This window comes from Telopea speciosissima, chromosome 4 (genome assembly GCF_018873765.1).
Source record: "Telopea speciosissima isolate NSW1024214 ecotype Mountain lineage chromosome 4, Tspe_v1, whole genome shotgun sequence".
NCBI classification, from domain to species: domain Eukaryota; kingdom Viridiplantae; phylum Streptophyta; class Magnoliopsida; order Proteales; family Proteaceae; genus Telopea; species Telopea speciosissima.
This window is the reverse complement of record NC_057919.1, coordinates 50,052,428-50,124,516: the sequence shown is the minus strand read 5'-3', so window position 1 is coordinate 50,124,516 and position 72,089 is coordinate 50,052,428.

Below are 72,089 nucleotides of genomic sequence, written 5' to 3'. Positions count from 1 at the left end.
CAACAACCACCAAAAATGTGCGCAGAATCGGTATGACCTCCGTTGGGGTCCACACCAATATCATCGTAACAACCAAAAGTCTCCTCCTCGAAATGACCTGCCATGCCACAACGGCATCCACTTGTAAAATCATCTAAGAAAAACATTGCATAACAGAGTGTGAGCCCGCCCCACTAAGCTCTTGAGAAAATAACATCAATCATGCATGCACATGCAATCACAATTCATAATTCATATGGTCCTACATGATATGCAAGTCCAGTTTAATTATTAGCCACCTAGCAATACAACTAAGTCGGGTCTGTGCTATTATAATCCCCAATACATGTATCCCTGGTGCGGGCTTCTAACCCCTTCCCATGATATATACACCTATTGAGTTGTCGGAGAGGACCAATCAGCTCCCGCATTCATTCACCAAGGTCAGCCCAACCAGCCCTCTGTGATTAACCCATGGGTCAATCCATTTCTTTCTTTCTTTTCTTTTCTTTTCTGGCTTAAAGCCCAAGTGCACCATTCCGGTGTTCTATACATTCATGCACCATTCCAGTGTTCTTTTCATTTCTTTTTCTCTTTTCTCTTTTTTTGATGGTCGCCCCAATAGGCATCCAGCACCTTAACCCCTGTTGGCAAGGGTGCGTAGTACGGGTGATGAAACTCTAGCCCCATGTCTATATGGCATCGTATGAGTCAGGTGGTGTCAATCACATCCCATACTACGGGCTACCACGGGCCTCATTTCCAAGCTGACTACGGCATCTAATCTAACATTCACAATCATCATAGAAGAATTCACAGTGTTGATCAACAGATAGTCATTATGCAGTGATTTGAGTAGTATGAACAAAAGTAAATAACACAGCAATTATATTCAATTCTTATTAGTCGGCATCAGATCATAATTACATATACACATATGATAGTATTATTCACTCACCTGCACTTGGCTCTAGGTATTCAGTCACAATCTCAGTTCCAGCAGTTGTCTGGTCATTGACCTCGAGCATGGAATCAGGTCCTAAATGTAAATCAAAAGTTGTTATGTTAAGTTATTAGTCTGTCACTGGAAGTCCTAGGGTTACCCTAAACTTACTGGGTTAACCCGGGGTTTAGTTGGTTACACTTAGAATCACTAGGCCTTGCATTGGGCCTTAGGCTCTTGTCCCGGTGCCTCAACCAGTGTCAGTGGCATAAAGGGTAAAATAGTCATTTTAATGGTTGTACTTGATCCTAGGTCAGAATATGTTTCAGTGCTGTCCACAGCTTGTTTGTGCTGTAGGACCAAGCACATCAGGGCTTCATTTACCTGTGGAGCCCACTAGGGTTCTAAAACATTTCCATATAAGGACAGATGTGGGGAAGGGCTTTTTGGTAAATTTCTAACCTTCCCACAGTGTCCAGGGGTCAAAGGGTGAGATCCCCCAAGTCTGTCCATCAATCCAACCAATTTTCCTTCACTGGGCGTTGGCTCAAACATCGCCCAGTGCATCGCCCAGTGGTTGTAGAATCAATATGGGCTGAGTTCCCAAGGCTGGGCTGTTTAGGCTAGGCTTATACTTGATCCTTTGCATGTTTGGGGGATTAGGTAGCCCCTGAGATGGCCTACCCAATGGTCCAATTGGATCATCCATCAGATCCATCATCAGGCTACCAGAGCTGCCCAAGCAGTCTAGATGAATAGTACTATAGGATTTTGGCCAGGCTTGGGAGCTGGTTTCAGCCACATGCAGGGCTGGAAATGCATGAATAACAAGGGTTCAAGGCTGCAATCACCTAGGGTTTGGTCTCTGCAGCCCTAGCTTGCACCCAGGGTTCCAAATCATAAATCAATAGGGCCATTTGGTAGTGCAGGTGGGCACATCCAGGTTTCAGCCATAAGAACAGCATAACTAAATGCTCAAATTACACAAAAATTCTAGATGTTCCATCCACAAGGTCTGCATGGCAGATCTGGACCAGTACTAGGCAAACCCTAGCTATTCTGGGCTGCCTAGGGAGCAAATGTACAGTATACATAGAGAGGGAATGGAGATAGTAGTTATGAATGGGTATTTTATACTTGAAATACCCTAAGAGAGGGCTCGGATGCAGTAGGGATGGGGGTGGCAGCACCTCCTTCTTCTTCCTTCTCCTTCTTCTCCCTTTTCACTCTTCTTTCCTCTCTTCTCTCCCACGGATTCTCCAATAGATAGAAAAGCTCTAATGAGCCCTAACACCCCCTATTTATAGACCCCCCTTCACTGAGGCATGTTTGCCTGTGAATGCCCTTTTTAAAAATCAGTTTTTAAACTAATTCTGACTGATTCTGGGCTCACTAGTGGGGTCCACAGTGAACTGAGGGCATGAGGTGGTCCCTCAGACTTCCCTCTATTAGTGGAGGGTGCCCATGTCCATAATGGGTGGTCCCCATAAATAAAATCCATTAAAATATTCAAAATCAGTCACTGGGCGATGTCTCTGGGCCTTGCTGCATCGCCCAGTGCCATCGCCCAGAGAATTCCAATAAGCTAAAATTTAATGGGGCTTGCATAGGGTTTGACCCTAAGTTAAGGTATTGTCCCCACATGCCTAATAGGAGATTTTACACACTTTTCGCATAGGTGGCTCCCACTATTTGGGGAGGAGAGAGATTACTTGGGATCCAAGTCATACATCAGGCTGTGAGCTGTACAGTTGCAAGGGTCTGCTATCCATCTTCTGACAGGTATATAGGGAAACCTGTTCAAAGTATTCTCATTGATCTCTTTAAGTGATGTGACGCTCCATAATGATCCTGGTTTCCTAGATAGGGGTTCCTGCCCTTAAATCAAGAATCCAACCAGTCAGGAGTAGGGTTTGACAACGCAGGCCCTAGTTGAGAGGTGGTGGCCCACTACCCACACTTTCCATCTGCCTGTGGGTGAGATGGCGATCACACTGATCTGCTACTTCCTATATATGGGCCTTTCTTTAGTGGTGAGGCAGTAATTGGGCGCCCTGGTGGCTGGGTGTACAAGGATCAGGAGCTGACGAGGCTTCATGGCTCTCGACCCCCTAATTTGCATGTTGCGATGCAATGGTTCCATCGAGAGTGGGACAAGAAGACGGTAACCGATTCGTCCAACCATGAGGAGCTAGATCAGTAGGCTAGGTGTTTCATCCTTTATCTCTTGGAGAACACCTTGTTCAGTACCAGTGGCATGAGGATCCACATCTCCATGGTGTGGTACCTCAGGGATCTGTCGAAGGTAAAGAGATTTGACTGGGCTGGAGCGGGCTATGCCCATATGCTGAGGACACTGGATTCCTTGGCCATGCGGCACACCCAGTGCATCAGTGGCACTTGGTTCATACCAGAGGTAATCCATTGTTCCTTCATTTTATCTTGCCTTGAACTGTATCAGCTTGTACTTCTTGTTCTCATATCTGTTGACTTGATTGCAGTGCTGGTGCTACGACCATTTGGGAGTATGGGCTCCTAGGTTAGTATCCTGAGACAACTCCTACTTTCCTAGGGCAGGGATGTGATTGTCTGATAACACCCGCCCTAAGGAGAGGAAGGTACTAGTGATGGTGGTGAGGGAGATGCTGAACCGGCTCTCCCCTCACGAGGTAAGATTTTCTGTGATTTGCCTGTGTTGTCTACCTTTGCTTTTGATTTTAACTTTGTCTCTGATGTATTTGGTGTTGACAAGTTGTATGGTAGCCCTTCGAGTCTCTCAAGCTGGGTGTGCAGGCTTGATTGGAGGCCGCTAGAAGGCTCGTGCCATGGCACATGGTCTTTGCTGGGCCATCTGGGTATGCCTGGTACTTAGAGGACCAGACCTATAGACAAAGGCTTGGTATCGAGAGGCCTTGTATTCCCATGAGGCCTCCTCATTTTGTGCTTGAGCCAGAGAGACTCTCCAAGAGGGAGATGAACCAGTTCATGAAGGGCATCGATGCTCTGCCCTTCATCGAGCCTAACTCATGGGGAAGTTACCGTGGGTATGGAGCGAAGGAGCTGATGTATGTTCGGCTCACCCCTTCGGTGTCAAACCTGCCCTTGACTGACTTAGATTTTGGATGAAGGATAGGAACCTGTGACTAGTCACCCAGACACATTGTGGAGCATCACTCCAGTGGTTAAATTTAGTAGAGAACCCTGAGGATGTCATCCTATATGCCTGTTAGAAGATGGGTTGCAGACCCATGCAACTGCACTACTCACAGCCTGATGTACAGCTTCAACTCTAGGTACTCTCTCTCCTACCCAAATATGTGGGGCCCACACCTGTTCAAATGTGCTCAGGCCTTGGAAGGGATGTTGGTGCAATGCCCAAGCCATAGGCCAAGCACCTGTGCAAGCCCAAGGCCAAAATAGCAAAGCTGTATTCTCTGGGCGATGCACTGGGCGATTGGCCCAAAGGCCTAGAGAATCGCCTAGAGTGGCTGAAACTGCTTAATTGGACTCCAGACACCAGGGGACCATCCATACAGACCATGAACATCCACTAGGGGTAGATGGGAATTTTAGGAACCATTACCCACCCCTAGAACCATGTGGACCCCACCTGTGTAGCCAGAATGGCCCAAACTATACTCAAAAATGCATTCTTGGGAATGGGACCTGAGGCCAAACAGGCCTTAGTCATCCTAATAATATAAATAGGGAGGGGCCTCCTCCCATTGTCGTTCCCTGCTACTGCAGCTGAAATAGAAAGAGAGAAAGAGAAGGAGAAGGAAGAAGTAGAGAAGGAAAGGGAAGAGAGAAGAAGGAGGGTGTGATCTGGGTTATCTCTAGCACTGAACCAGCCTGCATACAAGCTCCAGGTAATGAACTCAGTCTCTGAATACTGCTGTTTACCATGTCTGACCACTGTTCTCTGGTCTGTTTGGTTTGTCTTTGACCTATAATGCTCAGAACACCATGGAAGTGCAAAGCTTGGGATCTTGTATGCATGATCATTGCATGTAAGATCTGATCATTAAATGGCATATTATGCTTCTATTTCTACAGCTGAGACTGAAGTCAGTCTCTGTGCTAACTTGCACTACAAACTTGCATCCTGTACATGCAGTATGGGCATGGATCCCTACATGTAATGAGATCCTTGCATACCTTAGCATAGGATCAATGATATATCATGTGAATACATGTAAAACAAACTCTGTTTTCAGCAAAAGCTTGATCCATAAGCCTGAGCTCAGCCTGGACAGCCTATCCCTGTGCTGTCAGAGCTCCCCTAGCTTCCAAATGGGAAAACTAAACTCAAATCCAATTATGCCAATGAATTTTACCTTAATTATGGTCCATGAACATCCCATTTACATTCTTGATCGAAATCATGGCAGCCCTTGCTGAAAAATCCAAGAAAATGAGCTCAAACCCATGTTAAACAGGCACTGGGCGATGCATTGGGTAATTGCCCAAACGCCTAGAGATGGCATTTGGGCTCAGATTGAGTTCTACATTTTTGGACCCTCACCTGTGGACCAAGGGCAGTGTGATGAGGTGGAAAATGACCAAAATACCCCTCTCCACTTATCCTTACTGTCAGCTATACCCGGGATGCTCAAGTGAGCCCTACATGGCCAGGTAACCATGCCCAGGATTGGTTTCAGTTGGGTTGTTGACCTTGGCATTGGTTTGAGTGGTTATTTGGGCCATGCATATGCAAGCTATGCTATAGAAATACCAAGTCAGGTTAATCTCACAGCTCTGGATGATGCACCGGGAGATAGACCCGAAAGCCCAGTGCAAGATCCAGAGAATTCTAAGTATCACCTGTGTAAATACAAAGTCAGTGTAATTAAGCCCAGACCACCTCTAGGACATTAATATCATTTTAAACATTATTTAATACACTTTTATGATCTGATAAATTAGGTTTTGATCTCGTGCTCGAGGTGCACAGTCAGATACCAACCGGGACCGAGCCGACAGCTGAACCAGTAGGACTAGAACAAAGTGAGTGAAATCACACCATGTGTAAATGCAACATGGCTAACAAGTCAAGGAAATTACAATGATACCACTTACTCTATTTACTTATTTTAAATACTGTATATTCTATTAAGTAAGGAATGCTTAACTGGTGAATACTGTGAATGACCAATGAATGCTTGTATGTGAATTGCTAGACTAGATGCCGTAGCCAGCTTGGAAATGTGGCCTGTGGTAGCCCGTAGAATGGGATGCGGTTGACACCACCCAACTCATACTATGCTATATAGATGCATTGGGCTAGAGTATCATCACCTGTGCTATGCACCCTTGCCAACAGGGGTTAAGGTGTTGGATGCCTATGAGAGTGACCATATGAAAGAGAAAAAGAAAATGAAAAGAAAAGAAATGGAAATGTTATGCACCGAAAAGGTGGTTATAGGGCTATGAGCCAGAGAAAGAAATATGCTATGTGAAAACAGGATGGATGTCTCATAAGTTAATCCCAGAGGGCTGGTGGGGCTGACCTTGGTGACTGATGTGGGAGCTGATCGATCCTCTCCGATAACTCAATGGGTGTATCGCTGGAAGGGTTTAAAAGCTCGCACCAGGGATACATATATTGGGGATTGTAGTAGGACTTACCCACCTTAGTTGTGATGTTAGGTGGCTAATAAATAAAATGAACTGCACATCATGTAGGACTCATATGGTTGTGCTTGCATGTGCATGCATGGTGATATTTCATTCACGGGCTTGGTGGAGCTCACACTCTGTTGTATATGTTTTTGTTAGATGATCCTACAGGTGGATGTCACTATGGCGGGGAGGCTTATCTCCCGAAGATGGGCTTTGGTTGTTATGAAAATATTCGTATGGACCCAGATGGAGGTCATACCGCTGGTGCGAGTATTTTCAGTGATAGCCGAGGAAGACCTGTGAGGGGTGTGCAGCTAACTCTATTTTTTACTATGGGATTTCTTTTTGGTTTTACTGGGGATCCCTCTTTTGTACGACTTTGTTTTGGGGCTCGGGTTGCCTTGCCCTATTTATATTCTTTTGTAAAGCTGGGTCGAATAGAATTGGAACTGTTGCTGATGTTCAGAGAGAGAGAGAGAACTAAAATAATGTCAGTTGTATATATTTGTTTTCCTTTGTTTTCTTACAAGCTTAATGTATATATTAGTCTTTCCGCAATACTCTATATTATACATCATGTATTATTGTGGATGTGTTTGTCTGTGAATGGACTAACAACTTCTAGATCCTTGGGGTCTGGCGGATTTCTACAGTGCAATTCGGGTCACCTACCTAATTCTCCCAAGGGGTGGTTTGGGGTATGAAAGAGGTTGGTATCAGAGTGAGAAGCTCTTTTTACATTCACGGACAGCGGAATAGGATTAACAACTTGTAAGAAGTTAAATATATAATAAGTAAATTCATAAGGAGGCAAAATATAAATAATGAATAGTAAAAAAAGATAGAACACTAACAATAAGATTAAATAAAACTTAAAGTATGGTGGAAGCCATTACATAGATGTTCAAGATGGAAGTACTACTTCTAGATACAAATAGTAGGGAAACAAACAAAGGATAAAGACTGGAAACAAAGAACTACATAAGCCATGACAAAAAAAAAAACTACAAGAAGTAAAGCTGCATATGAAAGACCAAATCCCAAGTATGATACTGAAGTAGAACTACTCCTGTGGAGGATCATCGCTCTGTGGAGGCCAAGCCTGTCAAGAGTCAACCCGGTAGTAGGAATCCTAGAAATTAAGGTGCTGCTCAACAGAACCTACTCTCCCCTCCAGGGAAGTGAAACCCAGGTCCATCCGTGATGACATCTGAGCAAGCTGAGTGTGGAGACCTCGAAACTGTGCCATCATATCAGCCCAACCATAGGACTCAGGCGCTTGGGGTGGCACTTGTGAACCAGAAGCGCTTGTAGGCTCATAAGGAGGTAGATCTCCAAACTGTGTGCTCGAATCCACTGGGTCACCCTCTTGCTCACCCACTCCAGCTCCCTCTGCTACCTCGTGTCCCTCCTCGATCTCCTCCTCCTCGAACTCTGAGTCGCTCTCTGGCTCTCCCTGCATCTTCATCTCCTGGATGGAGGTTTTTCTGATAGGCTTTGACCTATCACCTCCCTCGTACTCACCAGCAAGAGGAACCCTGAAATGTAGGAATACCTGGGTCAGGAATCTCCCATAAGGCAGGTTCCCATCAGATGGGTTCTGGGCATGATAGAGCATGAACTGCATAAGTAAGTAAGGGAGGTTGATCGCTGGGCCCCCTTGCCTGCCCTCAGCAATAGTAAGTAATATATACCCGAAGCATAGAAATGCTGCTCCGATTCCCACTCTTGGGGTAGATGTTGTAGGAAATACACCTACTTAGGATCCTAGCAATCGGCTTGTAATCCCCCTCAGATTTTAGAATTCTTTCAACCCCAGTCAGAGCTTTAAAGACCATCCTCCTAGTCTCCAAAGAAAACATGTCAGAATTATCCACCCTAGGCTTATAGTAGCACCTATCGCCTATATCTGGTAACCCCAAGATCTTTGCCAAAGTGGCTGAAGTAAATCTCATGTCTACCCCTTTGACCCTACTCTCTAAACCAAGCCCTTGCACCCCAGAGGCCGGTACAAGGTTACAGTAGAAATACCAAACCATGTTCGGGTAGCACGATAGTGTGGGAGATAGCATTGGTGCCCAATCTAGGGCAATGAACTTGGCATAGAGCCTGTACTGGTGGAAGTCATCTACTTGCACCACCCTACCATTCACGATGTTCTTAGAAGAGAACTTCACCCAATCTTGCGTATACTCGTACCGGAAGAACCAGAATCGGTCAAACTCCGATTCTTCGGATGAGGAATCCTCTTCGGGTGATTAAGATGGTACTACTGATGGTGAGGACAGCAATGGCTCTGACCGCAAGTGCTTGCGGTTCACTGCCTTCCTTGCTGTGCTGTGTTTTACCACTTGAAGACATGGTTGCAACAAGGTAAGAGGAAGAAGAATAGGGATTTTGGGCATAAACACAAAGAAACCCAACAAAGAAAGAGGAAATGTGGACAACAACACAAATAGGAACAAAAAAATGTTAAAACTTACCTTAGGTTCGCGTAGATGCATGGGGAACTTGATTGAATGCTTGGAAATGGTAGACAAATAGCCTAGGAACCCTTTAGAGCAAAGCCCTGGTGGTTTGGGGCTCTCAAAATGAAATTTGGAATGAAAAGGAGAGCTCTCAAACTGTTTATATCTGAGCCCCGATTCTCTGGGCGATGCACTGGGCAATTGAGCCAAACGCCCAATGAAACGCTCAGAGAATGGAAAAATAGCAGAATTGAAGTTTTTAATACATAGGCTTATGTTTCCTACATCATAAAGGTGTAATTGAGCCCCTTAAAGCATTTAGTGGGTAATGTGAATAAACTCAAAAATATAATATATTTTAATATAAACAATAATAATAAATAACATACAAGATATGCATATAATGTATGATAAACAAATAAGCAAATGCAAGGCAAATTGGGATTTTTTTTTACAGCCTGTTTCGGGCATAAATATTATGCATAGGGTAATGTATATAACCTTGATTGTATGAACCTCTATGTGGGTGATGTGTGTGGAAACCCAAACATAGATACATAGGAATGTATGGCAGTATGTAGTTGTAGTATTACAAGAATTTAGACATTACTTATGACACTATGCCTACATATAGGTCATACCATACCTAAAGTATAACCGATTCAAGGATTGACACAATAGGTCATAGGGAGAAATAAGAAACTATTCACTGCACATGTCCCTACCTGAGTGGTGTGTTAGACCCGATAGGACACTATGATATTGTTGTAACCTCGAGCTGACATATTTAACTTCCTAAATATGATTGTTTAACTTCCTGTAGTGTTAAGTATGTTGATAAGATGAAGTAACCATAGAAACCTGATACCTAGAACTTCTTCATGGAAGGATCTGACTGTGTTGTTCGGGCTTGGAGACCCCAGCAACATGCTCTACATTAGGCGACTGAGGAAGAGGTTAGCTTGGATTCGAAAACTTCAGTCCCAGGTAGAGAAGCAACTGATTGTTTACCTGGCACTTACAGACACTGGTGGTGCAGCAGGACCGTGCCATTTACCTTGCCCTAGTAGATGAGGTTAGGAGTGATATAGGATACCTACATATACCGGCTTTTATGACCGGAAGAAGTTGGAGAGACTCACGTGTTAGGTACAGGTATAGATTAAATAGCCATTGATTAACATGAATCTTTAATTTGTCATCTTGCATAACATACCATGGCATAAAACACAATACATACATAAAACTCTTAGCAACGGTAATTTAGCTAGAAATATCCTTGGCAGTTATCACTTCTTACTGGAATGCTAGCATTATCCCATTAGAACAGTAGAAATGGCAACTTACATGTGATAGTTGAAAATTGCAAATATTTCCCTGATGAGGGTATGGGAAGATTGAACATAAAGCTTCTTTTAGAAATCAATCATGGTCAATACTAGATCCAACCGGGGTGGTCGCCGTGGAAGACGCCTTCGATTTTTTCCAAAAGTTGAGCTAGCGGACGGAGCCAAAGCTCAAAATTTTAAAGTATCGGTTACTTCGCCGAGGGTACCACGAGTTGTCCCAAATGCGGTACCAATGGCTGCCCAAGCTAGTGCTACTGCACCTTAGCCAGGAATGGCAGCTGGAGAGGTGAACACCATCATGACCACCATGATGTGAACCATGCAGCAACAACAGGAGTTGCTGGACCAAATGTCAAACCTGCCCCTAACAGACTGGGATTTTGGATGAAGGACAGGATTCTGTGACCAGACACTCAAGCACACTATGGAGCATCGCTCTAGTGGTTAAATGTAGTAGAGAACCCCCAAGGATGTCATCCTATATGCCTGTTAGAGGATGGGTTGCAGACTCATGCAATTGCACTACTCACAGTCTGATGTACAGCTCTAGCTCTAGGTACTCTCTCTCCTACCCAAATATGTGGGTCCAACACCTGTTTAGATGTGTGTCAGACCTTGGAAGGGGTGTTTATGCAATGCCCAAGCCATGGGCCAAGCACCTGTGCAAGCCCAAGGCCAAAATAGCAGAGCTGTATACTCTGGGTGATTGGCCCAAAGGCCCAAAGAATCACCCAGAGTGGCTGAAACTGCTTAATTGGACTCCAAACACTAGGGGACCATCCATACAGACCATGAACACCCTCTAGGGGGAATTTTAGCAACCATTACCCACCCCTGGAACCATGTGGACCCCACTAGTGCAGCCAGAGTGGCACAGAATGCACTTAAAAATGCATTCTTGGGAATGGGACCCAAGGCCAAATTGGCCTTATTCATCCTAACAATATAAATAGGAGGGGACAGCTCCTATATTTCGTTCCCTGCTGCTGTAGCTGAAATAGGAAGAGAGAAAGAGAAGGAGAAGGAAGAAGAAGAGAAGGAAAGGGAAGAGAGAAGAAGGAGGATGTAATCTGGGTTATCTTTGGCACTGAACCAGCTTGCATACAAGCTCCAGGTAATGAACTCAGTCCCTGAATACTGTTGTTTACCATGTCTGACAATTGTTCTCTGGTCTGATTGGTGTGTCTCTGACCTGTGATGCTCAGAACACCATGGGAATGCCTAGGGAAGCCTGGGATCTTGCATGCATGATCATTACATGGAGGATCTGATCATTAAATGGCATATTATGCTGCTGTTTCTGTAGCTGAGACTGAAGTTAGTCTCTGAGCTTGATTGCACTGCATACTTGCACCCAGGATAGGCAGTCTGGGCATGGATCTCTGCATGCGATGAGACCCTTGCATACCTTAGCATAGGATCAGTGTTATAACATGTAAATACATGTAAAACAAGCCCTGCATGCAGCCAAATCTGGATCCATGAGCCTGAGCTCAGCCTGGACAGCCTATCCCTGTGCTGTCAAAGCTCCCCCAATTTCCAAATGGGAAAACCAAACTCAAAACCAATTGGACCAATGAATTATATCTCAATTATGGTCCATGAACATCCCAATTTCCTCCCTACTTGAAGTCATGGTAGCCCCTGCTGCAAAATCTAACAAAATGAGCTCAAACCCATGTTCAACAGGCTCTAGGCAATGCACTAGGCAGTGCACCCAGAGATAGCATTTGGGCTCGGATTGAGTTTTACCTTTTTGGACCCTCACCAGTGGACCTAGGGTAGTGTGATGGGGTGGTAAATGACCAAAATACCCCTCTCTACTTGTCCTTCCTGTCATCCATACCCTGGATGCTCAAGTGGGCCCCATAGGGCCAGGTAACCACGCCCAGGAGTGATTGTTTGGGCCTTGCATAGGCAGGCTATGCTATAAAAATGCCAAGTTAGGTAAATCTCACATCTCTGGATGATGTACTGAGAGATAGACCCGGAAGCCCAGTGCAAGACCCAGACGATTCCAAGTTATACTTGTGTAAATACAAGTCAGTTCAGTTAAACCTAGACCAACTCTAGGGCATTAATGTAATTTTAAACATTATTTGACACACTTTTATGATCTGATAAATTAAATTTTGATCCCGTGCTCGAGGTGCACAGTCAGATACCGATCGGGACCGAGCCGACAGCTAAACCAGTAGGACTAGAACAAGGTGAGTGAAATTACACCGTGTGTGTAAATGAAACATGGCTAACAAGTCAAGCAAATTACAATGATACTACTTACTCTGTTTACTTATTCCAAATACTGTATATTCTATTAAGTAAGGAATGCTTGACTGGTGAATACTGTGAATGAACAATGAATGCTTGTATGTGAATTGCTAGACTAGATGCCATAGCCAGGTTGGAAATGAGGCCTATGGTAGCCCGTAGAATTGGATGCAGTTGACACCACCCGACTCATACTATGCCATATTGATGCATTGGGCTAGAGTATCATCACTCGTACTACGCACCCTTGCCAACAGGGGTTAAGGTGTTGGATGCCTGTGAGAGTAACCATATGAAAGAGAAAAAGAAAAAGAAAAGAAAAGAAATGGAAATTCTATGCACCGAAAAGGTGGTTATGGGGCTATATGCCAGAGAAAGAAATATGATATATGAAAAGAGGATGGATGCCTCACAGGTTAATCCTAGAGGGCTCATCGGGCAGACCTTGGTGACTGATGCGGGAGGTGATCAGTCCTCTCTGATAACTCAATGGGTGTACCATGGGAAGTGGTTAAAAGCCCGCATAAGGGATACATGTATTAGGGATTGTAGTAGCACTAACCCGCCTTAGTTTTGATGTTAGGTGGCTAATAAATAAAATGAACTGCACTTCATGTAGGACTCATATGGTTGTGCTTGCATGTACATGCATGGTGATATTTCATTCACGGGCTCGGTGGAGCTCATACTCTGTTGTATATATTTTTGTTAGATGATCCTGTAAGTGGATGTCACTGTGTCTGGGAGGCTTATCTCCCTGAGATGGGCTATGGTTGTTATGACGATATTGGTATGGACCCGGACGGAGGTCATACCGCTGGTGTGAGTATTTTCAGTAATAGCTGAGGAACACCCGTGAGGGGGTGCAGCTGACTCAGTTTTGACTGTGGAACTCTTTTTTTTGTTTTGTTTTTATTAGAGTTCCCTCTTTTGTACAGCTTTATTTTGGGGCTTGGGTTTGCCTTGCCTTGTTTATATTCTTTTAGGGAGCTGTGTCGAATAGAGTTGGGACTGCTAATGTTTAGAGAGAGTGAGAACTAAAAACAATATCAGTTGTATATATTGTTTTCCTTTATTTTTTATTTTTTATTTTTTTTAAGTTTAATCTAAATATAGCTTTTTGCAGCACTTTGTGTTTTACATCTTGTATTATTGTGGATGTGTGCGTCTGTGAATGGATTAACAGCTTTTAGATCCTTGGGGTTTGGTGGATTGCTATAGTACAATTCGGGTCACCTACCTAATCCTCCCAAAGGGTGGTTTGGGGTGTAATAGAGCTTGGTTTAGAGCTAGATGCTCTTTTTACATTCACGGATAGCGGAATAGGATTAACAACTTGCAAGAAGTTAAACATATAATAATTAAATTAATAAGGGGCAAAATATAAATAATAAATAGTAAAGAAAGATAGAACACTAACAATAAGCTTTAATAAAGATTGAAACATGGTGGAAGCCATTACATAGATGCCCAAGATGGAAGTACTACTTCCAGATACAACCAGTAGGGAAACAAACAAAAGATAAAGACTGAAAATAAAGAACTACATAAGCCATAGCAAAAAAAAAAAACTACATAATGTAAAGCTGAGGTAAAAGACCAAATCCCAAATATGATACTGAAGTTGGAGGAACTACTCTTGTGGAGGATCATCGCTCTGTGGAGGCCAAGCCTGTCATGAGTCAACCTGGTAGTAGGAATCCTAGAAATCAAGGCGCTACTCTCCCCTCTAGGGAAGTGAAACCCTAGTCCATCCGTGATGACATTTGGGCAAGCTGAGTATGGAGACCTCGGAACTGTGCCATCATGTCAGCCCAACCATAGGACTCAGGCACCTGAGGTGGCACCTGTGAACTAGAAGCTCCTATAGGCTCATAGGGAGGCAGATCCCCAAATTGTGTACCAGGATCCACTGGGTCACCCTCCTGCTCACCCACTCCAGCTCCCTCTGCTACCTCGTGTCCCTCCTCCATCTCCTCCTCGAACTCTGAGTCGCTCTCTGGCTCCCCTTGCATCTTCATCTTCTGGATGGAGGTTTTGCTGATAGGCTTCGTCCTATCACCTCCCTCGTACTCACCCGCAAGGGGAACCCCAAAGCGAAGGAATACATGGGTCAGGAATCTCCCATAAGGCAGGTTCCGATCAGATGGGTTCTGAGCATGATGGAGCATGACCTGCATCAGTAAGTATGGGAGGTTGATCACTGGACCCCCTTCCCTGCCCTCAGTAAACAATAGGTAGTATATGCTCGAAGCATAGAAATGCTACCCCGGTTCCCACCCTTGGGGTAGATGTTGTAGGAAATACAACTACTCAGGATCCTAGCAGTGGGCTTGTAATCCCCCTTAGACTTTGGAATTCTTCAACCCTAGTTAGAGCTTTGAAGACCATTCTCCTAGCCTCCAAAGAAAACATGTCGAAAATATCTACCCTAGGCTTATAGTAGCATTTGTCGCCTGTATTTGGTAGCCCCAAAATCTCTGCCAATGTGGCTGAAGTAAATCTCATGACTACCCCTTTGACCCTGCTCTCTAAACCAAACCCTTGCACCCCAGAGGCTGGTACAAGGTTATAGTAGAAATACCGAACCAGGTTCGGGTAGCACGACAGTGAAGGAGATAGCATTGGTGCCCAACCTAGGGCATTGAACTTGGCATAGAGCCTGTACTGGTGGAAGTCATCTACTTACGCCACCCTACCATTCACGATGTTCTTCGAAGAGAACTTCACCCAATCTTGCGTATGCTTGTACAGGGAGAACCAGAATCGGTCAAACTTTGATTCTTTAAATAAGGAATCCTCTTCAGGTGATGGAGAAGGTACTGTCAATGGTGAGGATGGAAAAGGGTCTAATCGTAGGCACTTGCGGGTCACTGCCTTCCTTGTCGTGCTGTGTTTGCGACTTGTAGACATAGCTCCAGCAAGGCAAGAAGATGGGGAATAGGAAATTAGGGCATAAACAGTAAAACCAAACAAAAAGGGAAGAAAAATGGGGACATCAATACAAATAGGAATAGAAAAATAGTAAAACTTACCTAGGGCTCGCGTAGATGCGCGGAGAACTTGATTGAATGCTTGGAAATGGAAGAGAAATCGCCTAGGAACCCTTTAGAGCACAACCCTGGTGGTTTGGAGCTTGATGAGCACATTTATGTGTGAAATCTTAGGGTATAAAGCTGTTGGGAGTGACCTAAAATGCCCTGCCCAGATCTGGCTTGGGCAAGGGAGCGATGCGTGCTGGCTGGTGTGTAATAAGGAATTAAAGTTGCACCTTCCCTCACAAGGCATCTTTTGGGGGATTGGCAAGCGTTTAATCCTACAATTATTATTGGGAGTGACCCACAATGCCCTGCCCAGATCCCGGCTCGGGCGAAGGAGCAATGCGTGCTGGCTGGTGTGTAATAAGGAATTCTTTTTTTTGTTTTGTTTTTATTGGAGTTCCCTCTTTTGTACAGCTTTGTTTTGGGGCTTGAGTTTGCCTTGCCTTGTTTATATTCTTTTGGGGAGCTGTGTCGAATAGAGTTGGGACTGCCAATGTTTAGAGAGAGTGAGAACTAAAAACAATATCAGTTGTATATATTTGTTTTCCTTTATTTTTTTAAAGTTTAATGTAAATATAGCTTTCCGCAGCACTCTGAGTTTTACATCTTGTATTATTGTTGATGTGTGCGTCTGTGAATGGACTAACAATTTCTAGATCCTTGGGGTTTGGCGGATTGCTACAGTGTAATTCGGGTCACCTACCTAATCCTCCCAAGGGGTGGTTTGGGGTGTAATAGAGCTTGGTTCAGAGCAAGAAGCTCTTTTTACATTCATGGATAGCATAATAGGATTAACAACTTGCAAGAAGTTAAACATGTAATAATTAAATTAATAAGGGGCAAAATATAAATAATAAATAGTAAAGAAAGATAGAACACTAACAATAAGCTTTAATAAAGACTGAAACATGGCGGAAGCCATTACATAGATGCCCAAGATGGAAGTACTACTTCCAGATACAACCAGTAGGGAAACAAACAAAAGATAAAGACTGAAAACAAAGAACTACATAAGCCATAGCAAAAAAAAAAACTACATAATGTAAAGCTGAGGTAAAAGACCAAATCCCAAGTATGATACTGAAGCCAGAGGAACTACTCTTGTGGAGGATCATCGCTTTGTGGAGGCCGAGCCTGTTGTGAGTCAATCTGGTAGTAGGAATCCCAAAAATCAAGGCGCTACTCAACAGAACCTACTCTCCCCTCCAGGGAAGTGAAACCCTGGTCCATCTGTGATGACATTTGGGCAAGCTGAGTGTGGAGACCTTGGAACTGTGCCATCATGTCAGCCCAATTGTAGGACTCAGGCACCTAAGGTGGCACCTATGAACTAGAAGCTCCTATAGGCTCATAGGGAGGCAGATCCCCAAATTGTGTACCAGGATCCACTGGGTCACCGTCCTGCTCATCCACTCCAGCTCCCTTTGCTACCTCGTGTCCCTCCTCCATCTCCTCCTCCTCGAACTCTAAGTCACTCTCTGGCTCCCCTTGCATCTTCATCTTTTGGATGGAGGTTTTGCTGATAGGCTTCGACCAATCACCTCCCTCGTACTCACCAGCAAGGGGAACCCCAAAGTGAAGGAATACCTGGGTCAGGAATCTCCCATAAGGCAGGTTCCCATCAGATGGGTTCTGAACATGATAGAGCATGTCCTGCATCAGTAAGTATGAGAGGTTGATCACTGGACCCCCCTTGCCTGCCCTCAGCAAATAATAGGTAGTATATGCCCGAAGCAGAGAAATGCTGCCCCGGTTCCCACCCTTGGGGTAGATGTTGTAGGAAATACACCTACTCAGGATCCTAGAAGTGGGCTTGTAATCCCCCCTAGACTTTGGAATTCTTCAACCCCAGTTAGAGCTTTGAAGACCATTCTCCTAGTCTCCAAAGAAAACATGTCGAAAATATCTACCCTAGACTTATAGTAGCATCTATCGCCTGTATTTGGTAGCCCCAAAATCTCTGCTAATGTGGCTGAAGTAAATCTCATGTCTATCCCTTTGACCCTGCTCTCTAAACCAAACCCTTGCACCCCAGAGGCCGGTACAAGGTTATAGTAGAAATACCAAACCAGGTTTGGGTAGCACGACAGTGAAGGAGATAGCATTAGTGCCCAACCTAGGGCATTAAACTTGGCATAGAGCCCGTACTGGTGGAAGTCATCTACTTGCACCACCCTACCATTCACGATGTTCTTCGAAGAGAACTTCACCCAATCTTGTGTATGCCTGTACCAGGAGAACCAGAATCGATCAAACTCCGATTCTTCGAATGAGGAATCCTCTTCAGGTGATGGAGAAGGTACTGCCGATGGTGAGGATGGCAAAGGGTCTGACCGTAGGCCCTTGCGGGTCACTGCCTTCCTTGCCATGCTGTGTTTACCACTTGTAGACATAGCTGCTGCAAGGCAAGAAGATGGGGAATAGGGAATTAGGGCATAAACAGTAAAACCAAACAAAAAGGGAAGAAAAATGGGGACATCAATACAAATAGGAATAGAAAAATAGTAAAACTTACCTAGGGCTCGCGTAGATGCGCAAAGCACTTGATTGAATGCTTTGAAATGGAAGAGAAATCGCCTAGGAACCCTTTAGAGCACAACCCTGGTGGTTTGGAGCTTGATGAGCACATTTATGTGTGAAATCTTAGGGTTTAAAGCTGTTGGGAGTGACCCAAAATGCCCTGCCCAGATCCTGGCTCGGGCGGGGGAGTGATGCACGCTGGCTGGTGTGCAATAATGAATTAAAGTTGTAACTTCCCTCACAAGGCGTCTTTTGGGGGATTGGTAAACGCTTAATCCTACAATTATTGTTGGGAGTGACCCACAATGCCTTGCCTAGATCCCGGCTCGGGTGAGGGAGCGATGCGCGTTGGCTGGTGTGCAATAAAGAATTAAAGTTGTACCTTCCCTCACAAGGCATTTTATGGGGGATTGGTAAACACTTAATCCTACAATTGGTATTAGAGCAGGTGGTCGTGAATTCGAGTCTCCCCGGTGCCATTCGTGCTCTGTTATTTGGCGTGCATTTGGGGGGGAGATTGTTTGGAGTGACCCAAAATGCTCTGCCCAGATCCTGGCTCGCGCGAGGGAGCGATGCGCGCTAGCTGATACCAATTGTGAATTCACCTAGAGGGGGGGTGAATAGGTGAAGGTTGGAAAAATAAAAACTTATGCAAAAATTAAAACAAATTACCAATATAATGACAAGCAATAAATCAAAAGTGACACAAGAGATTTATAGTGGTTCGGCCAATACATGCCTACGTCCACTCCTCTCACCTTAGAGAGAATTGCACTATAACAAATCTTGAGTAAGAGCAAGAGGACTCGTACAACTACTCTTGAGAAACGAGCAAGAAAACTCAATAAAAACTACTCTTGAGTTAATAAGCAAGAGGACTCGATCTTCTCTTGATTCCGAGCAAGAGGACTCAACAACTACTTGTGCAAAGTAAAAGTGAAATACTAAGGGATTTAGAATTACCTTAAACCTTAGTAAAAATATGTGCTACCTTTCAAACTATGAAGCTTGAATGCAAATATGTATGAAGGGAGCTAAGTGAGATTGAATGCCTTAGATTGGTGCTTGAAATCTCACTTGGGAGTGACTTGTTCTTGGAGGCTCTTGATTATGATTAATTGTAGTGATTAGAGCCTAAAATAAATGATTATTTATAGGCAAGGAGACTTGAATTGATTAAGAATCTAAGTATGAAACGGATTCCACAATCCATAAATAATCTGGTACTGGATGCTGATCCAGTATGCCGGATCACCTAATTTCCTTTTCAAACAGAGAAATAACGGTCATATAAAAAACTCAGTATTACACTGATCCGGTATGCTGGATGGACATCCGGTATGCCAAATCAGGGCAAATTGTAGGCATAGAGAATCCGGTATGCTGGTTGGACATCCGGTATACCGGATCAGGGCAAGTTGTAGGCACAGAGGATCCGGTATGCTGGATCCCTTTCTAGCTTCCTTAAGTGAGCTGCTGTGACCATTTTCCTGAGATGCCTATGAATCCGGTATGCTGGATTCTAATCCGGTATATAGGATTGGGCAATATCAATGTAAAAAATCCTTTATAAGGTATGGTTTGGTTTTAGGAGAGTTCCATCACCAAAAGGTCACATGTCTAAGGGGTCAAATAGCCACCTAAGGACATTCTAAAATGATGAATGAGTGTGTGTGTGCATTACATCAATTGTGACTAAAATTACATATGTATAATTACAAAGTCTTCAAATCTTCAATCTTCAAAACATTCTTTGAACTTCCAAAGTCTTGAAGTGTCTTTAAGCAAAGTTCTTCGTTGTTGTATGTTCCTATATAATTGTATATGCTCCCCCTCATTTGGTGCTATGCTTTAACTCTAAAACACTTAGAACACAAGCATTAGTCCAAGGATGGTCTTATTTGTTATCATCAAAACATCTATATCATTATGGAGATGACTTGGACTATATAGGGCCATTTGCATTTCCCTAACAATCTCCCCCTTTTTTATGATGATAAATAATCCAAAGAATATGGAACAGATAACAATGAATAGAAACAAGAGACAATAGAAATAAGAACAATTTCATTCATTAAAGCATGTTGATTACAATAGCTAACAGTTCTATTACAATTTATTCCAAGCTCAATACTTCTCCCCATTTGTCATTGTTAAAAAGAGGGGCATTACATATCAAGCACTAGGATCAAAGGATGGAAGAGGTGGAATAGAGCTTGAGGCACTGGGAAAAGGTGGTCGAACTCCTTGAGAAGTGACGCCCGATATACTGATTGAGAATCCAGTATACCCTTTCAAGCAGTAACGGTTAAAAAAAATGCCAGAAGAGCTGATCCGGTATGCCGTTTTGACAATCGGTATACCGTTTCAGAGAAAAACAATGAAAAAATAGCTTTTTGAAAATCATTTTTCAGTTATTCAAAAAGGTCATACAAGCCAAGTTCTCTTCTAAGAGAGAAGAACTATTCTTCACTTAAGGGTTTTGTGAAGATATCTACAAGTTGCTTCTCGATCTCAGTATAGTCAAGTCGGATTTCACCTTTTTGAGATGTATCACGTAGAAAGTGATGACGAATATCAATATGCTTAGCTCGAGAGTGTAAAATCGGATTCTTACTAAGATTAATTGCACTTGTGTTATCACATTGGATGGAGGAAGTGTCAAACTTAACTCCATAGTCTTGGAGAGTTTGCCTCATCCATAACACTTGTGCACAACATCATCTTGCGGTGATGTATTCAGCTTCGGTGGCAGATAGAGCAACTGAGTTTTGCTTCTTACTAAACCATGAAACTAAACAAGATCCTAAGAAGTGACAAGTTCCACTTGTACTCTTATGATCAACATGACAACCGGTAAAGTCAGCATCAGAGAAGCTAATAAGGTCAAAGTCATTGTCCATAGGGTACCATAGGCCAATGCTTGGAGTTCCTTTCAAGTACTTAAATATCCTCTTTACAGTACTCAAATGTATTGGGATTGCATAGGTTTGGTTTGGAACCTAGCACAAGCACAGTCACTAAACATTATGTCTGGTCTACTAGCCATTAGGTAAAGTAAACTACCTATCATACCTCTATATTTGGTCGGATCAATTGGGATTCCATCCTCATCCTTAGACAGAGTTACAGATGTACTCATTGGAGTATTAGATGACTTCTGTCCATTGATGTCAAACTTCTTCAATAATTCCTTAAGATATTTAGTTTGACTGATGAAAATCCCATTAGGGGTTTGTTTTATTTGAAGTCCTAAAAAGAAATTCAGTTCACCCATAAAACTCATCTCAAATTCACTACTCATACTCTTACTAAAATAAAGACAGAGAGATTCATTTGTAGATCCAAATATGATGTCATCTACATAAATTTGAATAAGGATTAAGTCTTTATTCTTATGTTTCACAAAGAGAGTTGTATCTATCTTACCCATTGTAAAACCATCATCGATCAGAAACTTACTTAGCCTGTCGTACCATGCTCTTGGAGCTTGTTTCAAGCCATACAAGGCTTTCTTCAGCTTGTAAACATGGTCCAAAAACTTGGGGTCTTCGAATCCAGGTGGTTGGATGACGTGTACTTCTTCATTGATGAAGCCATTTAAAAATGCGCTCTTCACGTCTATTTGATGTAACCTGAAATTCTTATAACAAGCAAATGCAAACAACATTCTAATTGATTCAAGTCTGGCTACAGGAGCATAGGTCTCATTGAAGTCAATGCCTTCCTATTGGTTATAGCCTTGGGCAACCAGTCTAGTCTTCTTTCTAGTTATGTTGCCATCTTCATTAAGCTTATTTCTAAAAACCCATTTAGTTCCAATAATCTTGGAGTTTGAAGGTCTTGGCACTAAGTCCCAAACTTGATTCTTTTCACATTGGTTAAGCTCTTCTTGCATAGCAATTATCCAATTACTATCCAAAAGTACTTCTTTAATGTTTTTGGGTTCAATGGTAGAAATGAAAGTCACATTAGAACAAATATTTTGGATTTTACTCCTAGTTTGTATACCTTTATCTAGGTTTCCAATGACAAGGTCAAGGGGATGGTCTTTAACAGTTTTAATCTCTTTAGGAAGTTGATGTACTTGATCATTAGGTTCATCTAAAGTAACTTTTTCAACTCTTTTCCTAATTTAAAGTACTTCATCTTCATCATCTTCTTCTAGGTCTTTATACTTTTCTTTTGCCACAGACTCATCAAATCTAACATTCATAGACTCTTCCACAACTAGAGTTCTTTTATTAAACACTCTATATGCTTTACTATTTATGGAGTAGCCTAGGAATACACCATCATAACACGCCATATGAATAGCTTCGGCCCAAAAATATTTTGGCAAAGAGTACTCATTGAGCATTGTCCTTGCAGTTTCTTTGATCGTTCTGTTCTTTCTTTCAATCACACCATTTGATTGTAGTGTTCTAGGGGCTGAGAAATTATGTGTTATACCTTATTTTCGAGAAAACTCACCAAATTCTTCTATGTTATCAAATTCACCTCCATGGTCACTTTTTATAGAAGTAATCAAGTAACCCTTTTGATTTTGTATTCTCTTGCAAAGAGCTACAAATTCCTCAAATGCATCATTTTTATGCTTGAAAAAGAGGGTCCATATGAATAAAAAATAATCATCTACAATAACAAATGTGTACTTCTTACCTCCTAGGCTTGTGGTTTGTATAGGTCCAAACAAGTCTAAGTGAAGTAATTGTAAAGGTCTTGAGGTAGCAACAGAATTAATGGCTTTGTGAGCTACCTTTGTAAGTTTACTTCTTTGACATGCTCCACAAGTGTGTTGCTTATCGAATTTCAACTTAGGTAGATTTCTTACCAGGTTCTTAAAAGAGAGGGATTTAATAATCTTAAGATTAATATGTCCCAATTTTCTATGCCATTGAGTTGCATCATCAAACTGAGATATGAGACAAGCATCATGAGAGTTTACATTAAAAGTGCAAATATAAACGTTATTCTTCCTACAACCCTCAAGAATCATGTTGTCATTAGAATCTTTAATCTCACACTTGGAGGCATTAAAGTTAACAAAATAGTCATTATTACATAGTTGACTTACACTAAGTAAATTGTACTTAAGATTATTAACTAGGCTAACGTTAGAGATTACTGTCCCTCCAAACTTTATCGATCCATTTTCAATGATTCTTCCTTTACTGTTGTCTCCGAAAGACACCCATCCTCCTTTTTGTTTCTTGGGTTCCGAAAATAACTTTGGGTTGGATGTCATGTGCTTCAAGCAACCACTATCAATATACCATTCCATGTTGCTCAAGTACACCTATAAGACAAGAATGCTTAATAAAACTTTGGTCCCCATTGAGTGTTGAGTCCAGCATTGTTAGTACTATACATTCCTCTTGGTCTCCACACCATTTGGTGATCATTTGTCTTTTGGTTTTCATACCAACTTGTATATGATTGGGGGTTCTAAGGTTTTTGGTTTTGAGATATTCTATATGAACCTTGGTTATTGGGTGGTCTTTGTACCTTAGTTGGAGTTGTAGTTGGTTTTGGTACCTTTGGATGACTCCACCTATTTTGACCATTATAAGGTCTTCTAGGATGGTGGAATTATTGATTCATATGATGACACTCTCAAATAGTATGTCCCTTTTTATTGTAATTGTTGCATACAACAATTTTAAGGTTAGACGGAGTTTTTCCTTTGAGATTTGGTTTGCTAAATTGAGGAGTTTTCTTTCTAGCATAACATTCCTCAATCAAGTGTCCTTTCTTTCTATAATAGTTGTAAAATTTCTTCTTTACTTTATTACTTGCTATTTTACTTGAACTTGTCTCTTTGGTGTGATTTTAATTTTTATTCACATCATAGCCTACTCATTCTTTGTTAAAGGATGCTTTGGGGGCATTTCCAAGTAAGATATCAAGAGTTCTTTTTCCATTGGTAAATGATTCTAAGGCTTTACACAATTTCTCTTTTTTTTCTTCCAAGATATTAACTTGAGAAGTAAGAATTGTGTTTTGGTCTTTAAGGGTGTTTATCTCTTTCAAGAGATTCTTTTTGGTAGTGGCTAGCTCCATGCTACTTTGGTAGAGGTCTTCAAAATCTTCTTCCAATTCTAAAAAGTCCTTATCTTTATGAGAGGGGGAAGTAGGAGTTACCTCATTTTGGGTTTCTTCATCTTCAGTAGCCATGAGTGCCAGATTTGTTTGTTCTTCTTCTTCTTGTGATTCTATATCATCTTCCTTTTATTCATCACTTGAGTCAAAGGTATGTTCAGCTTTGTAGGCCTTCTTGTATTTCTTCATTTTAGGGCAATCTCCTTTAAAATGTCTTGGTTTCCTACATTTATAACATACGATATCTTTTAAAAAAGTATCAGTGTTATCCTTGGAAACATTCTTACCTTTTTGGTCCTTGAAAAATCTTCTCTTGTTGAATGAAGTTTTGCCCTTGGTCTTCAAGAATCTTGAGAATTTCTTCGATAGATAGAAAATCTCATCATTCGAGAGTTCTTCATCATCATCGCTGATGTCATAGGTTTTGAATGTAATAACTTTCTTCTTTGGTTCTTTAGGCTTATCCTCTTTGGTGTCTTGTTTGAGCTTTATCTTATGAGTTTGGAGTGATCCCAACAGCTCATCTAGACTTAGTTTGTCAATGTTCTTTGATTCCTTTATTGCTGTAGTCTTGGGTCTCCACTCTTTTGAGAGAGATCTCAAAGTCTTTCAAACGTTCTCATAATTGGAGTACACCTTTCTTAAACCTTTCAACTTGTTCACAATGTTAGTAAAGCGAGTGAACATGGCATTTATGTCTTTATCATTTTTTATTTTAAATAGCTCATATTTATTAACTAACATATCAATCTTAGATTGCTTGACTTTAGAAGTACCTTCATAGATAACAATAAGCTTATCAAACATCTCCTTAGTGGAGTCACACATGCATGTCCAGTTATATTCTTTTTCTCCTAAGGCACATTGAACATAGATTATAGCTACATAGTTGAGTTGCATCTTTGCTTTTTCAGTCGGGGTCCATTCTTCCTTGGGCTTGTCTATGGTATTTGGTCCATTTTCAATTACTTCCCATGCGTCAATGTTGTTGGCACACACGAAGTTCTTGAAATCATTCTTCCAATAAGAGAATCCTTCACCTTCAAAGAAGGGAGGTCAGCTAATGTTATATCCTTCAACCTTTCGATTAACAGAGGATCCCATGGTCTTAAAACTCTTTATTGGATTAAAAAAATAATCACGGTCTTAAGCTCCTGCTCTGATACCAAATGTGAATTCACTTAGAGGGGGGTGAATAGGTGAAGGTTGGAAAACAAAAACTTATGCGCAAATTAAAACAAATTACCAATATAATGATAAGCAATAAATTAAAAGTGACACAAGAGATTTATAGTGGTTCGACCAATACTTGCCTACGTCCACTCCTCTCACCTTAGAGAGAATTGAACTATAACAAATCTTGAGTAAGAGCATGAGGACTCATACAACTACTCTTGAAAAACGAGCAAGAGAACTCAATAAAAACTACTCTTGAGTTAATAAGCAAGAGGACTCGATCTTCTCTTGATTCCGAGCAAGAGGACTCAACAACTACTTGTGCAAAGTAAAAGTGAAATACTAAGGGATTTAGAATTACCTCAAACCTTAGTAAAAATATGTGCTACCTTTCAAACTATGAAGCTTGAATGCAAATATGTATGAAGGGAGCTAAGTGAGATTGAATGCTTTGGATTGGTGCTTGAAATCTCACTTGGGAGTGACTTGTTCTTGGAGGCTTTTGATTATGATTAATTGTAGTGATTAGAGCCTAAAACAAGCGACTATTTATAGGCAAGGAGGCTTAAATTGATTAAGAATCTAAGTATGAAAAGGATTCCACAATACATACACTGATCCGGTATGCTGGATGGACATCCGGTATGCCGGATCAGGGTAAATTGCAGGCATAGAGGATCCGGTATGCTAGATCCCTATCCAGCTTGCTTAAGTGAGCTGCTGTGACCACTTTTTTGAGATGCCTATGAATCCGGTATGCTGGATTCTAATCCGGTATGCCGGATTGGGCAATATCAGTGTAAAAAATCCTTTATAAGGCATGGTTTGGTTTTGGGAGAGTTCCATCACCAAAAAGTCACATGTCTAAGGGGTCAAATAGCCACTTAAGGACATTCTAAAATGATGAATGAGTGCGAGTGTGCATTTCATCAATTGTGACTAAAATTACATATGTATAATTACAAAGTCTTCAAATCTTCAATCTTCAAAACATGCTTTGAACTTCCAAAGTCTTGAAGTGTCCTTAAGCAAAGATCTTCGTTGTTGTATGTTCTTGTATAATTGTATATGCTCCCCCTCACTTGGTGCTATGCTTTAACTCTAAAACACTTAGAACACAAGCATTAGTCCAAGGATGGTCTTATTTGTTATCATCAAAACATCTATACCATCATGGAGATGACTTGGAGTGTATAGGGCCATTTGCATTTCCTTAACAAAAACATGCATTTTACCACATTGAACAGAGCTACTTGAGTACGTTTTGTCATTTTTCAGGTTTAGGGGCATTTTGGTCAAAGTGGTGAATACATGTCTAATTGGACCACCAAACATCAGGTTACAAGGTTGAAGAATTTAGTTGGGTTAGCTTTCCAATGCGCAACATCGAAAGTCACTTGATTAGAGCCGATTCGAGTTTAGAAGAAGAAGATGAGAGAAAAATCAAGCATAGGGGCATAACGGTAATTTTGGAGAATCAAGAATCTTTCAAAAGATACCAGATATTGGGCTCATATCGTCTGGAATTTAAAATGATGCAACTTTAATTCTCAGGTTAGTTCCATATGGACCCAGGATAAAAAGATATAGCCCAAGAACGATTCTTAGTAAAGTTAGAATTTAGGATGAAAAAAATATAATAAAAAAAAAAAAAGAATCTCTTTTCTCTCCAATCTCTCTCCCCTAAACCCTCTCGGCTTCTATCTCTTCTCTCTCCCACTTCCTCTTAAATTTTCTCATCTCTCCTATCTCCTTCCCATCTCCCTTTCACGAGCTCTCTCTCCCACCATATAAAATCCCATCTCTTGATAGTACTGATGAGAGCCCTCTGTTTTGGATTCCTTAGTTTTTTTTCTCTTTTAGATTTATTTTTCTGTTACAGTAGCGGAATTTCTTCTTCCTTTTTGAATACAGTAGTAGCAGAATTTCTCTCCCAGTTTCGTTTAGTTCCCTTCTAAATTTTAGTTTCCCTTTTTAGTTGACAGCAGCCCTCTTCCTTATACCTGATTTCTCATCCCCTTCTTTTTAGTTTTTTGTTTTTAGATCTTATGTAATTAGGTTATCATATGCAATTTTAATTTTTAGAATCATTGTTAGGATAATTTTTATTTCCCCATCCCTAAGATCATATGTGTAATTTTCATTATACACTTTGGTAATTTGTTCTTCAATATTGGATGTAGCTTCAAGTGATGGGATTCAAGTGACGGAATCATCTTCATTGGAGTTATTCGAATCAGCTAAGTTCTTCTTCTTATAAATTTTAGTTTTAATAATTTCTATGTCTTTTTCTCCATCAATCCTTCCTTCCCTCTTCATTGCTTTCATGGCTAGCTAAACCTCTCCTCTTGGGAGTGGGTGAAAACATGAGAAAATGAAGAATTGATGGCTAGCATTGTTTATGTGATTAATGGACATGATCAATATTGGATTTACAATGGATGACCGCCCACAACTTGTATGTCATTCCAAGGGGAACTATATACATGTTCGTTAGCCGTATCCATTGTGACACCATTATGTTCATGTATGTTTTTTTGTTTACATTGTATGTTGTATGAGCACTATTTTCATAGGATATGTTAGCCGTATATGAGCCGTGCCGCATATCTTATAGACCTAGGCTGTATGCATGCTTTGCCCTAATATGCTAGTCATTGATCTACCCTAATTCTCATGGTGGAACCCATTCCCAAGTGACTTTCTTACTTTTAATTCATCCATTCCCTTAGCGGTTGCCCTAGTTTCTGTTTTTAATTTGTTATCTTTGGTAATTTAGTTGTTTCTATATTTGCTAGTTTCTATAATTGGTAGTTTCCATATATAGGTTGTTTCCATATTTGGTAAGTTGTACACTTCGCGTTAATTAAAAGTGAAAATTTATTCAAGGTTGACCTCCTCGTGTTCGACCCGTAGCTACGATTGACCCATACGCTTGCAGTATTATTTTAAACTCAAATAGAACTCTCAAAATGAAATTTGGAGTGAAATAGAGATCTCTTGAACTGTTTATACCTAAGCCCCAATTCTCTGGGTGATGCACTGGGCGATTGAGCCACACGCCCAGAGAATGGAAAAACAGTAGAATTGAAGATTTTAATACATAGGCTTATGTTTCCTACATTATAAAGGTATTATTGAGCCCCTTAAAGCATTTAGTGGGTAATGTGAATAAACTCAAAAAAAAAAAAAAAAAAAATATTATAATATAAATAATAATAATAAATAATATACAAGATATGCATATAATGTATGGTAAACAAATAAGCAAATGCAAGGTAAATTGGGATTTTTTTATTTATTATTTATAACCTGTTTTGGGCATAAATATTATACATAAAAATAACGTATATAACCTTGGTTGCATAAACCTCTGTGTGGATGATATGTGTAGAAAATCCAAACATAGATACATAGGAATGCATGGCAGTGTGTAGTTGCAGTATTTCAAGAACTTAGACATTACTTAATACACTATGCCTACATATAGGTCATACTATACCTATAGCCTAACTGAATCAAGGTTAAACACAATAGGTTATAGGGAGAAATAAGAAATTTATTCATTGCACATGCCCCTACCTGAGAGGTGTGTTAGACCTGATATGACACTGTGATATTGTGTGAAACCTCGAGCTGACCTGTTTAACTTCCTAAATATGATTGTTTAACTTCCTGTAGTATTAAGTATGTTGATAAGATGAGGTAACCATAGAAACCTGACACCTAGATCTTCTTCATGGCAGGATCTGACTGTGTTGTTCGCCTTGGAGACCCCAGCAACATGCTCTACATTAGGAGACTGAGGAAGAGATTAGCTTGGATTTGAGAAATTTAGTCCCGGGCAAAGAAGCAACTGATTGTTTACCTGGCACTTCTAGACACTAGTGTTGCAGCGGACCGTGCCATCTACCTTGCCCTAGCAGACGAGGTTAGGAGCGATATAGGATACCTACATATACAGGCTTTTATGACCGGGAAGGGGTTGGAGAGACTCGCATGTTAGGTACAAGTATAGATTAAATAACTACTAATTAACATGAATCTTTAATTTGTCATCTTGCATAACATACCATGGCATTAAACACATTACATACATAAAACTCTTAGCAACGGTAATTTAGCTGGAAGTATCCTTGGTAGTTATCACTTCTTACTGGAATGCTAGCATTATTACATTAGAACTGTAGAAATGACAACTAACATGTGATAGTTGAAAATTGGAAATTTTTCCCTGATAAGGGTGTGGGAATATTGAACATAAAACTTCTTTCAGAAATCAATCATGGTCAATACTAGATCCAACCGGGGTGGTCATTGTGGAAGACGCCCTCGATTTGTTCTAGAAGTTGGGCTACCGGATGGAGCCGAAGCTTAGAATTTTGAAGTATTAGTTACTTCGCTAAGGGTACCATGAGTTGTCCCAAATGCGGTACCAATGACTGCCTAAGCTACTGCTGCTACACCTCAGCCAGGCATGGCAGCTGGAGAGGTGAACACCATCGTGACCACTATGATGTGAACCATGCAGCAACAACAGGAGTTGCTGGGCTAAATGTCTACCCAGTTCGTGACCATGATGCAACAACGAGCAGTGCCACCACTACCACCTAACCGGCCCATACAATTCCCACCACCCGTGCCCCAATATGCGGTTGAAGGCTCCACAGCTAAAGTAATGGAGAGATTCAAGAAGCTTCAGCCGCCTGTGTTTTCCAAACTAAATTCTTAGGCGATGCAGTCGGAAAGGCGGATTAGCGCCTTGGAGAAGGCATTCGACGTACTTGAGTGTATGGAGGTGTAGAAATTGATATGTGCCGGATATCAGTTGTAAAACGAGGAGGAAGCATGGTGGAAGGCAACCAAGCCTAATTTGGAAGCAGTTCATCCTAATCCCACCTGGGAGCAATTCAAAGAAGTCTTCTTTAAGAATTATTTTCCTAAGAGCTTTAGAGACAAGAAGGAAGTCAAGTTCTCTACTCTCGTGCAAGGATCCAAGATCGCGCTGGATTACCAGCAATAGTTTGAAGATTTATTCCATTTCACCCCGGAACATATGAAGGGGGAAGCTAGTAAAACAAAGAAGTTTGAAAAAGGACTCAAACCAGATATTGGGTCTATTTTGTCGGTCCTAGACATCCAGGACTACGCTCAAATGGTCGACAAGGCAAAGACTATGGAGGACAAATTGAAAGAGAAAGAAAAGGCTACAACGTTGCCCGGCTTGGGCAAGAGGCCAAGCAACTATCAGAATTTCAGATGGTCGAACAAGGTTTTTCGAGGAACTAGTTCGAGCCCCAGCCCAACTCAGTATCGTCGGCCAGATATGGGCCAAACCCCTTTTTCCCCCACATGTAGCTTGCCTGCCCAACCTACTGCAAGCCAAGCAACAACTGCAACTCCACCAGTCTGACCTGCAACGAGCCAAGCAAGCCAGGCCTCTTCTCCAGCCGTGTTGTCCAACAGATGCTACGTGTGCCATAAAGCAGGGCACATGGCCAGGGAATGCATACATCGCGGATACAACACATACCTACCAATCCAGTCCCACGCTCGACCCTTTCAGCCATGGGACAATCGGATGCGAGGAAAAGTGTTCGCATTGACTAATGAGGAAGCGGAGGCGAATCCCGAGGTGATGACAGGTAAGTCTACCTAACACTGATAAATTGTAGGAAATAACCTTTGGATGCAAGAAAACTTAATTGCATCCTTATTCTATACAAACCCTAGGTACCCTGATTGTCTCATCCACCCCGGTGTGAGTGTGATTCGATTCGGGTGCATCCCACTCTTTTGTTTCCAACACTTTTATGACTAGGATGACCATCCAACCAAGGGACATTGGGCACGATTTAATAGTTAGCACACCAAATGGCAGTGTCATGAGCTTGAAGGAAGTATACAACCCCTGTTTGGTGGACATTTAAGGGAAGAACTTAACCGCCCGTCTGATCAAGTTCGACATGAAGGATTTTGACATGATACTAGGCATGGATTGGCTATCCCCCTATGGAGCGAATGCCATGTGTGCGGAGAAGAAGATCGCATTCAAGTTGGATGATGGCTTGATTTTCACCTACCAAAGTGAACCAATGAAAAAGTCCAAAAGAATAACTTTATCCGCCCTCTAGGCACGAAAGTTGTTGAATGAAGGATGTCAAGGATATTTGGCCACGGTAATGGATACCGAGGCAAAGATAAAGCCTTTAGAAGAGCTTGACGTCATTAGAGAATTTTTCGATGTCTTCCCAGAAGATTTGACTCAGCTACCGCCTGATCGTGAAACGAAGTTCACAATCGATCTGATTTCTGGTGCAGCATCGGTATCCAAGGCACCATACCAAATGGCGCCTATAGAATTAAAGGAGTTGTAGGTATAATTACAAGATTTGTTATACAAAGGGCTCATTCGACCTAGCGTATCTCCCTGGGGAGCCCCTATGTTGTTCATAAAGAAGAAGGATGGTAGCATGCGAATGTGCATCGACTACCGAGAATTGAATAAACTTACGATCAAGAATCAATACCCATTACCACACATCGATGACCTATTCGATCAATTACAAGGTGTAAGAGTCTTCTCTAAGATTGATCTTAGGTCTGGATACCATCAATTGAAGATCAAGGGAAGCAACATTCATAAGACGGCGTTCAGAACTTGATACAGACATTATGGTTTCTTGGTGTTGCCGTTTGGGCTAACCAACACGCCGGCTACATTCATGGACATGATGAATGGGGTATTCCACGATGTGTTGGACAAGTTCATCATTGTATTCATTGACAACATTCTAGTTTATTCTAAAAGTGAAGAGGAGCTTGCTCAACACCTTCAGTTTGTGTTACAACGATTGTGGGAGCACCAACTATTCGCCAAATTCAGCAAGTGCAAATTTTGGCTCCACTAGATAGGATTCTTGGGACATATCATCACCGAGGATGGCATCAAGGTAGACCCAGACAAGGTAAAGGCAGTTCTCCAGTGGGAGACTCCGAAGAATGCCACTGAGATCCATAGCTTCTTAGGTTTAGTTGGGTATTACCATTAATTTATCAAAAATTTCTCGTGCATCTCGACACCCATAATAAGGCTAACAAAGAAGGGTGCAAAGTTTAAATAAACTGATGCTTGCGAGAAAAGCTTCCAAGAGTTAAGGAATCAATTGGTGACAGCATCTGTGTTGACCATTCTAGATAGCACCGGTGGCATGGTGGTATACACCGACGCCTCCCGAACGGGGTTGGGCGGTGTGTTAATGCAGAGAGGTAAGGTGGTTGCCTATGCCTCAAGGTAGTTGAAGGAACACGAAAAGAATTACCCCACTCATGACCTAGAGTTGGCTGCAGTAGTTTTTGCATTAAAGACCTGGCGACATTATCTCTATGGTGAAAAGAGCAAGATCTTCAGCGACCACAAGAGTCTGAAGTATTTCTTCACCCAGAAGGAGTAAAATATAAGACAGAGATAGTGGTTAGAATTGGTAAAGGATTACGACTGTGAGATTGAATACCACCCTTGTAAGGCCAATGTAGTTGCGGATGCATTAAGCAAGAAATCCCAAACCGTATCCCTCACTTCTGTGGTTGTTGGCGAATAGCTAATAGAAGAAGCTCGAAAGTTCGATCTAGAACTCATGATCAAGGAGACGGCAATGCAACTAGCAGCTATGGACATATAGCCATTGATCTGGGAAGAGATAATTGAGAAGCAGCCCAGAGACCCCGATCTAGCTAAGAGAATCTAGGAAGTGAAATAAGGTGTTCACAGGGACCCAAACTTCTCGTTGGCCCATGACGGGGCATTGAAATTTAGAGATAGATTGTGCGTGCCTGGTGACTATGATGTCTAGGACCGAATTCTTAGAGAAGCACATAATTCACCCTATACAATCTACCCTGGGAGCACAAAAATGTATAAGGATTTGAAGAAGTACTATTGGTGGATTGAAATGAAGCAGACCGTAGCACTATACGTGTTTGAATGTCTCACCTGTAAACAAATAAATGCGGAAAGACATAGACTGTATGGGTTATTGCAGCCACTCCCTACTCCCGAGTGGAAATGGGAAAGAATTACCATGGATTTTGTGACCAATCTACCCAAAACAAGGAAAGGGATGAATGCAATCTGGGTGATTGTTGACGGGCTCACTTTATCCCCATCAAGATAAACTACTTGATGGAAAAGATTGCCCAATTATACATTGAAAATGTAATCCGCCTGCATAACGTGCCCGTTAGCATCGTGTCCAACAGGGACCCCCGATTCACCTCAAGATTCTGGAAGAGTCTGCAACAGGCACTGGGATCTCAGCTAACTCTAGCACTACTTTCCATCCTCAGATGGACGGACAATCCGAAAGAACCATCCAGACTCTAGGGGACATGCTCAGAGCCTATTTATTAGAAATGAAAGACATTTGGGACGCCCACATACCCTTGGTGGAATTTACCTACAACAACAGCTACCACTCCACCATTGGCATGGCATCGTATGAAGCTTTATACGGTTGGAAGTGCCGCACACCATTGTATTGGGACGAAGTCAGAGAACGGAAGTATCTTGTGCTTGAAATGATACATGCAAACTGTGAGAAAGTGGATGTGATCAGAGAAAAGATTAAAGCGGCCCAATCCAGACAAAAAAGTTATGCCGAAAATCAGAGGAAGAATATTGAATTTGGAGTAGGAGGGAAGGTATCTCTCTGAGTTTCTGCAATGAAGGGGTTGCTACGCTTCAACAAAAAGATCAAACCGAGCCCAAGATATATTAGTCCTTATGAAGTCCTCAACAGAGTGGGACCCATAGCGTATTGACTGGCACTACCGTCGTCCTTGCAAGGCATCAATGATGTTTTCCATGTGTCAATGCTAAGGAAGTACATTAATAACCCGACACATGTGCTCTCAGCTGAACCCGAACAACTAGATGCAGATATGACATATGAGGAGCAACCAACGGAAATATTAGACAGAAAGGAGAATAATCTTCGTAACCACACGGTTGCATTCGTTAAGGTTCAGTAGGGAAACTATCCCAAGGAGGAAGCATCATGGGAATGCAAAGAGGAAATGCGAGACAAATATCCTCAACTCTTCGAACTACAAGGTAAGCCAATTTCGAGGATGAAATTTTTATAAGGTGGGGAGAAACGTCAATTCTGCCCCTAACTAATAGGAATTTTAGATGAAGGAAAGGAACCTATGACCAGACACCCAAGCACACTGTGGAGCATCACTCCAGTGGTTAAATTCAGTGGAGAACCCCCGAGGATGTCATCCTATATGTCTATTAGAAGATGGGTTGCAAACCCATGCAACTGCACTACTCACAGTCTGATGTATAGCTCTAGCTCTAGGTACTATCTCTTTGACCCAAATATGTGTGGCCCACACCTGTTTAGATGTGTGTCAAGCCTTGGAAGGGGTATTGGTGCAATGCCCAAGCCATAGGTCAAGCACTTGTGCAAGCCCAAGGCCAAAACAGTAAAACTGTATTCTCTGGGCGATACACTTGGCGATTAGCCCAAAGGCCCAAAGAATAGCCTAGAGTAGCTGAAACTACTTAATTGGACTCCAGACACCAGGGGACCATCCATATAGACCATGAACACCCTCTAGGGGTAGATGGGAATTTTAGGAACCATTACCCACCCCTAGAACCATGTGGACCCACCAGTGCAGCCAGAGTGGCCCAGAATGCACTTAAAAATGCATTCTTGGGAATGGGACCTAAGGCCAAACAGGCCTTAGTCATCCTAACAATATAAATAGGAGGGGATAACTCCTATATTTCATTCCCTGCTGCTGTAGCTGAAATAGGAAGAGAGAAAGAGAAGGAGAAGGAAGAAGAAGAGAAGGAAAGGGAAGAGAGAAGAAGGAGGGTGTGATCTGGGTTATCTCTTGCACTGTACCAGCTTACATACAAGCTCCAGGTAATGAACTCAAGCCCTGAATACTGTTGTTTACCATGTCTGACCACTATTCTCTGGTCTGATTGGTATGTCTCTGACTTGTGATGCTCAGAACACCATGGGAATGCCTAGGGAAGCCTGGGATCTTGCATGCAAGATTTGATCATTAAATGGCATATTATGCTGCTATTTCTGCAGCTAAGACTGAAGTCAGTCTCTGAGCTTGACTGTACTGCATACTTACACCCAGGATAGGCAGTCTAGGCATGGATCTTTGCATGGAATGAGATCCTTGCATACCTTAGCATAGGATCAGTGTTATAACATGTAAATACATGTAAAACAAGCCCTGCATGTAGCCAAAGCTAGATCCATGAGCCAGAGCTCAGCCTGGACAGCCTATCCCTGTGCTGCCAAAGCTCCCCCAGTTTCCAAATGGGAAAACCAAACTCAAAACCAATTAGACCAATGAAATGTACCTCAATTATGGTCCATGAACATCCCAATTGTCTCCCTGCACGAAATCATGGCAGCCCTTGCTGTAAAATCCAAGAAAATGAGCTCATACCCGTGTTAAACAGGCTCTAGGCTCAGATTGAGTTCTGCCTTTTTGGACCCTCACCAGTGGACCTAGGGCAGTGTGATGGGGTGGTAAATGACCAAAATACCTCTATCCACTCATCCTTGCTGTCATCCTTACCCTGGATGCTCAAGTGGGCCCCACAGGGCCAGGTAACCATGCCCAGGAGTGGTTTCAGTTGGGCTGTTGACCTTGGCATTGGTTTGAGTGGTTGTTTGGGCCATGCATAGGCAGGCTATGCTGTAAAAATGCCAAGTTCGGTAAATCTCACATCTCTGGATGATGCACCGGGAGATAGACCTGAATGCCTAGTGTAAGACCCAGAGGATTCCAAGTTATACCTGTGTAAATACAAGTCAGTTCAGTTAAACCTAGACTAACTCTAGGGCATTAATGTTTACCATGTCTGACCACTGTTCTCTGGTCTATTTGGTATGTCTCTGATCTATAATGCTCAGAAAACCATGGGAGTGCCTAGGAAAGCTTGAGATCTTGCATGCATGATTATTGCATGCAAGATCTGATCATTAAATGGCATATTATGCTGCTATTTCTGCAGCTGGGACTGAAGTCAGTCTCTGTTTTAAGTTACACTGCAAACTTGCACCCTGTACATGCAGTCTGGGCATGGATCCCTACATGCAATGAGATCCTTGCATACCTTAGCATAGGATCAGTGTTATATCATGTGAATACATATAAAATAAGCCCTACATGTAGCCAAAGCTGGATCCATGAGTCTGAGCTCAGCCTAGACAACCTATCCCTGTGCTATCAGAGCTCCCCCAGCTTCCAAATGGGAAAACCAAACTCAAATCCAATTAGACCAATGAATTTTACCTTAATTATGGTCCATGAACATCCCATTTACATTCTTAATCGAAATCATGGCAGCCCCTGCTGCAAAATCTAAGAAAATGAGCTCAAACCAATGTTAAATAGGCTCTGGGCAATGCACTGGGAGATTGCCCAAACATCCAGTGAAACGTCCAGAGATGGCATTTGGGCTTAGATTGAGTTTTACCTTTTTGGACCCTCACCTGTGGACCTAGGGCAGTGTGATGAGGTGGAAAATGACCAAAATACCCCTCTCCACTTATCCTTGCTGTCAGCCATACTCTGGATGCTCAAGTGGGCCCCACAGGTCCAGGTAACCATGCCCAGGATTGGTTTCAACTGGGCTGTTGACCTTGGCATTGGTTTTAGTGGTTGTTTGGGCTATGCATATGCAAGCTATGCTGTAGAAATACTAAGTCAGGTAAATCTCACATCTCTAGATGATGCACCTAGAGATAGACCCGAAAGCCCAATGTAAGACCCAGAGAATTCTAAGTAACAGCTGTGTAAATACAAAGTCAGTGTAATTAAGCCTAAACCAACTCTAGGACATTAATTTAATTTTAAACATTATTTAATATACTTTTATGATCCTATAAATTAGGTTTTGATCCCGTGCTCGAGGTGTACAGTCAGATACCAATCGGGACCGAGCCAACAGCTGAACCAGTAGGACTAGAACAAGATGACTAAAATTACACCGTGTGTAAATGCAACATGGCTAACAAGTCAAGAAAATTGCAATGATACTACTTACTCTGTTTACTTATTCCAAATACTATATATTCTATTAAGTAAGGAATGCTTGATTGGTGAATACTGTGAATGAACAATGAATGCTTGTATGTGAATTGCTAGACTAGATGTCGTAGCCGGCTTGGAAATGAGGCCTGTGGTAGCCCGTAGAATGGGATGTGGTTGACACCACCCGACTCATACTATGCCATATAGATGCATTAGGCTAGAGTATCATCACCCGTGCTATGCACCCTTGCCAACAGGGGTTAAGGTGTTGGATGCTTGTGAGAGTGACCATATGAAAGAGACAAAGAAAAAGAAAAGAAAAGAAATGAAAATGTTATGCACCGAAAAGGTGGTTATGGGGCTATATGGTAGAGAAAGAAATATAATATGTGAAAAGAGGATGGATGCCTCATAGGTTAATACCAGAGGGCTCGTTGGGCTGACCTTGGTGACTGATGCGGGAGTTGATCGATCCTCTCCGATAACTCAATGGGTGTATCGCGGGAAGGGGTTAAAAGCCCAAACCAGGGATACATGTATTGGTGATTGTAGTAGCACTAACCCGCCTTAGTTGTGATGTTAGGTGGCTAATAAATAAAATGAACTGCACTTCATATAGGACTCATATGGTTGTGCTTGCATGTGCATGCATGGTGATATTTCATTCACGGGCTCGGTGGAGTTCACACTCTGTTGTATATGTTTTTGTTAGATGATCCTGCAGGTGGATGCCATTGTGGCGGGGAGGCTTATCTCATGGAGATGGGCTATGGTTGTTATGACGATATTGGTATGGACCCGAACGGAGGTCATACCACTGGTGCGTGATAGCTGAGGAAGATCTCTGAGGGGGTGCAATTGACTCTGTTTCAACTGTGGAACTCTTTTTTTTTTTTTTTTTTTTTTTCCTGGAGTTCCCTCTTTTGTACAACTTTGTTTTGGGGCTCGGGTTTGCCTTGCCCTGTTTATGTTCTTTTGGGGAGCTATGTCGAATAGAGTTTGGATTACTAATGTTTAGAGAGAGAGGGAGAGAGACAACTAAGAACAATATCAGTTGTATATATTTGTTTTCCTTTGTTTTTTCTTTTTTTTTAAAGCTTAATGTAAATATAGCTTTCCGTAGCACTCTGTATTTTACATCTTGTATTATTGTGGATGTGTGCGTCTGTGAATGGACTAACAGCTTCTAGATCCTTGGGGTTTGGCGGATTGCTATAGTGTAATTTGGATCACCTACCTAATCCTCCCAGGGGTGATTTGGAGTGTGACACCAAATGTCTACACAGTTTGTGGCCATGATACAACAGCGAGCAGTGCCACCACCATCACCCAAACAGCCCATACAATTTCCACCACTTGTGCCCCAACATGTAGCGGAAGGCTCTACAACTAAGGTGATGGAGAGATTCAAGAAGCTCCAGCCGCCCGCGCTTTCCAAATTAAATTCTGAGGCAATGCAGCCGGAGAGGTGGATTAGCGCCTTGGAAAAGGCATTTGACGTACTTGAGTGCACTAATGCACAGAAACTGATATGTGCTGGATATCACCTGCAAAATGAGGCAGAAGCATGGTGGAAGGCAACCAAGCCTAATTTAGAAGCAGTTCATCCTAATCCCACCTGGGAGCAATTCAAAGAAGTCTTCTTTAAGAATTATTTCCCTGAGAGTTTTAGAGACAAGAAAGAAGCCGAGTTCTCTACTCTTGTACAAGGATCCAAGACCGTGCTGGATTATCAGCAGCAATTTGAAGATTTATTCCATTTCGCCCCAGAGCATATGAAGGGGGAAGCTAGTAAAACAAAGAAGTATGAAAAAGGGCTCAAACTAGAGATCAGGTGTTACACCCGCGCCCAAAATACACCCTAATGTCTTGGGCCAAATTAAATTTTGTTGACGGGTGTCACCACGATGCCAACGGTCAACACATGTGACCTTGGACCGTAATAGTCAAAAGGAAAGCTCGAACACAAGGATTTTATTCACACCTTGATGGGAGATTGGACCACACCATGGGTAAGCTTTGAACCATAAATGTGTGGCATACATACCCCTCGAAGTCCTTGATGTGTGGGCTAAAGCCCCACATCCCCTACTATTGATTTCGGCCTTGACAGTAGGAACGGACCCACGAATGGATCCATTGCTGGTGAATCCATCTGTGCTGTCATATTGGTTTATGTGTTTTCTTGTGTGGGGCCCACATGCTTGTGCTTTGGACACCGTGGCTTGGTCCCCGGATATGGTGGATCCTCACCCTTACCCTCTTTTGCATTGTTGGACCTTGTATGTGGATCCACAAGGCCCAAATATGATTTTAATAAGTTTTAGTGTTAAAGGCCTAAACCAAACAATACTTAAGACCTTAACATTTGAGATTTTAATGAGAAACCAAATGGACCTTAATACTTGGCGTCTTAAAGGAGAAACCAAACTGGCCCTAAGGGCCAACTTGAGTTAAAATGGTTTTTGGGGTTTAAGGATCTAGGCAAACATGCCCTAAGGCCCATTTCATTTTATAAAAGAGGACATAGCTCAAAAGAAACCTATTTCATTCTCGTCTACACCCAAACCATGGAAGAAGAAGAAGGAGAAGAAGAAGAAGAAGAAGGAGAAGAAGAAGAAGAAGAAGAAGAAGAAGAAGAAGAAGAGAAGGGAAGGGAGAAGAGAGGAAGCTACTGTCCTCCCCTCCTATACTTCATCTCCTCTCTCCCCTTGCTGTTAGGGCAAGGAAAGAAGAAAAGGAAGGAAAAGAAGGAAGAAGGAAGAAGGAGAAGAAGAAAAAGGAAAGAAAGGAAGAGAAGAAGAAGAAGGAGAAGGAATGAGGTCAAGAAGGCTCACCTAGCCTTGTCCTTGCTGCCTCCATTGAAGGTAAGTCATCTCTCCTTTATTTCTCTATTTATTAGCTTAGGGTTTTGGATTTTGGGGTTGGGAATGACCTTGTATTCCATTTGGGACTCAATGCCCTTGTTTGGGGACATGATTCTAGTCCCTTGGGATACCTTTGCACACCCTTGCACCTCTCTTTGAAGTGCCATTCAACCAAACCTTGCAAACCTAGGTTTTTCACCTAAAAACCCAAGTTTGGGTTGGGTAATTGGGTATGGACCATATATGGCTTAATCAATTGGGCCATTAGGGTTGTTAGGACCCTAATGAACTTTAGGAACCATCCCTTCAAGCCTTTGAAGTCATTGGTGGCCTTGGAGATCGATTTGGAGGAGATTCGGAGTTAGAAACTCGTTTCTACTGTGAACGGACTTAGTGGCGGACTCAGCATCTTGCATCCTTCCGTGGATCCACCCCTCTTGGGTGTGTCTCAGGGTTCAAACGGATGCACAGGCGGATTCACATGAGTGCCTCCATTCGTGAATCCGTCCGCAATTGACAGCTTAACTGCTGCTCAGTGTTTTGGCCATAACTTTGTCTACACATATTGTATTGATGGGATTCAAGTTGTGTTGTAAAATAGACTCAAATGGATATATTTCCTATGAAGGAACTGTGGATCCAATCCAAATAAAAGACCCTTAAAATTTTTCCCAAATCTAGCTAATATGTTTTGACAGCAACTTTAGAACATGATTAAAATCCGATGACTTTGCCACGTCGTGGGTGCTTGTGTAAGACTTGATAAATCTTATTGGAGGTTAATTATCACCTAAATTGACTCCTAAGTGTACCAATTAAATGACCTATTGTGGTGCCAAGGTTTACCCTTGATGCCCTCAAAACCCCCCTTGTTGTCTTGAGGGACTTGTGACCTCAACCTAGAAATGGAAAAGCCCTAAGGTGATTCCAAATCCTTAAATCCCCAAGACTAATGCCTAGGCTAGGTCATGGTAACCTTGTTGGACCTTGAAGTGATCCTTTTGGATCTTTTGGTCCCAGTACCTTTAATGGTGAAGATTGGAAGAGAGAGACTCAAGAATTTCTTATTCAAGCCTGAACGGATCCAGGAATGGACCTAGGATGTTGCCTCCACTCTTTAGTCCGTTCGTATTGTGTTTTGCTATACACAAGAGTAATACTTGGGGACTCCTAATGGGATCCCTTCGCACATATTCTAACACTTGCTCTCGCACCTTTAGACTGTCAAGCTCATACGGGAGAGGGTGTACCAAAGCAAACACTAATTGACACCTCAAACATTACACGAATCATTGGTGAGTGAGGGTTGGACTTTGTTTGATCGTTGAGTGATTTTATGTTTAAAATGCTATATTTTGTTGCAATCAAGTTACTTGTCATACTTCATGCATAACGCATATTTGCACTATTTACCTATGATTATGTTCATGTGTATGATAATTGATGGCTATACGTTATGATTGTATTGGAAATGGATCAGATAGTAATGTGGTTGTTTAATGTCCCTTATCATGTATTATATTTGGCCTGCCATGTGCCGTGTCGTGCTGGTACCTGGGTGATAGATGGAATGGGACGTTGATGCACCCGAAATACCTCTCGATACGATAGATTCATATAGCATTTTGCATATTGGATTTGTAATTTATGTTAAAAGGGACACAGGTGGTAGATGTGTGAGTTCCTACACCATGATCGCCTTATTGATAATCTAGCACGGAGATTGAGGGTAAATTTTGATACTGTGGTTTGGGATTATAGGAGGTTTACTAGGAGACCGATAGTGTGTTTCGGGACCGACAAGCTTCCACTAACGTAGTTAGGATTATATCATTGGGGACCGAGGGTAAGTTCCGGTACCAGGGATATGGCTCTACTATGTCATAGATTAATGGTGTTGTATCGTTGGGGATCGAAGGTAAGTTTCGGTACCAGGGATACAATTCCATTACTCTACATGGCATAGCATTCATGCATACATTACATCTCATCATCATCATTATTCATATTACATATCATGCTATTGCGCATATTGCATGACTATAAATTGGATCTGATGTGCGAGTTGTCATTGGTGGTATGGGACGTCAAGGATGTTTGCTCATCAGGTTCAGCTTGCAGTCTCATATTTATTGTGTGTGTGCTTTAACTTTTTGGTCATTGGGCTAGTGGAAGCTCACCCCTCGTGGAACCATCTTTTTAGAATCTATTGCAGGTAGTACTATATCGAGGTGCGATGGAGGACTTGGTCAATGCAGATGCGAAAGCTGGATTATGGATGTTGATACTTTAATTGTTTTCTTTATTCCATGCTGCATATGTTGCTGCATTTTGACGTAATGTTATCTTTTTCTTTGTATTTCAAATCATTTTTTAATATAATAACTTTTAGATTAAGTATTGTACTCAAAGATAATCTTTTGTGTATGTAATATCACTATAGTTATTCCCTATACGAGAATCAGCGGTATTTATTATGAGTCTTCTGCTATTCTGATATTAGTCTTGATTATCGACTATGTGACTGTGAGGTAAGCCACTGCATCCATGATCCTAGAGGTGGTTTAGGATGACAAGTGTTGTCCTAGTCATACCCTTTTATAATATTTTATCCCTTGTTGGGATGGGGGTGTGACAAACATGGTATCAGAGCATTGATGCTCTCGCTTAATTCACAGTCCAGCTGAACCTTAAGTGCACTGGTTTATACTAAAAGTCTTAACAACAAACTTAAACAATAGTAAAGACAATAGGAACAAATTGCATAAAACTACACCTTGCTTGCAGTGATTTTCTTGATTACATTATAGCAACAAACATAGGTTTTACTACTTTGAGTGCAAACTTACAATAAGGACAGCAAGAAAAGTACAACTAAAACCTTGTTAGAAATGAAGAAATACATAAAGAAAAGAGCATAAAACATTAATGCAGACGAAAAACCCGAGTGACACCACCACTCCGCTGCATAGGTACTTCTTCTATGCATGCTATAACCTATGATATATGTTATACTTATTTATTGGTATAAGTCTTTTGACAGGATTTTCGCTATGGCTCACACCCGTTCAAGTAGGAGTTCGTCTCCTTCGAGTGAGCATGATGCTGACCCTTTAGACACAGCTCGACCGGATGTCCCTATTGCCCAAGCTAATCCAGACGGGGCAACAGTATTTGGAGACTTAATGTGAAATATGCAACAAGAGAATCGAACATTCATGCAGGCCTGGGGTACTCAGTTATTGACTATTGTGCAAGAGAGAGAAAGACAGCCAGTACCTCTAGCACCCGAGTGGGTTGATGCCTCAAAGTTGACTAAAAGTTTTAGAAACTTAACCCCTCCACTTTTACAAAGGCAACCACTGATCTCCTCTATCCAGTACAATGGATAAGGGATATGGAGAGAATCTTTGAGGTACTTCGATGTGCAGATGAAGATAAGATCAGGTGTGCTGCCTTCCAATTTAGAGGCGAGGCTGATTCTTGGTGGCAGTCTACTAAAGATAACTTTAGGCAACTGCATCCCAACCCTACATGGGGTTAGTTCACGAAGACCTTCCTGGGAAACTACTTTCCTCAGAGCTTTCGCGAACAGAAGGAGGTTGAGTTCATGAGCCTGACCCAGGGACCCAAGTCAGTCCTTGAGTACCAGCAGATTTTTGAAGAGCTCTTCTATTTTGCTCCTGTGCATATGAAGCCTGATGCCGTCAAGGCCAGGAAATTTGAGAAGGGATTGAGACCTAGTATTATCACATCTGTGGTGTTGCACAATCTCCCCTCTTATGTAGAAGTGGTCCAGGCCACCAAAGTGATTGAGGACAAATATCGAGAGAACTACCGTGCTTTCAAGATGGCACGTCAAAGGCTAGTGGCATTCCCAGAGGACCAAGTGAGGCACAGGAGAGGTAATACCTCGGCTCAACTTCAATATAGAGCAGCATACTAGAAGTGGACCTGACATTTCAGTCACCCCCACCCATGGTGACACCGTCGCTGTATGGACCGAACATTCATTGCTACATCTATTGCGAGTTAGGGCACATGTTTAGGAGTTGTCCCCAAGGCGAGCCTGTGAATACATCATATGTACGATCCCGATCGACTATTCGTTGCCACAACTGTAATCAGCTGGGTCATATGTCCAGGAGTTACCCACAAGGATAAACCCAGTTATGATGGCAGGTACATCACATAACTCACCATACCTGTTCGTGCTTGTATTTGTACTCCTTTACTTGCTTAGCATAAGGTTTAATTATTTATGTGTTAGTTGACTTATTTGCTTGTATGTTTTTTTTTTTTACTGCGCATGTTTTGCTGATGTTACTAGTAAGTAGTATAGTCAGTGTTTTGCATTGGTGAGTGTTTTGTTTAATGTGTTGGCATATTTAGTTCTTTCGAGGTTGAAAATGGAAACGAGAACTGAAGGATTCGATAAAACTTTATTCAACAATAGGTATGAGTGGAGTACTGGGTCACCGAATGTTCCCTCTGTTATTGGGCGAACAGCAGGGGTTCCATCAATATTCCAATTCATTCTAAAGTTGAGTTAGATATTGGAGAATCGAAAGTGAAATTTTTGAACAAAAGCCTTGTAAGAAAGTAGTACAAATCTAACCTTACAACCCAAATAACGGAAGTATGACTTTGGGCATGATCCAGAGGGTTAGTTGGACCTTTTGTTTCCTTATGGTTGTGTCCAAAGATCAAACCTCTTGGGCTCTTATGTACGTGGACCTATAACCCACATGTCTCAGGAACATCTTAAACTACATCGTTAGAGGTGAATGTTGCTAGAAACATAAGTCTAGGCAGCTCAAATCAGATAAAAGAGTTATATCACTATAGAAAGAGAGGACATGGAGTTACTGGTAGAGGGTGTTACCTTGTCTATGGCAGCCTTATCAGTACAGTCGACACTAGTGGAAAAGATCAAGTTGGCCCAGATTCCCATTGAGGAGTTTCAAAGGGTAAGTGAGGCAATCAAAGAAGATGCGCAGCAAGAATTGGACTTCACTTTGACTAAGAATGGTGTTCTCATGATTAGAGATCGGCTGTGCATACCTAGTGATGCTCAGCTGAGGAAGGGAGTGTTATCTGAAGCCCACGATCCTCCTTATCCAATTCGCCTAGGTAGCTATCGAGACTTGAAAGAGCACTATTAGTGAAGTGGGATGAAGAGAGAGGCAGCTAAATTTATGGTGAGATATCTCACATGTCAGTAGGTGAAGGCGGATAGGCAGCAACCCCATGGCCTTTTTCAATCATTGCCCATTCCAGAGTGGATGTGGGAGCATGTTACCATGGACTTTGTCACTGGGTTACCCCGTACACTTAGAGGTATCAATGCCATATAGATGATAGTTGATAGATTAACGAAGATAGCCCATTTCATCCCTATGAGGATCACTTACTCGATGGACAAGCTAGCTTGCTTGTATATTGACAATGTGGTTTGACTGCATGGAGTACCAGTTAGTATCATCTCTGACTGTGATCCCAAATTTACATCAAAGTTCTTGAGTGGGTTTCAGAAGGTAATGGGTACCTTGCTGAGGTTTAGTATGGCCTTCCACCCTCAGACAGACGGACAGTCGGAGAGAACCTTTCAAATTTTGGAAGATATGCTTCGGACCTGTGCTATTGACATACAAGGTAGTTGGGATGAGCACATCTCACTCATTAAGTTTACTTATAACAACAGTTACCAATCCTCTATTGGGATGAGTTGGGTGGATGTCGCATCCTTGATCCCGAGTTGATCCAGTCAATAAGTGAGAAGGTGAATTTGATTCATGAGCGAATTAAGGCAGCCTAATCTAGATGAAAGGGTTATGCGGATCAGCATAAAGGGCAAGTTGGGCCCAAGATTTATTGGGCCATATGAGATCCTTGCAAGGATCGGGCCGGTGGTTTACTGGTTGGCACTCTCACCATCCTTGGATGGTGTGCATGATGTCTTCCATGAGTTCATGTTGTGGAAGTACGTCCACGACCCGAGCCATGTTCTATCTCAGGAACCGTCGGAGCTTGTAGTAGATATGTCCTACAAGGAACTGCCCGATAAGATTCTGGATGGTAAGATTTTACACCTTCGTAACTGACCCATCCACTACGTGAAGGTGAAGTGGCGTAACCATTTGGAAGGAGCGTCTGGGTGATAAGAAGATAAAAGGTGGTCGGAGTATCCTCATCTATTTGGATCCCCAGACACGTCAAATTTCGAGGATGAAATTTCCTATAAGGTTGGGGAAATGTTACACCTGCGCCCAAAATACACCCTAATATCCAGGGCCAAATTAAATTTTGTTGACAAGTGTCGCCACGATGCCAACAATCAACACATGTGACCTTGGACCGTAACAGTCAAAGGGAAAGCTCGAGCACAAGGATTGTATTCACACCTTGATGGGAGATTGGACCACACCATGGGTAAGCTTTGAACCCTAAATGTGTGGTATACATACCCCTCGAAGTGGGCCAAAGCCCCACATTCCCTATTGTTGATTTCGGCCTTGACAGCAGAAATGGACCCACGAACAGATCCACTACAAGTGAATCCGTCCGTACTGTCATGCCGGTTTATGTGTTTTCTTGTGTGGGGCCCACGTGCCTGTGCTCCAAACACCATGGCTTGGTCCCCAGACATGGTGGATCCTCACCCTTACCCTCTTTTACATTGTTGGACCTTGTATATGGGCCCACAAGGCCCAAATATCATTTTAATGAGTTTTAGTGTTAAAGGCCTAAACCAAACAAGATTTAAGACCTTAACACTTGAGGTTTTAATGAGAAACCAAACGAACCTTAATAATTGGGGTCTTAAAGGAGAAACCAAGCTGGCCCTAAGGCCCAACTTGAGTTAAAATGGGTTTTGGGGTTTAAGGACCTAGGCAAACATGCCCTAAGGCCAATTTCATTTAATAAAAGAGGACTTAGCTCAAAAGAAACCTATTTCATTCTCATCTAAGCCCAAATCGTGGAAGAAGAAGAAGGATAAGAAGAAGAAGAAGGAGAAGAAGAAGAAGAAGAAGAAGAAGAGGAAGAAGAAGAAGAGAAGGGAAGGGAGAAGAGAGGAAGCTACTGTCCTCCCCTCCTATACTTCATCTCCTCTCTCCCCTTGCTGTCAGGGCAAGGAAAGAAGAAAAGGAAGGAAAAGAAGGAAGAAGGAGAAGAAGAAAAAGGAAAGAAAGGAAGAGGAGAAGAAGGAGAAGGAATGAGGTCAAGAAGGCTCACCTAGCCTTGTCCTTGCTGCCTCCAGTGAAGGTAAGTCATCTTTCCTTTATTTCTCTATTTATTAGCCTAGGGTTTTGGATTTTGGGGTTGGGAATGACCTTGTATTCCACTAGGGACTCAATGCCCTTATTTGGGGACATGATTCTAGTCCCTTGGGATACCTTTGCATACCCTTGCACCTCTCTTTGAAGTGCCATTCAACCAAACCTTGCAAACCTAGGTTTTTCATCCAAAAACCCAAGTTTGGGTTGGATAATTGGGTATGGACCATAGATGACTTAATCAATTGTGCCATTAGGGTTATTAGGACCCTAATGAATTTTAGGAACCATCCCTTCAAGCCGTTGAAGCCATTGGTGGCCTTGGAGATCGATTTGGAGGAGATTCAGAGTTAGGAACTCGTTTCTGCTGTGAATGGACTCATTTGCGGACTCAGCATTGTGCATCCTTCCATGGATCCACCCCTCTTGGGTGTGTCTCAGGGTTCAAACGTATGCACAGGCGGATTCACACGAGTGCCTCCGTTCGTGAATCCGTCCGCAGTTGACAGCTTAACTGCTGCTCAGTGTTTTGGCCATAACTTTGTCTACACATATTGTATTGACGCGATTCAAGTTGCGTTGTAAAATAGACTCAAAGGGTTATATTTCCTATGAAGGGACTGTGGACCCAATCCAAATAAAAGATCCTTAAAAGTGGGCCCAAATCTACCTAATATGTTTTGATAGCAACTTTAGAACATGATTATAATCCGGTGACTTCGCCACGTCGTGGCTGCTTGTGTAAGACTTGATAAATCTTATTGGAGGTTAATTATCACCTAAATTGACTCCTAAGTGTACCAATTAAATGACCTATTGTGGTGCCAAGATTTACCCTTGATGCCCTCAAAACCCCCCTTGTTGTCTTGAGGGACTTGTGACCTCAACCTAGAAATGGAAAAGCCCTAAGGTGATTCCAAATCTTTAAATCCCCAAGACTAATGCCTAGGCTAGGACATGGTAACCTTATTGGACCTTGAAGTGATCCTTTTAGATCCTTTGGTCCCAATACCTATAATGATGAAGATTGGAAGAGAGAGACTCAAGAATTTCTTGTTCAAGCCTGAACGGATCCAGGAATGGACGTAGGCTGTTGCCTCCACTTTTTAGTCCATTCATATTGTGTTTTGCTATACACAATAGTAACACTTGGGGACTCCTAATGGGATCCCTCCGCACATATTCTAACACTTGCTCTCGCACCTTTAGGCTATTAAGCTCGTACAGGAGAGGGTGTACCAAAGCAAACACTAATTGATACCTCGAACATTACACGAATCATTGGTGAGTGGGGGTTGGACTTTGTTTGACCATTGAGTGATTTTATGTTTAAAATGCTATATTTTGTTGCAATCAAGTTACTTGTCATACTTTATGCATAACGCATATTTGCACTATTTACCTTTGATTATGTTCATGTGTATGATAATTGATGGCTATACGTTGTGGATTGTGTTGGAAATGGATGAGATGGTAACCTGGTTGTTTAATGTCTCTTATCATGTATTGTATTTGGCCTATCATGTGCCCTGTCGTGATGGTACTCGAGTGATAGATGAAATAGGACATTGATGCACCCGGATTATCTCTCATTACGATAGATTCATATAGCATTTTGCATATTGGATTTGTAATTTGTGTTAAAAGGGACACGGATGGTAGATGTGTGAGTTCCTACACTGTGATCACCTTATTGATAATCCAGCCCAGGGATCGAGGGTAAGTTTCGATACCGTGGTTTGGGATTATTGGAGGTTTGCTGGGAGACCGATGGTGTGTTCCAGGACCAGCAAGCTTCCACTAACGTAGTTAGGGTTATATCGTTGGGGATCAAGGGTAAGTTCTGGTACCAGGGATATGGCTCTACTATGTGGTAGATTAATGGTGTTGTATCATTGGGGATCGAGGGTAAGTTTCGGTACCAGGGATACAATTCCATTACTCTACACAGCATAACATTCATGCATACATTATATCTCATCATCATCATCATTATTCATATCACATATCATGCTGTTGTGTTTGTTGCATGACTGTAAATCGGATCTGATGTGCGAGCCATCATTGGTGGTATAGGACGTCAAGGATGTTCGCTCATCAGGTTCGGCTTGCAGTCCCATATTTGTTATGTGTGTGGTTCAATATTTTTCTCATTGGGCTAGTGGAAGCTCACCCCCTATGGAACCATCTTTTTAGAATGTGTTGCGGGCAGTACTATATCAAGGTGCAATTGAGGACTTGGTCGATGCGGATGTGAAAGCTGGATTATGGATTTTGATACTTTAATTGTTTTCTTTATTCCATGCTGCATGTGTTGTTGCATTTTGACGTAATATTCTCTTTTTTTTGTATTTTAAATCATCTTTTAATGTAGTGACTTTTAGATTAAGTATTGTACTCAAAGATAATCTTGTGTATGTAATATCACTGTAGTTATTCCCTATACGAGAATCAACGGTATTTATTATGAGTCTTCCGCTGTTCTGATATTAGTCTTGATTCTCGACTGTGTGACTGTGAGGTAAGCCACTGCATCCGTGATCCTGGAGGCGGTGTAGGATGAAAAATATTATCCTAGTCATACCCTTTTATAAGATTTATCCCTTGTTGGGATGGGGGTGTGACATCAGGTCTATTCTGTCCATCCTAGAAATCTAAGACTATGTTCAAATGGTCGGCAACGCGAAGGCCATGGAGGACAGATTGAAGGAGAAAGAGAAGGCTACAGCATTACCCGGCTTGGGCAAGAGGCCAAGCAACTATTAGAATTTTGGATGGCCGAACAAGGTTTTCCGAGGAACTAGTTCGAGCCCCAGCCTGACTCAGTATTGACGGCAAGATGTGGGCCAAACCTCTTTTCACCCCACTTACAGTCGGCCTGCCCAACCTACTATAGGCCAAGCGACAACTGCAGCTCCGCCAGTCCGACTTGCAACGAGCCAAGCAAGCCAGGCCTCTTCTCCAGCCGCATTATCCAACAGTCGCTACGTGTGCCACAAAGCAGGACACATGGCCAGGGAATGTATACATCGCGGATACAACACATACCCACCAATCTAGTCCCACGCTCAACCCTTTTAGCCACGGGACAATCTGACGCGAGGAAAAGTGTTCGTGCTGACCAATGAAGAAGCGGAGGTGAATCCTGAGGTGATGACAGGTAAGTCTGTCTAACGCTGCTAAATTGTAGGGAATAACCTATGGATGAAAGAAAACTTAATTGCATCCTTATTCTATACAAACCCTAGGTACCCTGATGATCTCGTCTGCCCCCGGGCAAGTGTTATTCGACTTGGGTGCATCCCACTCTTTTGTTTCCAATGCTTTTGCGAGTAGGATGACCATCCAACCAAGGGACATAGGGCACGATTTAGTTGTTAGCACACCAACTAGTAGTGTCGTGAGCTTGAAGGAAGTTTACAACCCCTGTTTGGTGGAAATTTACGGGAACAACTTAACCGCTCGACTGATCAAGTTTGACATGAAGGACTTTGACCTGATACTAGGCATGGATTGGCTATTCGCCTATGGGGCGAACGTCATCTGTGCAAAGAAGAAGATCACATTCAAGTTGGATGATGGCTCGGTTTTCACTTACCAAAGTGAATCGATGAAAAAAGTCTAAAAGAATAACTTTATCTGCCCTCCAGGTGTGAAAGTTGTTGAATGAAGGATGTTAGGGCTATTTGGCCCCGATGATGGATACTAAGGTAAAGATTAAGCCTTTGGAGGAACTTGACATCGTTAGAGAATTTCCCGACGTCTTCCCAGAAGATCTAACTCAGCAACCGCCTGATCATGAAATGGAGTTCACAATTGACCTGATTCCTAGTGCAGCACCAGTATCCAAGGTACCATACTGAATGGCGCCTATAGAATTAAAGGAGCTGCAGGTCCAATTACAAGATTCGTTGAAGAAAGGACTCATTCGACCAAGCGTGTCTCCTTTGGGGAGCACCTATGTTGTTCGTGAAGAAGAAGGATGGTAGAATACGAATGTGCATCAACTATCGAGAATTGAACAAACTTATGATCAAGAATCAATACCCGTTGCCATGCATCGATGACCTGTTCGATCAATTGTAAGGTACAAGAATTTTCTCTAAGATTGGTCTTAGGTCTACGTACCACCAGTTGAAAATCAAGAGTAGCAACATCCACAAGACGGCGTTTAGAACTCGATATGGACATTATGAATTCTTAGTACTATTGTTCGGGTTAACTAACGCCCTGGCCGCGTTCATGGACATGATGAATAGGATGTTCCATGATGTACTAGACAAGTTTGTCATTGTATTCATCTATGACATTCTAGTCTATTCCAAAAGTGAAGAGGAGCATGCTCAACACCTTAAGTTTGTGTTGCAGCGATTGTGGGAGCACCAGCTGTTCGCCGAATTCAGCAAGTATGAATTTTGGCTCCACCAGATAGGTCTCTTGGGACATATCATCACCAAAGATGGCATCAAGGTAGACCCAGACAAAGTGAAGGCGGTTCTCGAGTGGGAGACTTCGAAGAATGCCATTGAGATATGTAGCTTCTTGGGTTTAGCCGGGTATTATCGTCGGTTTATCAAGAATTTCTTGCTCATCTCGGCACCCATGTCAAAGTTAATAAAGAAGGGTGCAAAGTTTGAGTGGACCGACGCTTGTGAGAAAAACATCCAAGAGTTAAGGAATCGATTGGTGACGACACCAGTGCTGACCATTCTAGATGGCACCAGAGGCATGGTGGTATACACTGACGCATCCCGAACGAGATTGGGCAGTGTATTAATGCAGAGAGGTAAGGTGGTTACCTATGCCTCAAGGCAGCTGAAGGAACATTAAAAGAACTACCCCACTCATGACCTAGAGTTGGCTGCGGTAGTTTTTACGTTAAAGATCTGGTGACATTATCTCTACGGTGAAAAGAGCGAGATCTTCAATGACCACAAGAGCCTGAAGTATTTCTTCACCCAGAAGGAGTTAAATATGAGACAGAGAAGGTGGTTAGAATTGGTGAAAGATTATGACTGTGAGATTCAATACCACCCTAGAAAGGCTAATGTAGTGGCGGATGTATTAAGCAAGAAATCCCAAACTGCATCCCTCGCTTCCTTGGTTGTTAGCGAACAGCTAATAGAAGAAGCTCGAAAGTTCAATCTAGAACTCATGATCGAGGGGACAGCTATGTAACTAGCAGCAATGGACATACAGTCATCGATCCAGGAAAAGATAATTGAGAAGCAGCCTAGAGATCCCGATCTAGCCAAGATAATCTGGGAAGTGAAGCATGGAGTTCACAAGGACCCAGACTTCTCGTTGGCCCATGATGGGGCATTGAAATTTAAAGATAGATTGTGCATGCCTGGTGACTATGATGTGTAGGATCGAATTTTTAGAGAAGCACATAATTCACCCTACTTAATCCACCCTAGGAGCACAAAAATGTACAAGGATTTAAAGAAGTACTACTGGTGGATTGGAATGAAGCAGACCGTAGCACTATACGTGTCTGAATGCCTCACCTGTCAGCAAATAAAGGCAGAAAGACACAAATCATATGGGTTGTTGCAGCCACTCCCTATTCCTGAGTAGAAATGGGAAAGAATTACCATGGATTTCGTGACCAATCTACCCAACACCAGGAAAGGGATGAATACAATCTGGGTAATTGTCGACAGGCTGACAAAAGCGGCTCACTTTATCCCCATCAAGATAAACTACTCGATGGAAAAGCTCGCCCATTTATATATTGAGAATGTAATCCGCCTGCATGGCATGCTCATCAGCATCGTGTCCGATAGGGACCCCTGATTCACCTCTCAAGATTCTGGAAGAGTCTACAACAGGCACTGGGATCCCAGCTAAATCTCAACACGACTTTCCATCCTCAGATGAAAGGATAGTCTGAAAGAACTATTTAGACTCTGGAGGACATGCTCAGAGCCTATATATTAGAAATGAAAGACAGTTGGGATGCCCACATACCCTTGGTGGAATTTGCCTACAACAACAGCTACCACTCCACCATTGGCATGACACCGTATAAAGCTTTATATGGTCGGAAGTGGCACACACCGTTGTATCGGGACAAAGTCAGAGAACGAAAATATCTTGGGCCTAAAATGATACAGGTAACCTGTGAGAAGGTTGATGTGATCAGAAAAATGATTAAAGTGTCCCAATCCAGACAGAAGAGTTATGCCGACAATCGGAGGAAAGATATTGAATTTGGAGTCAGAGAGAAGGTATTTCTCTAAGTTTCTCCAACGAAGGGGTTACTACGCTTCAGCATAAAGGGCAAACTGAGCCCAAGATAGATTGGTCCATATGAAGTCCTCAACAGAGTGGGACCTATAGCATATCGACTGGCACTACCACCATCCTTGCAAGGCATCCATGATGTTTTCCATGTGTCAATGCTAAGGAAGTACATCAATAATCCGACACATGTACTTTTAGTTGAACCCGAACAACTGGATGCGGATATGACCTACAAGGAGCGGCCAACAAAATATTAGACAGAAAGGAGTATAATCTCCGTAACCACACGGTCGCATTCGTCAAGGTTCGATGGGGAAACTGTCCCATGGAGGAAGCATCGTGGGAACACGAAGAAGAAATGCAAAAAAAGTACCCTCAACTATTCTAACTACAAGGTATGCCAATTTTGAGGATGAAATTTTTGTAAGGTGGGGAGAAATGTCAAACCTACCCCTGACTAACTAGGATTTTGGATGTAGGACAGGAACTTATGACCAGTCACCCAAACACACTATGGAGCATCACTCCAGTGGTTGAATTCAGTGGAGCACTCCCGAGGATGTCATCCTATATGCCTATTAGAAGATGGGTTGCAGACCCATGCAACTACACTACTCATAGCCTGATGTACAGCTCCAACTCTAGGTACTCTCTATCCTACCCAAATATGCAGGGCGCACACCAATTCAGATGTGTGTCAGGCCTTGGAAGGGTGGTTGGTGCAATTCCCAAGCCATAGGCCAAGCACTTGTGTAAGCCCAAGGTCAAAATAGCAAAGCAGTATTCTCTGGGCAACGCACTGGATGATTGGCCCAAAGGCCCAGAGAAGAGCCCAGAGTAGCTGAAACTACTTAATTGGACCCCAGACACCAGGGGAACATCCATACAGACCATGAACACCCTCTAGGGGTAGATGGGATTAGGAACCATTACCCACCCCCGAACCATGTGGACCCCACCTGTACAGCCAAAATGGCCCAGAATGCACTCAAAAATGCTTTCTTGGGAATGGGACCTAAGGCCAAACAGGCCTTAGTCATCCTAACAATATAAATAGGGAGGGGCCTGCTCCCATTTTTGTTCCCTGCTGCTGTAGCTGAAATAGAAAGAGAGAGAGAAGGAGAAGGAAAGGGAAGAGAGAAGAAGGTGTGATCTGGGTTATCTCTGGCACTGAACCAATCTACATACAAGCTCCAGGTAATGAACTCAGTCTCTGAATACTACTGTTTACCATGTCTGACCACTGTTCTCTGGTCTGTTTGGTATGTCTTTGACCTGTAATGCTCAGAACACCATGGGAGTGTTAGGAAAGCTTAGGATCTTGCATGTAAGATCTGATCATTAAATGACATATTATGCTACTGTTGCACTGCAAACTTGCACCCTATACATGCAGTCTGGGCATGGATCCTTGCATGCAATGAGATCCTTGCATACCTTAGCGTAGGATCAGTGTTATATCATTTGAATACATGTAAAACAAGCCCTGTATACAGCCAAAGCTGGATCCATGAGCCTGAGCTCAGCCTGGACGGCCTATCCCTATGCTATCAGAGCTCCCCAGCTTCCAAATGGGAAAACCAAACTCAAATCCAATTAAACCAATGAATTTTACCTTAATTATGGTCCATGAACATCCCATTTACATTCTTGATCGAAATCATGGCAGCCCCTGGTGCAAAATCCAAAAAATGAGCCTAAACCAGTGTTAAATAGGCTCTGGGAGATGCACTGGGCGATTGCCCAAACGCCTAGTGAAATGCCCAGAGATGGCATTTGGGCTCAGATTGAGTTTTGCCTTTTTGGACCCTCACATGTGGACCTAGGGCAGTGTGAAGAAGTGGAAAATGACCAAAATACCCCTCTCCACTTATCCTTGCTATCAGCCATACCCTGGATGCTCAAGTGAGCCCCACAAGGCCAGGTAACCATGCCCAGGATTGGTTTTAGCTGGGCTGTTGACCTTGGCATTGGTTTGAGTGGTTGTTTGGGCCATGCATATGCAAGCTATGCTATAGAAATACCAAGTCAAGTAACTCTCACATCTCTGGATGATGTACCAGGAGATAGACCCGAAAGCCCAGTGTAAGATCCAGAGAATTCTAAGTAACACCTGTGTAAATACAAAGTCAATGTAATTAAGCCTAGACCAACTCTAGGACATTAATGTAATTTTAAACATTATTTAATATACTTTTATGATCCAATAAATTACGTTTTGATCCTGTGCTCGAGGTGCACAGTTAGATACCAACCAGGACCGAGCTGACAGCTGAACCAGTAAGACTAGAACAAGGTGAGTGAAATTACACCATATGTGTAAATGCAACATGGTTAACAAGTCAAGGAAATTACAATGATACCACTTACTCTATTTACTTATTTCAAATACGGTATATTCTGTTAAGTAAGGAATGCTTGACTGGTGAATACTGTGAATGAACAATGAATGCTTGTATGTGAATTGCTAGACTAGATGTCATAGCCAACTTGGAAATGAGGCCTGTGGTAACCCATAGAATGGGATGCGGTTGACACCACCTAACTCATACTATGCCATATAGATGCATTGGGCTAGAGTATCATCACCTGTGCTATGCACCATTGCCAACAAGGTTTAAGGTGTTGGATGCCTATGAGAGTGACCATATGAAAGAGAAAAAGAAAAAGAAAAGAAAAGAAATGGAAATGTTATGCACCGAAAAGGTGGTCATGGGGCTATGAGCCAGACGAAGAAATATGATATGTGAAAAGAGGATGGATGCCTCACAAGTTAATCCCAGAGGGCTGATCGGGTTGACCTTGGTGACTGATGCGGGAGCTGATCGGTCCTCTCCGACAACTCAATGGGTGTATTGCGGGAAGGGGTTAAAAGCCCACACCAAGGATACATGTATTGAGGATTGTAGTAGCACTTACCCACCTTAGTTGTGATGTTAGGTGGCTAATAAATAAAATGAATTGCATATCATGTAGGACTCATATGGTTGTGCTTGCATGTGCATGCATGGTGATATTTCATTCACGGGCTCGGTGGAGCTCACACTCTATTGTATATATTTTTGTTAGATGATCCTGTAGGTGGATGTCACTGTGGCGGGGAGGCTTATCTCCCGGATATGGGCTTTGGTTGTTTTGACGATATTGGCATGGACTCGGATAGAGGTCATACCACTGGTGCGAGTATTTTCAGTGATAGCTGAGGAAGACCCGTGAGGGGTGTGCAGTTGACTGTATTTTTTACTGTGGGATTTCTTTTTGGTTTTACTGAGGATCCCTCTTTTGTACAACTTTATTTTGGGGCTCGGGTTACCTTGCCCTATTTATATTCTTTTGTAAAGCTGGGTCGAATAGAGTTGGAACTGCTGCTGATGTTCAGAGAGAGAGAGAGAACTAAAAACAATGTCAGTTGTAGATATTTGTTTTCTTTTGTTTTCTTACAAGCTTAACGTAAATATTAGTCTTTCCACAGCACTCTGTGTTATACATCATGTATTATTGTGGATGTGTGTATCTGTGAATGGACTAATAGCTTCTACATCCTTAGGGTTTGGTGGATTGCTATAGTACAATTCGGGTCACCTACCTAATCCTCCCAGGGGGTTGGTTGGGGTGTGACATTCGGGCCCGTGGGTAAGTCATGAATCCTTTTTGCTTCTTATTCTTTTGTTTGCTTATTGGGTTGCTGACTGTTTCCTTGGTGTGCTTAGGCCTTGACTGGCCTTGAGCCCTATGAGGCTGGAGAGGCTACTGGTGCTGCCGCTATTGGTGTTGGTGCCTCAGCTCATGAGGCCACCTCGTTAGAGTCTGCTCCTGGGATAGTACCTCCCCCTGCTAGTGAGGCTGGTGCTCAATCATCCTTGGTGCCTTCATGTTTAGATAAGGTACCTAATGCATTCTTCCTAGTGCTGGGGTGGTCTTTTGTCTGTCAGGACAGGGAGGTGCCTATCTCTCACCCTTCTTCCTTTGTAGCCAGCTTCCCATGTGGCTTCGACTTTGTAAGTACCTCGACTTTGCTTTCCAATTTGTTTCTTGTATGATTTGGCTGACCATCAGTGTTGATACAGGTCCCGGGATATATATATGATGATCTATTGGGGATGGTCACAGCTTTGAAGGAGTTGGCTACCTCGCAGAGCTAGAGGATCCTCCAACTAGTGAGTTGACTATTTATGTGGATACCTGCATGGTTAGTTCATAATAGAAAATTCATGATGCTGATGTTCGATGTGTGGTGTAGGAGAGTAACATCTTAGGGTATGAGGCGACTACCAATCGGCTCCAGAAGGAAAGGGATGAGGCCTTGGCTGATGCCCAGCCTGCCCCAGCTGCAGAGGATTTGGTGCTATGATCTCTGGTGATTTAGATTAGTGATCCTATCGGCGGCCAAGGTGGTAGGACCAATGAAGAGGGGGAGGAGAGCAAAGAGGATAAGGAAGACGAGGTTGATGCAGAAGGCGATGGTGATCGAGATGGGTTTGATGAGGACAAGGCGGACTAGTAGAGCTTTTTTTTTTTTTTTTTTTTTTTGAAGTGTATTGATGATGAATAGTTTTGGGCCTTTGAGACCGGTAGATGTTTGAAATGATTTTTAATCCAGCCTTATTTGATTCAATTTCATGGTTTTTTATCAAATGTGTGGTTGGATAGGTCAAAATGAGATGTGAGAACATGATTGTAGTGTGAGATGGTCCTTCGTGACCCTAGGATGTAGGATTATGTGTTGGGACAGTAGGGACCCATGGGCGTAGTGCGGACTGCCCAAAAATGTGCAGACTCAACTTAACCTGTAAAAAACATAGTATCGACATCGAAGTAGTGTCGATCGACATTGAAAAGTCTTCCATCGACAATGAAGAAAAAATTTTGCATGTTGAATGCCATTAGCTAACTGTTGAACCAGTTTAGACAACCAAAAAGCACTGTTCGACAGTGAACCACTTGGGATCGACATCAAGGATGATTTCTCGACAGTGGGTCGATGTCGAGGGGGCCATGGTTCATTGTTGAGTCGGGGAGTTTCACTGTCAACTCCGTGTTTCCAATTCTAATTTGTTTGCTTTTTGGAATGTCCTGTTACTAGATTTTTTTATTTCCCTTTCCTTCTTGAGCCTTTTCTCATCCTTGGGGCTTATTTAAGGGACGGGAAGTGGAGAAACTCTCTATTCTTTCTCTCCTTGCTCTTGGGGTGTTCTGAGATTTCTCCTCTTTCCTTTTTCCTATTTTTTACTTGGTTGCTTTCTTCTCTAATGGACAAGGCTTTGAGTTCATGGATGGATTCCATGTTGAGGGATGATCGTGAAGCCTTGGGGAGAGTGTATCTCCAACCTTTGATGGGTCTGAAGAGCATGACACTTACGTGGGACTTGCTTCGAGGTGTTTCTCACTATTGGATACCTGACGTTCACGTGTTCCAGTTTGGTATAGCTGAGGTATGTCCAATTTATGAAGAATTTTATGCATGCTTTCTTTCTCCTCATCATGGTGCTATGATACGTCCCCTCTTGAAGGAAGATTATTCTAAAGACATCATGTCCTTCTTTGGTTTGGAGAAAGGACGTCTTCCCCACTTTATGCATGGTCACCGTATCAATGTCTTGGAAATTATTCGCCTCTTTGTGGTTCAACGTAGGGGTGACCATGGTATCATGGAGTATAGGAAGTGAGTTTTCTTGTTCTGTGTTATTGCTCAATTCCTTCTTTGCTCGGTGCTCGTGGTGCTTCTCTTGTACTAATGGAGGTTGTTAAGCAAATCCAACAAGGGGGTGACATCATTCCTATTGTCTTGGCGGAAATGATGAGAGGGTTGGATATCTTGAGTGGGAGTCATACTCCTCGTGGTGAAGATTTTGTTGGTAGCCCATACCTGATGCAGGTGTAGACGCTAAATTTTGTCACCCCCCAACGATGACGACAATCGGATGCGAAAGACTAGCAGTGCCCTCTAAACCCATTTTTCTTCAGAGTAACCCAGACAACCCCTATTCCACCTCAAAGGCACTCACAGCCCCCTAGTATCCTTAGTGCGGCCCCACATATTAACTGCAGCCCCGCACGAAACCGTGGCCCTGTATGGCAGCACCGTGCCCTGCCGTGGTACTGTACGGCACCACCATAGGGGGGGCCAAAAACTTTTTTTTTCACCTTTTTTCGTCCTATGGTGCCGTAGATTTCACCGCGATGCCGCCAAACGCGATTTTTGCCTATAAATAGCCCCCTTCACCTCTCATTTCAACAAGTCCTAAGTTGAGGAGAGAGGGCACCCCTAGAGCTCCACTTTTCCTTTTTTCCTTTTTTCCTAGTTTTAGGGCCTTTCCCCAATCCGATTTCCAGCCTTCGAGCCTTGTCCCTCTATCCGGAGTTCGGGTCCCCCGAATCCGCCTTCCCTAACTCATTTCCGCCCAAATCCCCGAAGTCTCCCATGGCCTAATCACCCTGTCCGACGTCCTAATGCCTAGTTTCCAAAGCTTTTCAACATCATTATTTTGTCCGAGGTCATAGTGCTTGACACTTGTGAGCCGTTACTCTATCTGACATCGGGGAGATTACTTTCCAGAGCTTTTCGATGCTGTTACTCTGTCCGAGGTCCTAGTGCCCGACACTTGTGAGCCATTAATCTACCCAACATCGAAGCGATTACTTTTTGACACCGTTACTCTGTCCGGCGAAGGACAAAGCCAATCTTTTACCTCCACTGATCTAGGGGACGCGATCCATCCCGTATAATTGCATTGGTTTAAAGTGTACAGATATTTTATTCTTTCATCGCACTTTAATTTTGTAACAATGAAGACTTTTAAATTATACTTGTGTAGTGTACAGTAGTTAATTTAGATTAGTTTAACTTTAAGTAGTTTGTGCATCATTTTAGCTATACATGTGGAAATATTGTCACACCCCAAACCACCCCCTGGTAGGATTAGGTAGGTGACTCGAATTGTGCAACAGCAATCTGCCAAATCCCACGGATTTAGAAGCAGTTATTACATTCACGGAACCACATTCATCACTTTACCATAAGCAAGATCCGAGTGTTGCAGATAAACTACAATTTCAATAACAAATAGAAAGCATAGCGATATGGGAAACGATGATAATATATACATAGATAAGTTTGTTAACTGTAAAGTAAGACTGACAAGAAACAAAACCAAGGAAAATACATACATAAATATATACAAGGTGAGCTAACTCAACCCCAAAAAGAAAGTAAGAAGACTACAACAGAACCACAGTCAGAACGGGGATAAACTCCTAACAAAAACAAAAAGGAGTCTCTAAGACAAAAAGCATCAAGTGCGCTCTTCAACGGTCTTCATCAATGACCACCCAGAATGCACGCATCATCGGCACGACCTCCGTCGGGGTCCATACCAAGATCATCATAATAACCAAGGCTCTCCTCCTCGTAATGAGCCTCCATGCCACAGCGGCATCGATCTACAAAATCATCTAAAAAAAACATATATAACAGAGTGTGAGCCCCACTGAGCTCGTGAGCAAAAATATCATCATGCATGCACTTGTAACCACAATCCACATGATCCTACATGATATGCAAGTCCAGATTAATTATTAGCCACCTAGCAATACAACTAAGTCAGGTTTGTGCTACTACAATCCCCAATACATGTATCCCGGGTGTGGGCTTCTAACCCCTTCCCACGATACACCCATTGAGTTATCGGAGAGGACCAGTTAGCTCCCGCATTCGTTCACCAGGGTCAGCTCGACCAGCCCTCTGTGATTAACCTGTAGGGTAATCCATCACATTTTCTCATTTCTTTTCTTTTCTGGCATATAGCTCAAAATCACCATTCCGGTGCAAACACATTTCTTTTCTTTTCTCATATACACATATGGTCACCCTCACAGGCATCCAACACCTTAACCCCTGTTGGCAAGGGTGCGTAGCACGGGTAATGAAACTCTAACCCCATGTCTATATGGCATTGTATGAGTCAGGTGGTGTCAACCGCATCCCATTCTATAGGCTACCACAGGCCTCATTGCCAAGTCGACTACGACATCTAGTCTAACAATCACAATCATCATATAAGATTCACAGTGTTGATCAACAGATAGTTAATGGGTAAAATTTTGAATAATTGAATTTAATTTAATAAACACAGCATTAATATTTGAATTTAATTGTCGGCACTGCATCATAGATTACATGTACATATATGATAATATTTCACTCACCTGAGTTTGGTTCGAAGACCTCGGTCGTAAACTCAGATCCAATAGCAGTCTGATTGTTGACCTCGAGTGCGGGATCAAATCCTAAATATAAATCAAAAATTATCATGTTGAGTTTCCAATCTGTCTCTAGTAGTCCTAGGGTTAACCTAAGCTCATTGGGTTGACTCGGTTGTTCAGTTGGTTCTCACATGGAATCCTCTAGGACTTGCATTGGCCATAGGTCTATGTCCCGGTGCATCATCCAGAGATGGTGGTCTAGGGGTAAAATGGTCATTCTCAGTAATTATACCCGACCCTAAGTCAGATTAGGTTCACAGTGTTGTCCACAGCTTATCTGTGCTGTAGGACCAAGCACAGCAGGGTTTCCTTCACCTGTGGGGCCCATTTGGGTTCCAAAGCCAATCCTTCTTAAGGACAGATGTGGAAAAGGACATTTTGGTCATTTCCCATCTTCCCACGCGGTCACATGGTCAATGGGTACGGTCCCCAAGGTTAGATTGCAAAACTACAACAAACCCTTCACTAGGCGATGGCTCTGGGCGTTAGGTGCATCGCCCAATGCATCGTCCAGAGTCTGCAAATCGATAAAGGGCTGAGATTCCAAGGTTGGGCTTCATAGGCAGTGTTCCGAACATCACCCCATGCATGTTAAGGGGTCATGTAGCCCTGGGGATGATCTCCATTTTGGTCCAAATGGATTCTCCATCAGGCCCACCATTTGGTTGCCAGAAGCTGCACAGACAACCCAGTAAATAGTGTCACAGGGTTTTCTCCAGGCATGAATCTCAGTTTCAGCCACATGCAAGGCTGGAAACAGATGCAATATGGTGGTTCATGGCTGCAATTACCTAGGGTTAGGTCTGTGTAGCCATAGCTTGCATCCAGGGCTCCAAACAACAGGCCAATAATGGATCTGGGCAGTGCAGCCATGCACAGCCAGATTTGGCTCTCATAAACAGCAAACCAGACTTAAAAATTTTAACAAAAATCTCAGATCTCCCATGCTCTATGCTTGCATGGCAGATCTGAGGCTATCCAGGGCAAATTCTAACTATTCTGGACTGCCCAACGAGCAGAAACACAACTAAAAATATGCATCCAAAGGCAACAGCAGGTAGGAACAATGTTGGTTGTACCTGTCCAGGTCTGAGAAGCTCGATCCAGCCTTGGATGGAGTGGCAGCCTCACCTTCTTCCTCTTTCTTCTTCTTTCTTTTCTTTCTCTCTTCTTTCTCTCCTTTCTTTCCTCTCTTCTCTCCCACGAATTGAACAGTGGCCAAGGGTTCTAAAATGAGCCCAAGGCCACCTATTTCTAGGCCAAGCTCAACTAGGGTATTTTTGGCCATTAAGTCCCTTTTTCCAAAATGCATTTTTAACCCTATTCATAGTCATTCTGGGCTCTGTGGTGGGGTCCACACTGAACTAGGGGTATGAGGAGGTCCCTCATACTCCCCTCTATCTATGGAGGGTGCCCATGTCCATGTTGGGTGGTCCCCATAATTAAAATCCATTAAAATATGCTATTTCACTCACTGGGCGATGTCTCTGGGCCTTGTCTGCATCGCCCAGAGATTGCAGCAAAGCTGAATCTCAGTGGGGCTTGCACAGGGGTTTGACCCTTTGTCAGGGCATTGTCCCCACATGCCATATAGAGGTTTTTACACACTTTTCCAAGGGTGGGTCCCACAGTTATGGAGAGGAGAGAGATTACCTGGAGTCCAGACCATACATCATGTTATGAGCTGTGCATTTGCAGGGGTCTGCTATCCACCTACTGACACGCATGTAGGATGATCCACATAGGGTTTCCTCATCAATCCAAATCACTGGAGTGATACTCCATAGTGTTCTTGGTTGCCTGATCAGGGGTTCCTATCCTTCAATCAAAATTCCAGCCAGTTAGGAGCAGGGTTTGACATTTCTCCCCACCTTACAAAAATTTCATCCTCAAAATTTGCTTACCTTGCAATTCGAAGAGTTGGGCATATTTCTCCTTCATTTCTTCTTCTCGTTCCCATGAAGCTTCTTCTACTGGGTTATTTCCCCAATGAACCTTTATAAAAGCGACAGTGTGCTTACGGAGGTTATTCTCCTTTCTGTCCAATATCTTCGTAGGTTGCTCTTCGTAGGTCATATACACATCCAACTGTTCAGGTTCAGTTGATAGTACATGCGTCAGATTGTTAATGTATTTCTTCAGCATTGACACATGAAAAACATCGTGGACGCCTGACAAAGATGGTGGTAGTGCCAATCGTTATGCTATGGGTCCCACTCTGTTGAGTATTTCATAAGGACCGATGAATCTTGGGCTCAACTTGCCCTTCTTGTTAAAACGTAGCAATCCTTTAGTTGGAGACACTCGAAGGAATACTTTTTTTTTTACTTCAAACTCAATGTCCTTCCTACGATTATCCGCATAACTTTTATGTCTTGACTGGGCTGCTTTGATTTTCTCTCTTATGACATCCACCTTATTGCAGGTCACTTGTATCATCTCAGGCCCGAGATACTTCCATTCGCCAACTTCAACCCAATATAACAGAGTTCTACATTTTCGTCCATACAATGCTTCGAATGGTGCCATGCTGATGGTGGAGTGATAGCTATTTTTGTATGCAAATTCCACCAGAGGTATGTGAGCATCCCAACTATCATTCATCTCCAAAACACAGGCTCGGAGCATGTCCTCCAGAGTTTGAATAGTTCTTTCTAACTGTCCATCCATCTGCAGATGGAAAGCTATGCTAAGATTTAGTTGAGATCCCAATGCCTTCTGTAAACTTCTCCAAAACCTTGAGGTGAACCGAGGATCTCTGTCAAACACAATACTGACAAGCACGTCGTGTAAGCGGACTATGTTTTCAGTGTATATCTAGGTAAGCTTCTCTATTGGGTAACTTATCTTGATTGGTATGAAGTGTGCCACCTTCGTTAGTCCTTCTACAATCACCCAAATTACATTCATGCCCTTCCTGGTGTTAGGTAGATTTGTCATGAAATCCATAGTGATTCTTTCCCACTTCCATTCAGGTATGGGAAGTGGCTACAATAAACCATACGGTCAGTGTCTCTCTGCCTTTATTTGTTGACAGGTGAGGCACTTGGACACATATATTGCTATGGCCTCCTTCATTCCCATCCACCAGTAATATTTCTTCAAATCCTTGTACATCTTCGTACTTCCGGGGTGGATCGTATAGGGTGAGTTGTGCGCCTCTTTAAGGATTCGATCTTAGATATCATAATCGTCAGGCACTCATAATCTGTCTCAAAACTTTAGTGCACCATCATAGGCCAAAGAAAAATTTGGGTCCTTATGGACACCTTGTTGTACTTCCCAAATGATCTTGGCCAGCTCGGGGTCCAATGGTTGCTTCACAATTATCTCCTCTCGTATCGACAGCTGTAGATCCATGGCTGCTAATTGCATAGTCGTTCCTTCGATCACGAGTTCCAGATCAAGCTTCCGAGCTTCATTAGACAATTGTTCGCTTACAACCAAGGAAGCGAGAGATGCAGTCTGAGATTTTCTGCTTAACGCATCAGCTACAACGTTGGCCCTATCAGGGTTGTAATGAATTTCACAATCATAGTCTTTTACTAGTTCTAACACCGCCTCTGTCTCATGTTCAGCTCCTTCTGGGTGAAGAAATACTTCAGACTTTTATGATCGCAGAAAATCTCACTCTTTTCACCATATAGGTAATGCCGCCATATCTTCAATGCCAAAATTACCGCCGCCAACTCTAAGTCATGTGTGGGTAGTTCTTCTCGTGTTCCTTTAATTATCTGGAGGAGTAGGCAACTACTTTACCTCTCTGCATCAGGATGCCACCTAATCCTATCCTGGATGTGTCAGTATATACTACCATTCCTCCGGTGCCATCCGGAATGGTCAAGACTGGAGCTGTCACCAATCGATTTTTCAATTCCTGAAAACTTTTCTCGCATGCTTTGTTCCATTCAAACTTGGCTCCCTTCTTTGTAAGTTTTGTCATGGGTGCCAAAATCTGTGAGAAATTTTTAATAAACCATCGATAATAACCGGCCAAACCTAAGAAACTTTGGATCTCAGTGGCACTCTTCAGAGTTTCCCATTCGAGAACCACTTTCACCTTGCCTAGGTCTACTTTGATGCCATCTTTGGTAATGATGTGTCCTAGGAATCCAATTTGGTGAAGCCAAAATTCACATTTACTGAATTTGGCATAAAGCTGATGTTCCCGCAACCACTACAACACAAAAGTAAGGTGTTGAGCATGTTCCTCCTCACTCTTGGAGTATATTAAGATGTGGTCAATAAACACAATGAAGAACTTATCCAATACGTCATGGAATACTCTGTTCATCATGTCCATGAATGCTGCCGGGGCATTGGTTATTCTGAATGACAAGACCAGGAATTTGTAATGTCCGTATCAAGTTTGGAATGCCATTTTGTGAATATTACCGCTCTTGATCTTCAGTTGATGGTATCCAGACCTAAGATCAATCTTGGAGAAAACTCTTGCTCCTTGTAGCTGATCGAATAGGTCATCGATGCACGGCAATGAGTACCGATTCTTAATGGTCAATTTGTTTAGCTCGCGGTAGTCGATACATAGCCACATACTACCATCCTTCTTCTTAACGAATAGCACGGGTGCTCCCCAGGGTGACACACTGGGTCGTATAAATCCCTTCTTCAGCAGGTCTTGAAGTTAAGCCTACAACTCCTTCAGTTCGATTGGCGCCATCCGATATGGTGCCTTGGACACCGGTGCTGCACCAGGAATCAGATGAATTGCGAACTCTATATCGTGGTCAGGCGGCAGTTGCGTCAGATCCTCTGAAAAAACATCAGGAAATTCTCTGACAATTTCTAGTCTCTCCAAGGGTTTTATCTTCGCCTCCGTGTCTATCATAGTGTCCAAAAAGCCTTGACATCCATCATCAAGCAACTTCCACGCTTGGAGGGCTAACAAAATTATTCTCGTGGGTTTCTTTTTAGGTTCACTTTGATAGGTGAAGGTTGACCCATTTTTCAACTTGAACCTTATCTTCTTTTTCGCACACAGGACGTTTGCACCATAGGCGGATAACCAATCCATGCCTAGTATCACGTCAAAATCCTTTATTTCCATCTTTATCAATCGTGCGATTAGATTCTTCCCACAAATTTCTATCTGGCAAGGGTCGTAGACCTCCTTCAAGCTCACGACACTTCCTATTGGTGTGCTGACTACTAGCTCATGCCCGATGTCTCTTAGTTGATCTTTCATCCTACTCGCAAAGGTTGAAGAGACGAAAGAGTGGGTTACGCCCGAGTCAAATAATACTCATGCGGGTATGGTTGAGACATTCAGGGTACCTAGGGTTAGTAGGTAATTTAGGTTACAAGAAGTAAGCCATTTATTCCCTATAATTTAGTAGTGATCAGCAAATTTACTTGTCAATACATTGGGGTTCACCTCAACTTCTTCATTCGTCATTGCACACACCTTTCCTAGCGTCCGATTGTCCCGTGGCTGGAAAGGTCTAGCGTAGGGCTGATTCGGCGAGTTGTTTCTATATCCATGTGATCCATAATCTCTAGCCATGTGTCCTTCCTTATTACACACATAGCACTTATAGGGTGGAACAGCAGATGTTGAGGCTCGACTCCCTTGACTTGTTGCTGGTCGGGCTGGCGAAGCTGCTATTGTCGCTTGACTCGTCCCCAGTTGGGCAGGTTGATTGAATGTGGGGCGAAAAGGGTTCTGACCCACGTTCAGCCTAAGATACGGAGTCGGATTAGGGCTTGAACTTGTTCCTCGATAAGCTTTATTTGGCCACCCAAAAGTTTGGAAATTATTTAGCCTTTTGTTCAACCTTGGCGATGACACAACCTTTTCTTTCTCCTTTTCCTTAAACCTATCTTCCATTGTCTTCACCTTGTCGACCATTTGAGCATAATCCCGAATGTCCATGATTGACAACACTGATCCAATCTCAGTCTTAAGTCCTTTCTCAAATTTCTTCGCCTTACTAACTTCCCCTTTCAGGTGCTCTGGAGAAAAATGAAACAAGTCTTCAAATCGTTGTTGATAATCCAATACTGACTTGGTTCCTTGCACCAGCGCGATGAATTCAGTTTCTTTCCTATCCCTGAAACTCTCTGGGAAGTAGTTCATGAAGAAAACTTCTTTAAATTGCTCCCACGTGGGGTTCAGGTAAGTAGCTTCCAAATTAGGTTTAGTAGCTTTCCACCAAGCTTCGGCTTCATTTTGCAACTGATAACCCGCATATATCAATTTTTGTGCATCCGTGCACTCCCGCACTTCAAATGCCTTCTCTAGTACACTAATCCACCGTTTCGGTTGCATTGCCTCAGAAGTTATTTTAGAAAATGCAGGCGGTTGGAGTTTCTTGAATCTCTCCATAACCTTGGTGGTAGAGTTCTCCGCTAAATGTTGAGGCACAGGTGGTGGAATTAGTATGGGCCGGTTAGGTGGTGGTGGTGGTGGTGGGACTGCACGTTCATGCATCATGGTTGCAAATTGTGTGGACATCTGACCAAGTAATTCTTGTTGTTGTTGCATGGTCCGCATTATTGTGGTCATGAATGCAGTTACATCACCGGCTGCCATATTCGGCTGAGGTGCTGCAGCAGTGGCTTGTGCGGCCGCTGGTGCCATTGATGAAGCAGCCGATGCCGTAGAATTTTGAGCCTCAGTCCCGTTAGGTAGTTCAACCTCCAGTACAACTCGAGGTTATTTTCCTTTGCGACCACCACGTGAACTCCTTCTGGTGTTGACCATTGTTGCTTCTCTGAAAAGAGGAGCGTGTTCAATATTCCAATATCGCTTATCAGGGTCAACAATTATTTTCCTAGTTAGTGCAGGTACAAACCTAGTCCATAGTTCCAGTGAATCTCATGAGTCGCACCAATAAGGTGAATTGTTAGATATGTTATCTTGGTTTATTGTGAGATGTTTTCATTTGCTTTGTGTTTTGTTTCTCTTTCTTAAGCATTTTATGTAACAATATGCTATGCATGACACTATATGAGAGGCTTCAAATTTTTAAATAAAAGACTTTTAATTAATAACCTGATCTAACAGGCAAGCAATTCTAGTTTCTTCCCTATTACAAACTCCATTGCAAGTAGGTACTCTATGTCGGCTCTTACTTCTTCGGCTAAGGTCATAAAATAGTCTCGCTCTTCCGGTCCACTAATGGCAGTAAGGGCTAAATATAAGTCCAATCTGTTCTCGGCTCGGAGTAGTACTAGTCGTATCCGTCTCAGTCTCTCTCGTAGCTGCCTAATATAGATCATAGTGCTGGGGTCTCCAGCCTTGGCTGAGGTAATAGGTCCTGTCATAGAAAAAGGTTCTAAGCATCAGGTCATACTTAATTAAAAGAATTAAGTACATGTCCACTGGAACTTAGATGACTAAAATAAAAATATCAATAAAATATACTTAGGTTGGCTCGAGGTACCTTGATGGCTAAAGTGTTTTGATTGGCTTGACAACCTATCAGATTCTATTCTTGGCTGTCCTAGTCTTCGGATAGGTAAGATCTACGCTCCCTCCATGTAGTAAATACATATTACAACATACCTACATAACTAAGTTCTGTTTTGCATAGCAGCACTCCACACAGTTCATAGATTTCAATATTCAAGCACGTAATAACTTAATATTACATACACCAATTCCCATAAGTATGTATACATATATATTTATATATATATATATATATATATATATATATATATATATATATTAGATACTCATATTAAACATAGTAACAAAAATTTTCCAAGTCCCTATGTGTCTTTACTCAAACCCATGTGTAAATGGCATTCCCTTAAATTTATGAAAGTTATATTTGTTTAATTTCTTGACTTAATAAATTATTTATCCATTTATATTAATTTTTTTATAAACATTAATAAAAGTCTGTACTTTTATGTTTTTCAAGGTTATTTTAGGTAAATCCTAAGTTCCCATGAGTTAAAATCTGAAATCCAGCAAAATACATTCACTGGGCGAAGTCTCTGGGCGTTGGACACATCGCCCAGTGCCATCGTCGAGAGAATCGGGGCGCAGGTATATGAGTCCGACAGGGGCCCATTTCAAACCTAACTTCTTCTAAACCTCTCTAAACACTTGGGAAAGGTCCTTGGAGGGTAGTGTGACTGTTCCTACACCAATTCCACACATTTCTTCGTGATCTTTGCGAATCTACACGTGCCTAGGTAAGATTTTTGGTTGCTTTCCCTATTTTAGCTCTTCCTTTTGTTTTCCCCACACTTTGGCTAGGGTTTTGCCAAAACTTCTTGCCCTAACTATCTCTTTTCTTCTCTTTTTGTAGAAAATGTCTACAAGCCACCGCATAGCTAGAAAATCCGTAGCACAGAAGAGACTTCGAGTTAAAAGTGAACGTTCATCATCATCTTCATCTACGGTACCTCCATCTTCATCTAGGGATGAATCCTCTTCGGAGGAACCCGAATTTGATCAATTCCATTTCTCTAGGTATGAGCATTCTAAGGAATGGGACAACTTTAGATCCCTAAAAATTGTAAATGGCCGGGTTGTTCGGGTAGAGGACTTCCACTAGTACAGTCTCTTTACTAGATTTAATGCCCTAGGTTGGGCATCTATGTTGTCACGTAATGAGCTTTGTTATCCCAACTTAGTTCGGTACTTTTACTGCAACTTGGTGCCATCTGGAGCGTAAGAGTTTGGACTATTGAGTAGGGTGAAAGGAGTGGACATCCATTTGACCACTGCTTCACTAGCAGGGATATTGGGTTTACCCAATACAGGAGAGAGGTGTTATTACAAACCTCGCATGGATATTTCTGAGATGTTTTCTTTCGAGACTAGGAGGACAGTCTTCAAAGCACTGAAAGGGTCACAGAGCACACCAAATTCTGAGGCTTCCTACAAGCCCAGTGCTAGAGTGATTAGTAGGTATGTTACCTACAATATCTACCCCAAAGCGGCAATTGGGGTAGCATATCTATGATGAGAGCCTACATCACTTATTGTCTCCTAGGAGCTGGTAGAGGGGGTCCAGTCATCAACCTCCCATATCTTTTACTCCAGGTTATGCTATATCATGCGCAGAACCCATCGGATGGGAACCTTCCATATGGGAAGTTCCTTACCCTAGTCTTCCATCATTTTGAGGTTCCTTTGGCGGGAGAGTACATGGAGAAGGACAAATCCAGGCCTATTGATAAGACTTCCATTCTGAAGATGAAGGTGCTTGGGGAGGATCCACCAGAGGGTGAGGAGCAGATAGAGATGCAGCAAGGAGATGAGGGGTTGGATGCGGAGGAGCAGGGTGATGATGTGCATGATGAGGAGTTGCATAGAGTGGAGTAGGATGTCATCGGGGGTGTACATGATGAGAGGCAGGACATTGGTGCAGAGGATGTGGGTCGGGGCTGCTTCAAGGGTGTTGACACTTAGTTTACTGACTTACCTGCCTATGAGGTGACGGGTGCCACCAATTCTCAGATTCCAGGGCCTTCCGAGTGGATGCAGATGATGTCACATTTCCAGAGTCTCAGTACCCAGCTTTCAGATATGGCGACCAGGATGAACCAGGGTTTCACTTCTTTGGAGATCAGGGTAGGATCTATGAGCAACGCCTAGATTTTTGGGACAGATTCTACAGGGTTGACTCTCGCTAGACACAGCCTCCTCCAAGCGACTTACCTCCTACAGAGTAGTTCCTGTCGATTTATGCTACGTGGTTATGACTGTCTTCTTTTTATACTTATGTATTTTTCTTTGGTTGGAAAGTTTCTAGTTTAGTTTTTTTTTTTTCTGTCAACTTATGTAATTATTGGATTGCAGTTCATGTAATTAAAGCTTATGTAGTGGCTTAGCCACAGTCAACTTTAATTTAATAGAATTTATGCACTTTTGTTTAATTATAACTACCTCCCTTATAGCTT